Source organism: Zonotrichia leucophrys, chromosome 3 (genome assembly GCF_028769735.1).
Source record: "Zonotrichia leucophrys gambelii isolate GWCS_2022_RI chromosome 3, RI_Zleu_2.0, whole genome shotgun sequence".
Lineage (NCBI taxonomy): Eukaryota > Metazoa > Chordata > Aves > Passeriformes > Passerellidae > Zonotrichia > Zonotrichia leucophrys.
In genome coordinates, this window is record NC_088172.1 from 67,297,705 (window position 1) to 67,369,116 (window position 71,412).

At 42.3% G+C, this 71,412-nt stretch overlaps 1 protein-coding gene and 1 long non-coding RNA gene across 6 annotated transcripts; both read left to right on the forward strand.

Annotated features, from left to right (window-relative positions):
• The first annotated feature begins 1,818 nt into the window (after positions 1-1,818).
• Positions 1,819-6,591, forward strand: LOC135444940 (uncharacterized). The gene is made up of 3 exons (XR_010439365.1): positions 1,819-1,898; positions 6,015-6,198; positions 6,376-6,591. It is a non-coding gene; the product is annotated as an uncharacterized LOC135444940 (long non-coding RNA).
• Positions 6,592-18,975: 12,384 nt separating this feature from the next.
• Positions 18,976-26,958, forward strand: TBXT (T-box transcription factor T). 5 transcript variants are annotated; one of them, XR_010439366.1, is made up of 9 exons: positions 18,976-19,246; positions 19,358-19,622; positions 20,099-20,233; positions 20,980-21,041; positions 21,147-21,208; positions 22,125-22,301; positions 23,539-23,671; positions 24,983-25,443; positions 26,728-26,958. XR_010439366.1 is itself a non-coding variant. In XM_064707000.1 (8 exons), exons 1-8 carry the CDS (start codon positions 19,041-19,043, stop codon positions 25,248-25,250), a joined length of 1,308 nt encoding a protein of 435 aa, XP_064563070.1. In that variant the 5' UTR covers positions 18,976-19,040; the 3' UTR covers positions 25,251-26,958. The 5 variants fall into 5 exon arrangements, 4 of the variants coding, with proteins under 4 accessions (XP_064563070.1, XP_064563071.1, XP_064563072.1 ...); XM_064707000.1 differs by having other exon boundaries at positions 24,983-26,958; XM_064707001.1 differs by having other exon boundaries at positions 23,542-23,671; positions 24,983-26,958.
• The last annotated feature ends 44,454 nt before the right edge of the window (positions 26,959-71,412 follow it).

The following is a 71,412-nucleotide window of genomic DNA, read 5'->3' on the forward strand; positions in this document are numbered from 1 at the left end:
GAAATTCTGAATATTTACTACTGAAAAGATAAATGAAAGTCAAAGGGAAAATCTGAGAGTAAAGGCCTATTTTGTTTAAATTAATTTCTGATTTTTTTTAATATATTAATGTCAGATATTTGATTAATAAACCATTATTTCAAGAAACAAAACAGAACAAAGTAATAAATACATACTTCCTTTATTTAGCAAATATTTTACTGAATATCAAAACTGGCAAAATCCATGAACAGCTTATGATAATCTCAGGCTGTGGGACATTCTTACTGAGTTCAGGGATGTATGGCTCTTCTTAAGAGACAAAACCTTTAAATACTATTCTTTCATTAACTTCTTTTGCATTATTCCTCCAACTGCTTCTTCATACTGTGTACTCAACTAGCAGCATGCATGAAGGTATTAATTGTAAGTGTTACTCTGGTTCAGGAAGCACACACAAAACAGTAGCAAATTTGCACAGCACTTTTCATATATATTGTTAAGCACCTATTTTAAGCATCTCACCTTCTCTATCTTGGCTCTCCTCTGTCACTTATGATGGTTCCAGGCTGGTGAACTCAGAACTGAGTTAGCCATGAACCTCACTGCCCACATCAACTGGCAGAAATGTGCTTTCTCATTCTTTCCAAAATCCAGTCTAAATCTATGGTCTGGGCAAGAGGATGGGGAACAGTTCCAGTAGCTAACAGACGTTTCCAGCCAAAGCTTGAAAGGTGCATTCAGTTCTGAGCATGTTATTGATTGTGATTGGATTTGATGCCATTTAGCTGTGTCCACTGTTCGGTTAGGAAGATGCAGAACTGCTTTTCATTACTCAGTTTTGTTTTTCCTCTTATCCCAAGGCAGACTATTTGTTTCCAAGACAGCATAAATCACCAAATGTCACTGAGAAAGTGAGGAGGAAAACAGAAAGGAGCACCAGGGAGAGCACTGCAAGAGCTCTTCCAAAGCATGCAAAGCTTTCTATGAATTGTGAAATTAAGATGACAGTGTTACAGAAATGTGAGTATATTTTGTCCACACAATGGTTTGAATCAGTACATTTCCTAGATCAGAGCCTTTCTCTATCTAAAGTTTATGTCTCCAAGAGTAATAGTAGTTCCTGTGAGTAAAATGCTTATATTCTTTCATTTTCTTGTATTTTCTCCTTCATCTTCTGAAAGCATAAACATGATTTATTATAAACAGTAAGGTTTCCAACGCCCTTTTCTTTTTGTAACTGGTTCAGAACAATGCAGTACTGAAAGTAATCACACATTCAAATACAAGTAGGTGTGAGCTTTCAAATATACTGAAAGTGAATATTCAGAACATCACATCCTGGTGTTTGCTTCTGATGTTAAAAACCTGCTGTGCAAACCAGGATGCATGTTTTCAAAAGTCTATAACTTTGTCATTTTGAAGCCAGATTTCTTCAAACAGAGCAAGGCACATATTTACCATCCAAGGATTTGTGCCATTTGTGCTGACTTTGGTACCCTTAATAGAAACTAATTTTGAATTTCCTTGAATGCAAAAGTACATGCAAATAAAATTTTCACAGCTCATTTTTAGATAAATTAGTTTAGGTGCTCTGAGAAATATTTTACTAATTTACTCTTTGCTTGAGGTCAGGAAGGTTTGATGTTGTCCTACCAGAGAAGACATGATCTAAGAACAGGAAGAGACAGAAAGTAGTTTATTATGTAATAAAGAAAATGTATATCTAATAAAATTGTATTGCCAACATAGCATTATGCTGTAAATATTTAAATTAGGTCAATGAAATGAATTGTTTATAATGTGCCTTTTCAGAGGTGTATTTTAAATGTCTTGCAGAAATCCAGTGCCAGTGTTTTAGCCTGACAAGAAATAAACCTTTGACTATTCAGGACATGGCTCTGAGGCATCCAGTGCAGGTATGTTGCTCCTCCTCATTGATTCCACACAATCATGTTTGGTTCCATGAGTCTCTTGAACCAAGTTTGGAAGCTTTGCCTAATTTGAAGAGAGGTTTGGATTTGACTTTGTACTCAAGTCTGAATGCAGCAACATACAGACTTCAACTCTGTGGCTCTATATAGGAATGCACATACTGTTACTAACACTTTTTTCCCTAAAATGTAGTACTAGGAACTTTAAAAATACAGGTTTTGGGAATCTGGTTAGGAGTAGATCTGAGGAAAAATGAGAATTCATGAATTTTGAAATATATTCTCCTTCTTGAACAAAAAAACCAACCAACAACAAAAAAACAACAAAACAAACCCAAATCAACCAACCAACCAAAAAAAACCCAGAAACAAAAAACCCAAACAAAACAAACAAAAAAAACCATTTAATCCCCCCCTCCCAAACAAACAAAGAAGAGTAAAATATTTCTATCTCACCAAAAAGTCCCCCACTAAATTACTGATTTTTTTGGCTCTGATAGTGTTATTTTCATTTGCTGTAAAGACACCAAGTGCTGTGGATCAGCTTGGTTAACCTGTATTGTTCTGACTCAGAGGGGCTGTAACTCAAAAAGAGGTAAGAAAGAGAAGCACAGGGTGCCTCTGTCAGGCTCCCACATCACCCCATGCTCCTGTGGTACTCTCACTCAGGAATCCTCCCCTCACCATTGGGGGAAGCTCCTTGCATCCTACCAAAAACAGGATGTGCAGTCCAGCCAAGGAAGCCCCATCAGAAATAAGCCACCATCCTTATGTAGAATCCAGCTGCAAGGCAGGTGTTGTACTTGGCTCCAAACATTTAGACTGGTTTAACAAACAGTAGTACTGGAACTCAGATTTGACTTAAAACTGGATTATTTTGCATTGATTTTTCCAATTCAAGTTATACATATTCAGTGAAAATGCCTATTTTTGCAAATACTGCATTTTTCTCCCTTCTTAATTAAGTAGCAAAGTACTAAAGTATTTTTAAATGGGCTGATGTAACTATGATGATGACATAGCTGTTGTTCAGGACTAACTGATACTATTAATTTACATGGCTTAATTCTTCAGTGTAATGGTGACATTTTGTTTGGTTTTTTAACTTTAATTAGCTAAATCAAGATTTACTGATTGGACTCATCAGATCAAGAAAAATCTCCTAAACTGAAAAGGAATTACTAAAATACAGAAGCGAGAAATTACCTTTTTATTAATTCCCCAAAATCTTCATCAGATACACACTATCTATAAATACCTGGAATTTCTGGTATTAATGATCATCCTGGCCTTACATGAAGACAAGAATTTTTGCCACTTTTTATCTTCTTTTTCTGCAGCAAATCTCTGAAGTAATTTTTCAGAATGGTTGATATTGCTGCAACTCAAAGCGTAACCTGCTGTAATGAGACTTGAGTTTCTCCATTTGGCTAACACACTTCCAGCACTGAAAATCACAGTACCAGTGACTTTTTTCTTTATTTTGTACCACAACTAAATTGGAGGAAAAAGTCTAAGACCTTCCATGTATCAGTAGCAGTGCCAGCAACAAAACTGAGTATGAAACAATAAATTCACCTTTCCAGGAAACAGTAAAAATAAGCATATTTAGAAGTATGTTAATATTCTTGGTATGTTGCAAAACGTGGTTTTCAGTTTTATTTTTTGGAACTCTTCCTACCTCACGCATGAGTGGGCTGTTTTACACTCTCATGGAAATAAACCATGGTAGCAGAGACAATACCTTCAGCTGTATGAGGGAACACAACTCTTGCAATGGGAGAGATGAGAGCACTTTAAGGGGAGAAGAAAAAAGAAAAAACCTCTCGTAGGTGAGTCACCATTTTTAACCAGAAGCATCCACTGAGAGCTAGCTAATTAAAAAATTAGAAAGTTAATAATTTATGATGGAGAAGAAAATAGGTAAGCTCCAGAAAGTTATGTGAGATAACAAACCCAACTTTAAGATGGGTAAAACTGGTTGCCTCACTCTTCAGAACATGAAAGGGACAGACAAAATATTTTTCCTGTCACAGCTGTAAATTGCAAGGTAAATTTAGCCAGGTACCTAAAGCATCTTTTTTGGTGTCTGAGGACTGCCTGGCCAACTCTCAGTTCATTTAAGCAAGGATAAAGTCAAAGTGCCAGCAACTCCCCCTCAAATGCTGCAAGGAAAACCCCCCAGCAGGTATTAGCAGCCCATGTTTGGCGGCCACTGCTACACGACCAAGCCTTTGGAGGGTACCTACCACACTGCAAAAGAGATTGAGTTTAAGGCTTGGTCACTAGCAGCACAGGGATGAGTGTGTAAGGGCAGTGCAACTTCACTGCAGCAAAATGAATCTACAGGACAAGTTCATTTTTTACTTCCAGAAATCGCTGCTTGTTTTGTTTCTCTTGCACAAGAAAAAAGCATGTCTCAAAGCAGAGCAACTGAAATAAGACAAGTGTAAAAAGTGAAGCCAGCAATGAGTATTCACAAAAGAACAAAAATAGGATTGGTCAGCCTGTTTTGCAAGAGCATGGCTGTTCGAGTAATTTGTGTTCCCAGGAAGAATCTTCCTGAGTTTCATAGTGCTCTCTTTTGAACCATGTTTTTTTTCAGATTCAGTCAAGAAATTGAAGTTTAATTCAATTTTACAACTGAAGAGTTTAACCCCCAAGATAGCTTCATTTCCAGCTACCAGATTCAGAGTTCCAAGTACAACAGATAAAGAGCTGGAAAAAAAAATTCATCCATGATCAGTCAAGAAAATTTTCCAGCTTTTACTAATCTTTTAAAATAAAACTAAAAAAACCAAAAAGTTTTAGCAAAAGAAGGTATCCTATTTTTTTGCCTCACTATCCAGGCAACAAGTCAGGGAATAAAAATGCTGTTTACAACAGAGATGCAACCTTACAAAAGAAATTAGTAAAGACGCACTTTGTGGAAGTCACCTAAAATTCAGAACAAAGGTTGTGAGATTTTTAAATAGTATATTTCTGATCTTAACTGCTAATAAAAGTGGGTACTAATTGTCAGGCCCGAGAGTTATATGGGAGGGACAATTAACATGTTGTTCTGTTTTTGAAGTATCTGTCTGCATTAACATAGGGCATTGTAGTGCAGATTACATTGAAATGCTGACTACTCTGCTGTAATATTGCCAAGAAGAAAACAGTCCTACAGCAAAGAACTGATATTAGTTAACTTAGAAAAGGTGAGTATTGCTCTGGTTTTGATATTTTAGATGGTCTGCTTGATAAGTAAATAGATATATTAATTTCTCACACGGATTTGACATTTCCTTTCACAAGTAAATGGTTTCCACTAGGAGTTTTTAACCTAAAACAAAGCAGTTTTGTATACAAACAATGCAAAAGTTGTGACATTAATGCCAACTTCTCCCTGCTAAATCTCACAGGATAAAAAAAAAATTAAGTTTTAGATTTTAGTTTTAGAGCAAAATCATGTTGCTGTTGGTCAGGTTAGTTTTCTTTGCAGCAGTCAGCCCTAAGAGAAACCAGTGCTTCTGACCTGCTGACAAATTACATTTAGATCAATGTAGATCAACGAAGTCAGTATTTTCTATAGCCTTGGCCATATTAGATTTTCAACTTCACAATTTCGTATCTAGTTGTTTTTGTCCAAAGTGCCAAACAAAGAGAGGAAAAGGGGACAGTTAATTGCCACAAGCAGAGCAAAGGAAGCATGTTTGCACATGCTAATCAGTTCCCTCTGAGTGTTTTCGTTTTCCCCTTCGTGGATGCAGGCAGAGTGGGTAGGAACAACAAGGAGCAACTTCTAACCCCACAGCTCTGCTTCTTCCATCATTCCCCCTTGCCCTTTGTTCTCTCCTGCAAACAAAGGAGTTTCTCCCACCGGGTTTCTCCTCAGCCTACCAGGTCTGGCTCCTTTCTGCTCCCATTCCCCCGTGGTCCCTTCCCCCACGGCCTTGTCTGTCTCCTGCCCGTTCCCACTGCTTTTCCATCCTCCCTCCCATCACTGCTGGCTCTTTGTTCCCACAGGGCTCTGGAGGTGTGCCGCAGGAGCTCAGCTCTTTCTTTTTAATTAATTTTATTTCTTTTTTTCTTCTTTTCTTTTTTATTTTATTTTTTCAGGGAGGAAACATGGAACATTTGAAGGCCCACTGACTGCATATGAGAAGACAGCAGAGAAAAGCAGCAACCATCATATGCCTTAAGAAAATGCTAGCATTAAACACAGCCATGTTTTCCTCTAGAAGATGCACAAGTCCCAAGAAAGACAGTATGCAACTTGCATGCAGCTGTGACAGATTGCTGTGTAAGTGATCTGTGCAAGACTAAGAACTTTCCTTCACAGCAAGTTTAACAACATTTTAAGAAAAGCCTTTATATCTGTAAAGGAAAAAGAAGAGGGTGGGGGTGAAGCTGCCTCATAAGGCTTTCAGAGAGCTCTTACCCATAGAAATAATGAATGTATTTTCAAATCTGTGTACAGATGTTTCACAAGGAGCTACAGCTTTCTGCAGAGGAGTACAGCAATGCCTCACTCAGGTGCACAGTATTAACCTGCTGCCATGAAGGTGGTCTGGGTAAGAGTGCTATGTTCTCTTTGAAAAGGAAGAAAAAGCACTGCTATCATCTTCCCAGCTTTGGCAGGGCAAATGCCAAATTTTTCAACAAAACAATAAAAAACAACTTTCACCACTACCAATAATTTGATTAGGAGCATAACAGCAAAAACAAGTTTAAGCAACCAAGAGAAAATGTTTACCAAGTGCTGTGTCTGTTCTTACCTATTTAAAAATTAACTATATCCTGGCCAAATCCAGGACATAAAGAAAAGTAGGACTGGAAATGAAGCCCTTTTTATTTCTAATCATGTTCTTCAAAAGTCCTGCCTGCTTCCAGGCTATGCTTGAGAGAATCATGTGTAACTTGAAACTGAGTTAATGGAACAAGCAGTAGTCAGAGCAGCCCAGCTTAGATTGCATGGCAGTGCTGAGGAAGCTGAAGGTGCCTACAAATTTGTTATCCCTAATATCAAAGATCAAAAGAGTAAAGTGCTGCTCTGCAGCACAGCACATAAATTACTTTATAAGGGAATTCTCATGCATCCTGATGAGTCTATGAGAACTGGCAGACACTAATAGGCAGTAAAATAATTTCTCTAGAAGTTCACTTCTGCAGTTTGTTTGCATACCTCTCTGGGATAGAAGTGAAATTTGCTAGTGTTTCCCCCTGAATCCTCCTCCCATGCCTTGAAAACAATGAAATTCTATTTGAATTAGGACAACAGGAGAGGCAATTTAAAGGGGCACTAAAGATTCAGTCTCTTAATCACAACTGTGACAAAATGCTGTTATCCTTGCCAGCAATTCCCTGGCAATTTACAGTACTCCAGTGTAAAAGGAGGAGACCTTGCATTGCAAAGAAACCTGACTAGATAACCAGGTCTTCATCCACTGATTCCCCTTTCCTGGCACATTGCACACATCCTGGGGATCACCAGGCACTCTGCCATCCTGAAGCCATTCAGGAGCTACATTCTGACCCTGACATTGAATTTAAAGTTATTTAGAAAGTGAAGTTAGTGCAGCGGCTGGCTTCTGAATAACCCATTTAATGAGGAGGGCATTTCAGTAGGACTGTGTGAATGCACACCAGCAGCCCCATTAGGCTGCAATAGCACCTCAAGAGTTTTTAACATAGGGGCAACCTAAAACCACTCTGCCTGAACTGTGGTTTCTGCTGCTCCCCAAAAGGGATCCTCTTCCTGCATATAGGATAGAAATTAAATTGTTGGGCAGGTTTCCCCTGCAAGGTCCTGCAACCCTGGGTTGCCACAGGTCTAAGAGTTGTTTTAGCGTATAAAAAAAGAAATACATAATTAGTAATTTGAGAAACATCCGAGGACTTTGAAGATAACATCCCAAAGCAAAGAAGACCTCAAGAAAGAGTTAAGATTTTTTTCTTTTATGTCACTGATGGGCTGATTTCCTGCTGAACAATTGCTCAAATGTAACAAAAAAAATGTTGGATAGACAATGGTAAGTTAAATAGAGTTAAATAAAGACATATTTTTAATATCTGCAATATAACTGAAGCTAAGTTAAAATATAAGGAAAAGCAGGTTGTGTAAAGGCCAGGAAAATACCCCAAGGATCAATATGAACTTCAAAAGGTTGTGATGTTTTCAACAACTTGTTAATTGCTGGTATATGAGTAAGTGCCAAACCCAAATCATTGCTTCAAATTGTGCTCCAGAGCAAAACACACAGAAATTTCCAACCTTTGTGAAGCAACACAAATAAAAGACTCCACATACTTGTGGGTGATTTTTGAATTATTGTAATTCTTATGACTCTCATAGGTTGCTTTGCAAAAGAATCTCTACTTTCATTACCAATCACTGCTGCTTTCAGGCCTTGAATATTTGAATCTTAGCATTCTTCCTGTGAGATGCTTAAGTAACTAGAAACTGCAGATATGTGTTTTTAGCCTCTAATCTGGACACTTTTGTCAAGAGAAAAACTATTAAATTACCGTAGCTGTTCTTTGGGCAAAACTCGTAAGCCATCTATTACCTGTGTTCCTTTAGGGTGAAAACATTCTCAGATAGGTTTACCTATTTCTTTTGCTTCTCTCTTTAAAACTAGCTGATGGGAAAGGGCAGAAGAAATGTTAAGTGTGATTAACTTATTTTGAAGCATATTTCTAAGCCAGCATCCCTTTCCAGAATAGCATATTTCTGCTGACAGCCTTTTTATACAAGATCTTCAGCCAGTTTTCCATGTGCAGTTTCTGTCACCCTGTAAGAATAATTTCCTTTTCCTATGAGGTTTTCTAGAGTTATTAATTTATGTAGAATGAAGAAAGTAATTTCAAAACAGATATGAAGTGGGCAATTGCTTTTCCCTTCCTGAGGCTGCCGTGGGTTTGTTCTCTGGAAGTAGAATCTCACCTCTCAGCTGAGGATTTCCAGCCGCAGGAGTTTCTCAGGAGAGCTCTTCAGCTGCAAGTGGAAGGGAAGATAGAGCTCCTGAAGCCACCTCAGGATTTCTACTTGGAAGCCTAGTAACAAAACACTGAAGTGAAAATAATTTGAAGTATTTGGGATTTAGTGTCAAAGTTTCTCAATTGAGGCATCTCAAATATATCCATTGAAAACATCCTCCTGTCCATTACTGTCCAGGTACTATTCAGTGTTTCTGATCAAATGATGTATTAGTTGGTCTGAGGCTGTTGAAGCATCATTTCTAATAGTTCATAGCATCCTTTATAAATAATTTGGTTCTGGAGATTCTCACATTGCTTTCTTAACTCTGAGATAATTTACAGACAATTTTGTCTTTTCTGAAAAATACCTAAAAACTGTGGCTCTTGTTTTGAATCATGCTTGAAGTTTAATCCAAATTTTTATAGAGGGAGACAAAACTTCTCTCCACCAACACTTTAAATATGTTAGGGATCACTGTTTTCCTCTGGTATCTCTTTGAGTCAGAATGTTGACAATGTTAGGAAAACTAATTTTTTTGGAGAAGGACTCAAGGGTAAGATTTTATTCAGTTTGCATCCTTCAGGTTGTTTCTGCAAGGCTCTCTGAAGAATGAGCACTTGTCTTCTCTGTCCTTCAGGACAGCCGGTTGATATCTATAAGGCTTCCTGGAGCTCTGCTTCCTCTTGGAAGGAAATCTGGAATTCTGTGTGTATTTAGTTGTTTTCTTCTATATTCTTGGGGTTTTTTTACTGTAATGTTCAAGATAAAAATATATCAAAATTCTGTGGTGAAAATTAGGCAATTCAATAACTTAATTTCTGCTTAAGACTTCTTTAGCCAGTGCATTGATCATATCACAATGAATTTTGTCAGTAAAGCTGAGAATATGCTTTCTGTGTCTGAAGGCAGGTGGGAAATGGAGTTTGTGGGGGCTGAATTATCCTGGTTTTCTACAGTTCTTGGGGAATTGTAGGTATTTAGCACCCCTGATTGACAGGTAACTTATTTAGATGTTTAATTGTAGGCAGTCAGGATGAATTTTGAGTTATTTTTCTTCCTTGAGTTTGGATATGAGTGAGGAAAGGGTGGCATTTTATGTCTTGTAAGATGTAAAAGCATGGAGGGAAAGAGCTGGTTTGAGGCTGCATAGCAGGATATGCCTGGAAGGAATGGGGTTAAAGCTAAGCAGAGTAGTATGCCTGCCCCATAGGAGAAAAAATCTTGCAAACAAGATGCATTTATCTGTAAGTGTGTTTTCCAAGAACCAAAGAAAATGCTAACATACATGGACTTTCAAAAGTACTCTGTAAAAAAAAAAAAAAAAAGAAAAAAGCAGTTGCTGGACCCTGGGTAGAAACAATTTTCATCTCTGATATTGTCTCTGAATGAATATTTGGTGTGAAACAAGGTGATTTTGCTTGAAAATACATGGGCAGCCAAAAGCTTGTAGCCACTTGTGCCTTGCTGAGAGATCAGCTTCCATAAAACAGAGCTCCTTTAAAGGAGGTGCCACGCTGTCAGCACATCTGTCTCGGGCAAGGGGAGGAAGCACTGGAGGGGGGGGATTGCTGTTCATTAATTGCATCATATTGAGCTTCCAGGCAGACTTGAGACGGCCAAAAGGTGGAGATTTTTAGGTTCCTCCCCCTACTTTTCTATCTCCTCCCCCCTTCCCAAAATAAGTGTTTTGCCAAAACCTCCTTGTGGCAGAGCAAGGCTTTTAAAAGGAAAGTCAGGAACAAAGCAAGAGTTTTGGAGACTAGGTTAATTCCAGTCCTTTCTTTTCTGAAAGGAAGACTTGTAATGTGTGCAGTCTGTCAAGTCACTGCTTCTCAAGGTGAAAATCCAAAAAAAAGTTAAACATATAAACAATAATATAATAGAGTCACAAGTCATTACCCAGCCTTGTAAATACAAGAGTTTTCAACTTCCAGTCATTGATCTAAGAACAAAAATTGTAAGAACTGGGGACATAGTCACACTTTGTTCTGTTGTATTCATGTGTGGATTACTCATGAAAAAATTTCCTATGCTTTCAACAGAAATATTTCTGACGTAAAATCTGTAGAAACTAGCCGATACTTAAGAACTTTTATAGCATTAAGGGTTCATTAATAAAATAAGCTCGTGGATTTTGCAGTTTCTTTATTAGAAATGTATACTTGACTAATTTACTTAATATTGTGCCAGTGTTGTGCACTGTAATTTTGTATTTCTAGATGAAAATGTGGTGAAGACTTTTCAATGCATCACAGCAGTTGCTTTTTGAATGGAAATATATTTACTACAAGTGTAGACAACTTAATGTGTGAGACAAGACATCTGCCAAGAATGAAGTCTTGAATTAAATCCTATTTTTATCAAAGCTGTCAATGTGTTATGGCTTGAAGTGTTTTCTTCCTAAAAAAAAAAAGGTGCCTTGAAGTTATTTTTCTACTTCTTAGATTGACCCTGTCCTTGACATCTGGACAGACAGAAACAGGAAATTAATTCTTGGGGATACATGGCATCTGCCGCAAGATTCTTGAAATGAAATATCCCTGAATTTACTGACTTGGACAATATTGAAATCTTCCTTCTGGTTTCTTTAAAAAAATTTTTGCAAAGCCAGTGTTAAATGCAAATAACAAGCTGTCTAAGGATAGAATTGCAGAAGACTTCGATTAGTAGTGGTTTTTTACTAGTATAAAACAATGAATATAACATGATTGAGGTTGGTTTTAATTCAGTTTGTTAAAAAAAAAAAAGCTGAAGAAGGCAAATGAATGTTTGCAACATGTCTGCAAGTTTATTAATGTACTACATTGGCAGGGATGTAAGTGGAAAGTCCATGATTGAATGGAGAAACTCCCATTTCTGCAGTGTCCTCAGGGCATTCCTGGCACTGCCTCCTATGGCACAGGCAGTGATGGTTTTACATGTTGTGGTCCCCACACATTTGTCATTTGCTCCTTATTTATCATCTCTGTTGTACCTGCACGTGGTACCGACAGCACGGATTGCTAGATACAAAGGTAGGGCTTACATGACTCCTTTTTACTGGTGTGGAGGTTTTGTTGTTTGTCCTTTTTTTGTTATGAGGTTGGGGTTTTTTTGGTTTTTTTTTTTTTTTGGTGGTGTTTGTTTTGGGTTTTTTTACAAATTTAATGTGCAAAATGAACCAATGCCTGCAGCATGGTGAAACTAAGTGTACTAAAGGGAGCACTTTGATATAAACATCAGTGCTCTAGAAACATCCAGCAGGAAAAACGCAGCCTTGTTAGAAAATCAAACTGAATTTGCATTACCAGATATCAAAGGTTGTGAATTTTTGTTTTGACATGTAATTACTCTTCATTATGTATTATTAGCCTATTGGATGCTTGCTTGCATTAAAAATAGTTCTAAAGAAAATAAGGCTGGGATATTAGCAATGAAACATTCTGTGTAATATTTTCACTATGAAGGTTGCTAAAATGAGATCCTGAAGATTTGCCTGAAGTGAGACAGTGAGTCAGTAGAGCCCAGAATCAGCTCTCCTGTCATTAAAACACTTGTGCTGTACATTATATCAATCATTTTCCCATATCTGAACCTGTTAGGTGGCATAAGGCCAAAAGAAGTGGCCAAGACTCAGTCAAGAGAACCTTGGCTGAATTCAAACCAGGAAACTGTAAGGAACATTTGTGTTTGCCAGAGCTTGATGGGTCCATTTAATGCAAAAGGATGAAGTTAGCAAAACATTGTGCATTCCTCATGGAGCCACAAGCAGAGAGCCACAAACATGTCTGTAGGTCCCAGAAGGTGCTCTCCAGGTGTCAGCCCTGTGTGCCAAGCAGAAGTTTTGCCCATTGTGTCTCTGAGAAGACCAACAGGAGTTTCTTTAAGGAGCTTGGTGTCAGCAGCGTCTGATTTCTGTGCAATTACCATTTTCCAATGAGTGCAGCCTCTCTTATTTATTCCTTGTCCAGATTTAAATTTAATTTAACTTGTTGGTGTGTTAGTCCTGTTTTTCTGCTCTGTGGGGTCCTTTTCCCATGTATTTCCCCTCTGAACAGACACCTATCCAGCATGGTGGGCAACATGAGCGCTGTGCACATAATGGGAAAAAATTAGCAAGCAAATATGGTGGTGGCTTGATCAATTTGTGGATATTTCACTTTCTTAAAAGTAATAATAGGAAAATAGTTAGATGTGGAGATGACCTTGTTGGTGAAGTGAGTGTGGGTAAGATGAAGAGTTAGGTATAGAGAACAGAAGTATTTCACATACAGCTTGGAAGAAATAAATTGATTGTTTTCAGTCTAAGAAAGGGTACAGTGGAAGGACACGGCAAATGGCTCAGTTGTTATAAGACCATGCTACATGTGAGTTCAAGATGACTTAACTCAGACTGACTTAGTTAAGTTACTGTCCTTTCCTCTGAATCTGCTGCACCAACATGATGAAAACAGCATCAGTTGTACAAAACTGTTGCTGTCAGTTAGTGGAGGTTATCTCAAACCAGATAAAGAAAACAGTTTTCTATCTGAGATCTTCCTTGCTGATGAGAGGCAGAGAATTTGTTTTCAGCAACCCCTCATTGCTGAAGCTGTCCAAACCCTTTTATTTTGTATGGATGAGGGAGTTACTTAGAGCAAGAAATGGGGAAATAATCTTGGCAGTAAATAGTTTGGGAAGGGCTGTAAGCTTTGAGGCCACATTCAAGGCAATTGCTAATTCCAAAGCATGAGATAATCTAGATTTAGACAAAATTGACAGATTAATACTAAAAGTCTTATCCTTACTTATAAAATACAAAATAGTGCTCATTAACACTGTGTATTTGCCTTTCCTGGGGACTAGTGAGGAGAAGGGAAAAAAAGCACTTAACAGTAAAGGAGGAGGAAAAAAATCCCCCACAAAACAATGGAAATAAGATTGATCTGGTTTTAAAAATTCTGCAGTTACAGATTAGGACTTATATCTTTATGTAGAGGTGTTAAGATTCTCTAGCTATGAAACACCCAGTTTGTCTTAATCCTTACAGTAATCTTCATGAAATGTTCAGAATAGAGGAAAAAATGATAGATTTCCAAATTCCTGAAATCTTCTATTGATATTAAAGGAATTGTGAAAGAAAGATTGATTCTTAGCACTGCATACTTTTATAAAGAGAGGTATATGCTTAGGGAAAAGATGAATATTTCCAGTGAAAGTCTGTTTTGGTCATTAATGCCAGCAAATCTGAGGACTTCTGTCCTTAAGACCTGAACACTAGCTTTTTAACCTCCTCCAACATATCTCAGCAAGGAAAGGTGCGTTTACATTAGTGCCCTTTGGGAAGTATATGGACTGAAGTATAAGAAAAGGTGATGTTTATGGTAGGGTGTCCCAACAGGACTCCTGCTAGGACATTTATGACAACACTAGTACTTTCTATGCTCAAATCTCTAGGGTCCCTGTTTGAAGCAGAATATGCCTTCAGTGTGGGATTGGGTGGTTTGTTGTGTGGGGTTCTTTTTTGGGGGGGGTTCTTTTTTGTTTGCATGTTTGGGGGTGTTTTGCTGGTTTTTTTTTTGTTGTTGTTTTGTTTTGGTTTGGTTTTTTTTTTTTTTTTTTTTTTTTTTTTTTTTTTTTTTTTTTTTTTTAGTTTTTGCTTGGCTGGAGTTTTTTAAATTTATCCTTTAGGCCAGGATAATGCAGTACCTATTATTCTACTACAAGCTGTCCCTCTTGGCAGCTCCCAATGCAACGGCCTGTTAAGAGTGGTGAGTGGCTTTTGTTTGTGTCATCTCCTTGCTCCCACTAGTTCACACAGGAAAATTTGGTTTAAACAGCTCTAGTCATCTAAACAATATTGTTAAGATATTGAAAAAGATATTCTAGGTTAAGATATTCTAGTCCCACTTTTGCTGATTTCACCTATCTTTGTGCCAGACACTCTCTTAAGGACTTTCATGGGATCTCCAGTTTTTTCTGTTGGGTTTCTCCAGCTGGTGCTGTCTAGTGCAACAGGAGCTGAAGCCACTGGAAGTTTGGTCATTGACTTTCATGAGGAAACCTCAGGATCTGAGCATTTGAGCTGGAGAGGGCACTTAGCAGTACTCAAGCAAAGATCTGACTAAGTCAACGGGAGTTCTGCCACCTTCCAAAAATGCAGAATGGCACTCTGCCTTTGCCTTGCCCTCCCAAATGGGGGGGAAGCAAAACAAACAAACATCAACATGCTGTGCTCCGCTCAGACTACTTGAAAAAGAAAAAGTTTCTCAAATACGTGTTTGCATCCAAACCTGTGGAGAGAAAAAGTTATATTAAATACTAAAAGTGGAGATCCTGAAATGTACTTATCCCAGGGTCTTAATACCCACATTAATATGAACAAAACAGCTATGTTTTCACAAGCTATCCTGTCCTATGTAAGTATATGTTAGCAAGCTGGGGTTACAAAGCAATGAGTTCTTATAAGAGCTCTGCTCTTTCAACACAGTCTTTAGGTTTTGTGTAAATCTTATTTATAAGAAAAATTATGTGCCAGGTTAAGCAAGATCCAGAACCTTCCTAGGAAAATGACATTTACATGCACATCAATGCCTCAATAGTAGCACCAGTAGGACATTCCTCCCCAGTGTCCAGGAAAAAGCAGCTGACAAGCAGCACCGTACATCTCAGTTACACATATAATGATAAATGTTCATTTTTCTTAAGGGGAAAAAGGGGGAAAAAACCCAGGTGGTGGGAAGACAGGTGTTTGCTCTTCAGAGAATTAGAAGTGAGAAGTTTTGTCCCTTAGAAGGTGGGTTTCATCCCCGGGCTCAATGGGCGCTGGCCCAGCCCGGAGCAGGCAGGGGAAATGGGGGACAGGAACAGGAGGGACACGGATCTGGCCCCAAATGTGGCATTAATCGCGGGTGTTCCCCCCAGAACTGCAAGCTGAAAGATTTTTAAACAAACAGCTCCAATACTTGAACACTCTCCGGCGTTTCGGCACGGCATCCTCAGGCGGTTAAAGCTGCAGAGGGGCAGCTGGCACCCTGGGACCGCAGGGACGGGCTGGTTCCCGCTGGGAAGGTGTCTGGGGATCGCCGTGTCCCGGGGAATAAGGCAGGGAATGACGGACACGGAGCCTTCTGAACACGAAGTAACAGCTGGAGGCAACTAATCTTCCCATGCGAGAGGGAAAGTATTGCTATAAATCGGGAATCTTTATAGCTGTGCTGCTGGAGGAAGTTTTTTGGCTGTAAACTGTCATGCACGGCAGCTCCCGCTGAAAAGACTCTGGAAGTGGGGAATCCTCTCTCCTGAGAACCAAAGTGCAATTAAGATCAGAAAGAGGGGGGAGGAAATAAAATAAAGACGACAGGAATCCGAGCTGAGGAAAAACTTTACGGTTTGGGTCTCTTGGTTCTTTTGGAGCAGTTGTTAGGTTTTATTTTAATTTTTTATGACATTTCAAAGATTTTACATAACTCCTGGAAACTTTTTTTTGAATGGCCATTTCAAAATGTAAAACTGCAAAGACTTTTTTTTTAAAGACTAGCTAAATTGGAGAGCATACATTATTTTTCTGGGATGAGCAAGTCACTCATTTGCTAACTATTAAGTAAAATGTGATATATATCAAATCAAATCGAACTTCAACTCTCCTCTCTCTGCCAAAAGAGAGCGATCATTGCAAAAAAATTGACCATAGAGGTAAGTGTCTGCTGCTGAAGGGCTTCCCATTCCTTGAGTGCATATAGAGGAATATATATAGAGGGACTGGATATAGAACTACTGGATGTATAGATTGGATATACAGAACTATTCCTTCCTTGAAGCATCCATCTGGAAGAATTAAATGGTGTTGTAAGAGCTCAGATCACAGAAACACAATTTCAGATCGTCTTTAATTATTTGATTTATACATTTTCAGAACAGTTCATATTGCACCAAAAGCGCTCCGTCGCTTTCAATTCCGGCTGTTCCTGCTGCTTTCGGCTCTCAAACACGTTCATTGTCAGGTGGCGTGGAGCTGAGGAAAAGCTGAGGCAAGAGAGGACCCACCACCATCACCACTGCTCTTGTTCCCTTTCCCTTGCGACTTGTGCAAGGGGTGAGCAGTCCTTCTCTCCCTGTCACCTGCACGGAGCTGTCTGCGAGTTCTTCGGGGCCAGCCCCTCCTGGCACTCGGCTTTTTCAGGACCGAGATGCTCGAAATGTCGCCTTCAAAGCACAAACCCAGAGTTGGGGCTGCCGTGCTCATGCGGGGCTTGAGAGCTCCTGGGTTTTGCTAGGTCGGGATTGCTTGTTTAGACCGGAGCACCTTCAGTGAAATAAACGCCTGACAGCGAAAAGATCATCTCCAACTATGGCTAGCAGAGACCGCGCATCCGCTTAGTAAACTTTGCCCGTAATTTATTTGCAAATCCTGCTTTCCCCTTCCGAAGAGGACAAAAAGCAGGCAGTAGGGGCTCAGGCAGAAAGAGCTTTAAGAAACTTTAAAGCAAGAATTAATCTGAACGGATAACATTTTTTTCTCCTGGTGCTGCACAGTGGTTGAAGAGAGGTGGCTTGAGGAATTCGGCTTGTCAGATTGAAGGAGAAAAAAAGTTGAGTAAGTGAACAATGGTGCTGTGTAATGAAAATACAGCCCTAAGCCGCAGCTACTAAACCAAAAAGGACTGAATCACCGTCTGCATCCCGCAAAAGGGACCCTCAGTGTGCTTTCCCCTGGTAGCCCTGACTTCCAGCTCCTTCTGCTGCCAGGCAGCTTGACAGTGTATCCCGGGCACCTTCTCCTAAAATTTGAAAAATCCCAGCAGCGATGGTGCGCGGTGTTTGGAGAAGAGGAGATGCCTGTTTTAAAAACAACTCTGATTTTTACGCCGCTCCTCTTCTTTTTCCCTCTCCTTTGCTCCCGTTTAAAGAACTTGTTATTGTTTAAAGAGACCCCATTGAACTATTTCCTGCTCATTGTCACCTCTCTCCCCCTCGCCCTCTATCCAGGGATTCTCACGGAAAGGTAATAAACTTCCCTCACACCACAGACCGTCGCAGCTCCGGAGAATGCAAACTATTACAACACCGGCCGGCGGGAGTGCTTCAGAGCATCCCTCTTTTCCCTCGTCCCGGCCCTTGTTTTTGCATCGAGTAACTTTAAAATAAATTCATCCCGTTGCAAAGTCTCACCCATGAGTTTCTCCCCTCTTGCCCGCAGGAACTCGTGGGCGTTTCTCCCTCCTACACGAAACAAAGCCTTTAACTATCGTTCTGTTTTTCAGAAGTATGTTTTTATTTACGTGGGACGGCGGGTGGCTATTTTCAGATTTTAAAAAAATTACTTAGGTGGGACGGCTCGCAACCATCGCCGTCGAGCATCTCGGCTGCGAAGGCAGCCTGTGCTGATGCTGAGAGGCAAACTCTGCCGCTTTTCCCGTGGGCGGGTCATGGGCTCGCTGAACGCGGGGAGTGCCCGGTTTGTGCAGCCGCTGGACAGCGCGGTCCCAGCTCTCGGGCTGATTTTCCCGCAAGGTTTGTCCCCCCAAGGTTTCCCCGCGGTCCCAGCTCTCGGGCTGATTCTCCCCTCAAGGCTTGCCGCTGCCAGCCGCGCCCTTCCCTGCAGCAGAGGTTCGGCCGAGGGGGCAGGGGCAGGTGCGGGGGAAGCGGAGTGCGGGGCGGGGTGCTGCTGCCAGCCTGCTGTCAGACTTCCCGTTTTGTCCCCTAAATATGAAGGCGCGGCGGGAGCGCCTCCCGTCCAGCCTGCCCGCCGGGAAGCGGACCGGGGGTCTCGCAGCGCCGGGAGGCGGGAGGGTGCCGCGCTGGCCGGTTGTGAGGCTGTTGCCGAGATGGGCCATTTCCTCCGTGGCTGCCGGAGCCCCGGCCCCGGCGGCTTTGATAGAGGTGCAAACATTTGGGGGCAGATTTACATAAAATAGCCGCGTTTAATCCCGCGGGCCGCAATTAACATCACAGGCTCCCGCGGGCCCCGTTCTGATATGGCCGCGGGCGGCCAATGGGCAGCGCCGCGCGCGCCCATCAAAGGCGCCGCCCGCCAATCAGCGCGGCCCCCCCGCCGGCGCGCTGATGTCACCGGGGGGGCGTTTATGGCGGGCTATAACAGCGGCCCGGGCGCTGCGGGCGCGGCGAGGCGCCCCGGGCCCGGCTCGGTTCCGCTGCGGCCGTGCCAGCCAGCAGCCCCGCGGGCGGGTGGGCGCGGGGCCGGGATGAGCTCCCCCGGCGCGGAGGGCGCGGGCAAGCCCCCGCAGTACCGCGTGGATCATCTGCTGAGCGCTGTGGAGAGCGAGCTGCAGGCGGGCAGCGAGAAGGGCGACCCCACGGAGCGGGAGCTGCGCGTGGCGCTGGAGGACAGCGAGCTGTGGCTGCGCTTCAAGGAGCTCACCAACGAGATGATCGTCACCAAGAACGGCAGGTAGGGACGGGCCCCCCGGGCCGCCTGCGCTGCCTCCCCGCCCCGGCCCCGGGCGGCGCGGGGGTCCCGGCGGCGGGACAACCCCCCTCGCGCCTCCGTGTCGCCCCGCAGGAGGATGTTCCCGGTGCTGAAGGTGAGCGTGTCGGGGCTGGACCCCAACGCCATGTACTCCTTCCTGCTGGACTTCGTGGCGGCCGACGGGCACCGCTGGAAGTACGTGAACGGGGAGTGGGTGCCCGGCGGGAAGCCGGAGCCGCAGGCGCCCAGCTGCGTGTACATCCACCCCGACTCGCCCAACTTCGGCGCGCACTGGATGAAGGCGCCCGTCTCCTTCAGCAAAGTCAAGCTCACCAACAAGCTCAACGGCGGCGGGCAGGTAAACACCGGCACCGGGACCTGCTTTCTCCTTACTGCTCGTCCTCATCCTTACCAAATATGTTGGGATGAGTCGCGCTTCTCCCTGCCCCCGCAATTCATTCATTCATTCATTCAGGAGAGCGTCTCCTTCCACCGAGGATGAGTGCCTTGATGTTTTATCACTTACTCTTTTTTGAAAAGCTCTTTCTGGTCTGAATATTTGCTAGTGTCAGTGGTGTGGTAGGTGAATTTTCTAAGGCTGACTTATCATTGATGCATTTGTGACTCGGCGAGTGCTTTGTCAAGGGATGAGGATAACTTGTGCAGAAAGTTGTGCCTTTCCTTCTCTCACAGCTTCAGTTTTAGGCTTTTTTCGTACTTATTGCTTTTTCCGCCTCTGATGGAATGATGGATACTTTAAAGCCTGAGTGCCCTTTGTGCCTGGCAGCATCTGCCGCCACTGTGTCGCTGCTCACCTGCTCTGTTTGTTCGCAGATCATGTTGAACTCCCTGCACAAGTATGAGCCGCGGATCCACATCGTGCGAGTGGGTGGCCCGCAGCGGATGATCACCAGCCATTCCTTCCCAGAAACGCAGTTTATAGCTGTGACAGCCTACCAGAACGAGGAGGTAAGCACAGCGGGGAAGGGAGGCTGCCACTACCGGGAGTTTCCAGTAGCAAAGCGTGCATGTTACAGAGCAAAATAATGGCTCTCCTTTTGCGTTTCTCACTTCTTCCCATGCTTTTTTTGAAGTTAAATATAAAAGATTAAATTAATGCATGTTAAAAGCCCTATGAATGAGTTATAGAACAAAGTTTTGAGCATTGTTTGTCTCAATATATACTGCAGATTCATTATAGAGGAGTAATTTTAAAAGACTCTCTGGGGGCAAACAACTATGGTAGAATAAACAATGGTCATTTTGAGCTACACAGTGAAATGACTGTACCATTTCTGGAGCAGCCCTTTTTCTGTTACTCAAATGCATGTGTGTGTTGAATGAAGTTGTAATTATCATGTTTTCTGAGATTTCTTTGATGTCCAATCTGCTCTGGTTTGAAATGTGAAGATTTTTATAGCTATTTAGTTTACTACCTTTCTTAGGTGTTTCCTTAGATGATTAATGAACTCGGGCTATTCGGTGTTTCAGAATTTGGCAGAGAGACTAACTCCTAGTGCTTTGATAATACTTTGATAAGACCCTTAAGGAGCTGTTTAATTCATGCCTATCAGTTGCTTTTATGGGCCTACTTTTGTTTCTTAAAAAATGTGTGATTTTACTAACTTCATTGGATAGTCCTAGTTCAAATCCTAATATCAGTGTGATAATGAATGGTGGTACATGTGAATAAAGATATTTGTTGTTGTTTTTAGATCACAGCTTTAAAAATTAAATACAATCCGTTTGCAAAGGCATTTCTTGATGCAAAAGAAAGGTGAGACCTCTTAATTTAATTCTAAATTCTAATTCTTATCTTGGATTTTTAAGATAGATTTTTGAAGACAAATTCTTAACTGACACAACATGTTTTCTTTTATAGGAGTGATCACAAAGACATGATGGAAGAAGTGGGGGACAACCAGCAGTCTGGGTATTCACAGTGTATGTTTCCTTTCATTGAGCCTCATGAGCATGACTTTGATTTCTTCCATCTACTCTGTGTGAAGTTAAGCTAAACTTTGAGGCCAGTGCTTGGTAGCTGGCTTGTTAGCTCATAGAGAGAGCGATGTTACCAGTCTCTGTGGTTGTGGTTCATGCATGTTGATGTTTGTATAAACACTATAATCTCTGTGTGTGGTTAGGATTTATTGCATTCAAAAGCATTTAATAGAATCCTGCAGAGTTGCCTTTGTGTCCAAAAAGACATCTGCTTTCTTGTACAAGGACAGCAATGTTCACATGGACATAGAGACAAAAGTTTATTTCATAAAATTTATTGGGATAGTACTCATGTTTTAATTACTCTAGAAAATTATGGGCATTTGCTTGAAGAAGTTATTTCAGACGATTGAAAAGCAGTTGTGTCTTAATGATTTCTGCTTTTACAAATTGACAACAAAATGTAGCCTAAAAAGGATGGGAGAGTTGATTTGCAGCAGGAATTCTTTTGTTTCAGAGAACATACTTAATTTTTGAGAGGAGTTCTTAGCAGTCTGAGAAACTTCAGAGCTTAGCTGTAGATTGAGACCCCCAAAGAGCAGTTTAAAACTGAATACTATGCTAACAATTACTGAGCACGCACTACCTACATATGGGAGGGTTTAATTTCAGTGTTTCCTTACTGTGGTTGTGGTTAAATGGAGATGTAAAAAATAAGTTAGCTTGACACAAGACTTTTTCTGAGCTGCTGTCTGATTTTCTTTCGTAAGAGCATTTATCCAAGTTGTAACGTTTTTCAGCTGTGTTGAAACTGTTTCCTTTGCCGAGCGCGCATTTCCTCGCTGTTACTTGTCTCGTGGCTGTGGCTCTGTGCCGGGCTGCCCCGGCCAGCCCTCTGACCGAGCTCTCGCTCCCCCAGTAGGCAGCTGGCTCATTCCTGGCGGCGGGGCTCTGTGCCCCCCGGCCGGCGCCCACGCGCAGTTCGGAGCCGGGCTCTCGCTGTCCCCTGCCCACAGCTGTGACAGGTTCTCCTCGCTGAGGAGCCACCGCCCCGCGCCCTACGCCAGCCCCTACTCGCACAGGAACAGCTCCCCAGGTAAGGCTGAGCTCAGGGAAAGGGGGCCCTGAGCCCAGGACGTGCTCCCAGGGGTTTTGGAACTGGGGGTCTGATTTTGGCAGCTTATCTGACCTGGGGCTGTGGTGAGTGTCTGTCTGTGAATGTCCCATCGCTGCATAGATTGAAACAATGAGGAGCTGAGTAAACTGCAGAGCTTTTAGAAAAGATGTGCTCAGAGGTCGCCAAATATCATAAGACTTAATATCTCAGGCACCACGTACTTAAGGGTGAAAAGGGAATTTTTAACTGTGTTTCTTTTTTTCTTTCTTTTTTTTTTTTTTTTCATTTCTTTTGGCAGAGAAGAATGGTTAACGATTTTAGCTTTCAGGCTGTATAGATATTGAAGGTTCCCATTTAAAAAATATGTATTATCTTGAATTATGAAGTAATAGATGGGCTTTCAAATGCAGCCTGACCAGTCTTGTATGTAGCTTTGTAGTTAATTTTGAAGTGGAAAACTAACTTTCTGTGAACTTTTCTTGTAAATTTTGGAAGTTTTTTTGTAAATCTTGGAAATTTTGCACAAGACTTATAGGATAAAAGAACAAAACCTCTCTGGTATTCTTTCTTGTCCTCAGCAAAAAACTTCCTTCCCTGAGCTAGCTACCACAGCAGCTTCTTTCTGACCATGGGTGGCTGTATGGGATTCCCTTTATAGCTTCCTAGTGCCCCTACTGTGTGGGCCAGCCAGTTTGGGTCACAAGCCAAGCAGTCTAAGCCACACTCCAGTCTCTCCTGATGGTGCCTAAGGCAGGTTTCAAGGGGGCATGCTTGGCTCAAAACTGGGATGTGTGATCCAGTGGTAGCCTCGTTATCCAGCTTTGCCAGACTGTTACAGCCAGTGTAGGTGATGGAGATGGAAGGTCTCCAGGTGACAGTGTAAATAAAGAGCTCTCCTTTTCCCACTGACTGTGTAAAATGGCATGTGCTGAATTAGCAGCTGGCTTGCAGACAGCCTTTGGCCATAGGCCCTTCACAGAAATAAGATTTTGCAGTTATGAGTGGAGCAAAACAATACATCAGGGCAATGCCCATAAAGGTGTGAGCTTGACACAACTGGTTACTGGCTTTGTTTTTTCTGTGTGTGTAATATTGTTTTTATTTTTTTTTCCAAGGTAGTAGTGGGGAAGGGTGGTTTAAACCTCTTCATTGCACTTGAATACAAGATTGATATTTGGCCTGATTCCAGTGTTTGTAAGAGATTGTGTTTTCCCAGCAGCCTATGCTGACAACTCCTCTGCCTGCCTGTCCATGCTGCAGTCCCACGACAACTGGTCTTCTCTGGGAGTTACTACACACACAGCCATGCTGCCCATGGGGCACAGCACTGGCACAGCTACCAGCTCCAGGTAGGAGTCCAGCCCTCAAATCCCTATATTGGTAATTTCTAGGAAGAAAAGGCTGAAAAAGGAGGTACAGAGTCCCCAGCATATTTAGAAGTCATTTTGGCCATTGGTATGAGCTATTAGCACTCTGTGGGGCACTGAGGAGGACTGTCCACAAGGAAAACAGCTTGAAGAAACAGATTTTTTTCTTTTTAATGTTTTGGTTCTAAACATGTAGATACCTATGACAGCAGTATTTGATAAATTAAGGATTGCAAATTGCTTAGACAAACATAGATGGAATTTGAGGATGCTCTCTTAAGCTTCATCTCTATTATGCATAATGGTGTTTAAAAAGTTTTTTTCTTGATCCCTTCCATTTTGGCTGGTCACAGCTTTCCCGGACATCTCCATAAACCTTTATTCTGCTACAAATGATGGAGCAGTGAACTGTAGTGTGGAGAAGGAGTTGGGGCAGTAATTCTTTACTTAAGCATTGACACACTAGCCAGCATAGCATGGGATTGTACATGTGGTGAAAGTCTTTGATCTTTTGTGATCATAAAAAAAGAATCTTTCCTCCTCTTTGTGCTTATTACCTTAATTAAACTTTGGAATCCTTTAGCAAAAATTCAGCTTGCATTTAATCCTTTAGAGCTAAACTTGAAAATTCAGAGAGCTGCAGAAAAGATGGTAAAATTTTTGCTGTGAACTACAGATGGACAAGATTTGGACCTCTCTTTTAGCAATTCAGACCTACCATTCTGTTTGTGGAAAGCATTTTTGCATTTGAACCATGTACATGGATTCTTAACTGTTAATCAGGATACGTATGATATGTATGATATTAACTCATACTGGGTAGTATGATATAACTCATACTACCCAGTATGAGTTAACTGTATTGCTGAACATATTTTTAGTTCTGAACATAGATTAATTGAGTAAAAAGGTTCTTCTAGCACTTCTTTCTCTGATCTGATCCCCAGGAATTTGCAAAGTTCCCGGAGTTTCAGTTTCTGCACTGAGTTGTTTAGGAGGTAAAACCTGTAGAAATGGAACTGTGAAACCTCAGGGAAGGCATTTCTGCCACCCCTGTTGTCTAACCCCCTATCTGTTGGAAAATAGGGAAGTTCAGTTTATTTGTGGGGGTGCCATGAACACAAATTCTGCCTGGGGGTCCTTCCTGCCTCGCAGTGGCTGGGAACTGCCTAGAGAGTGTCACTGCTTGCAGCAGAAGGACCTGGCCTGGGGGCTGTGCTGTGAGCTGAGGAGCTGCCAGCAGGCTCTAGAGTCACCAGTAACTGCTTTTCTCTGTGCCTTTCCCTCCTGCAGCCAGTACCCCAACCTGTGGTCGGTGAGTGGCAGCAGCATCACGCCGGTGTCGCAGCCGAGCGGGATGTCCAACGGGCTGAGCTCGCAGTTCCTGCGGGGCTCTCCGGGACCCTACTCGGCCCTGCCCCACGCCGTGCCTGCCGCCTCCTCTGCCTCGCCCCTGTACGACGGCACGGCGCCTGCCGACCTGCCCGACAGCCAGTACGACACCTCTGCACATGGCAGGCTGGCACCCACGTGGACACCTGTCACCTCCCCTTCCATGTAAACACAGGCCTCTTCCTCTGAGACACTGCTAGCCACCAAATTGTGTTAGCTGCTCAATCCTCAAGGAGGAGAAAGAGGAGACGTGAAGGAAACGGCAACCAAAAAGCATCTGTACTGCTCTGCACAGAGCATCCACATTGTACCTCTTATAGTGAACTGTGCATCACTGACTTCATGTAGAGTTTACAAACCTGGTGAGTGTGCAATTCTGAGAGCAGATTCACTGCTTTTGATATTTTTTTTCTTTTTTAAAGTTTGATAGGCCTAAGTTTTTAGATTTTTACTTGGATTCCAAATTTCTCGGTGTTCTGATATATTTGGACCTGAAATTTGGCATCATTCTTGAGTAAGTTACTCGTAACTGTTTTTCAGTTATTTTTAAATGGCAAACTTAGCTATAGTCATGAGAAGATTTTTATTAACCATCTAGTTAGAAGCATTCTGAAATATGCACAAATGTAGCTGCGGAGTGAAGTTTTTGGAAAATCATGTGCACTAACACGTATTTGCTTCACAAATACGTTGTGTTCTTAACTGTATGCTTATCTTTCTTGCTGCTGAATTTATGTTGAGACAATCTTTGAGAACTATGTTCTTCCCAATAAAAACAGTATTAATGTTTGGGCTAAAAAGTTTTACCCAAAAGACTTCTTTAGGAAGAAGTAAGTAGTAAGTTTTGCTGTTTGATCATATAGGTTTCAAATACCCACCAGCTTAGCTAAACATCTCATTTTCAAACAGCATCTAATTTATCCAAAACATTTTGAATCATTGGAAATACATCACTCGATAGGGTTTTTTTGCATCTTTGGCTCAGGCCTCAAGAGAAGGAATTCAACACCTTGGGGAATCATTCTAATTTATTTTATTTCAGTCTTGTACTCTGATCTGTATTTATTATTTGGTAAGTTACAACTTTATCTTCTACATGTTAAGATATGTAAATAATCCCTCAACCTACAGTGTACTCTTTTAAGACAATCATATGTGGGATGTGTCACCCCATGGCATGCAGAACATCATGGGTGTAAGTAGTTAACTTACAGGAAGAGGGACATCTGTAGTTGCCAAGGTTTTGGCACAAAAGTGCAGATGTACTAAAATTTAAAACACACTGACTGCTTGACTTGCTAGAAGAAACAGGTCTTGATAAAATACTTGCTTCATCACTGATATGAAGTAATGTGATCCAAATTCATGATGCAGGCTTAACCCAAAACATTGGCTGAAAGTGTGCCCTTTGACATTCAGTGTGTCTTGGTCTCCCACTGAATCTGGCAAATACATATCCTTATGAAAATGAGTTCTTTTGCATAAGCCATAATAAATACCTTGTATAATGAAGTGCCTAATATAACAAAACAAATTCTATATCAGGGAATTCCTTAAATAACTCATTGATGTGTGCTTATGTGCTACAGTGGCAGCTTTAAGATGAAAAAGCAAGTATTTGCCACCATTTTGGTCTGTTTGGGCAGGTTCCTGCACCTAGGAAAGTTTTGGCAGGGCTTGTTCCCTGCAGAGGCAAATCTCCCAGAGGTACTCCAGCAGGACACAGCACCAGAATTGGATGGCTGCACAGCCACATCCTCTGTCAATATGTAAATAGTGATCTAAGTGCTCCTATTTTATTGTGAAGGTAAATTGTGTAAATGATGTAAGTGCATTATTATTTAGACTATTTTGTAGAAATTAGCAGCATCTTTCAATGTGAGGTTTTTATGCTTGTATTTTGGAAGTATAATTTAAGTTAAAAAAAAAAGTAAAGATTCTTAAGAAAAACTCCATGCTTGATTTTCAGTTTGTGGGGGTGGTGGGAAGGGTGAAACAAAAGCACATCAGCCATATTGAACCTACAGTGTGCCAACCTTCCACTGAGTGGTTTCACAAATGATTCCTGCTGCATGTCACCTTCTGTCTGTGGGCGAAAGTTCAAACAGTTCTCATCCCCTGCTTTCTCCACCCCCATGTGTTTCTCCCTTGTTTTGGTAAATCCTTGACTGACTGCTCTTCATGTGGTTGCTGCATTTGGTGCTGGGTGGAAGCTCTTTTCCTACAGTGACCAGTTTCTAGCTGGGGCTGGATGCAAGGCTGGCACCTGCTGTGTTAGACCTTGATAACCAGATTTTCAAGAGTGTTTCTGAGTCCCTGCCCTCAGCCATAAATGCCAAGCTGCTGCCTGGTCCTTTCAGCTACTTCATGAGTCTGTTACCAGCTGATCAGCACTGCCCTGGCTCTGTGTGAGAGTCTGTTACCAGCTGAGCACACACATGCCACTTCTGAGAGCTGACCTGGGGGGGAGCCAGCTTTATCCCTTGCCCCAGAGCTGTGCCCCCAAAGCAGACATGTCAGGGGAAGAGGATGATCAATTTTGGGAAAGCCCTTGGTGTCCCCAGCGTGGGAGAGCTCTAATATAGTTCTGTGCCAGGAGTGAGAGATGAATGGGACTTTTTTGGTCTTCAGGTTGCTGTTTATTTTTCTCTTATCAAAAGTTCTGTGCGCCATCTACACCAGGCTTAGCTCACAAGGAGAAGACAACAAAAAGGTCCCAAGATGTACAGTTTCAAGGTCTTTTAAAGCTGTTTCATCCAATTAGGTCTTAAAATGTACTTTATTTATTCTTCTCTACCAATACCTAACTATTTGCCCACCATGCAGCATCTTCATTGCAGCTTTCCCCAGCCAATCACCCTGTGCCACCAGCACAGCAGAAAATGGAGTAGATGGAGGAGACCAGGCAATGCCCAGAATCCTCCATTTTGTCTTCTATCTACCTCCATACTAAACACCCAAAACTCTAAATTTTTCATCCTGTGATAAACTACACTACTATCTATTTCACACACTTGTAGATTCTAATTCATCTCAAAGTCTTGGAAACTTTCTCCATGGATGGAGGTTAAAAGCACTGTTTTCCTGCGAATCAGGACTTGCCAGGACAGGTAGGGAAATATTCCCTGTACCCTGGGTTCCAACAATCAATTTGCCATAGAATCATTTTGTTTGGAAGTGACCTTTAAGATCAGAGTCCAGCCCTTAACCCAGCACAGCAAAGTCCATCACTGTGCCATGTCTCTCAGTCTCACGTGTCTTTTCAACACCTCCAGGGATGCTGACTCCACCATTTCCCTGGGCAGCCTGTGCAGTGAAGGGGACACATAAAGGAGGAGAGAGGAGGTGCCAGGCCTAGGGCTGGAGCCTGTCCCTGGGCAGGCAGCCCACTGTGGATCTCTTTCCCCCACAGAGGCAGCTCGTGTGGAGGACAGCCCACAGCTGCTGCCCAGCACAGGCCCCAGTGGATTCTCAGGTTCTTGCAGACCTTGGACTGCAGAAGTGATTCCATGTCCATGTGGACAAAAATAATTGAGGCTACTTATTAGAGGAATGACCTATGGCCCTGAACTGAGTTGCCTGCAGCTAAGGCCTCTGGACTGTGAAGTGGAAGAGCTCAGCCTTGCTAAATGCTGATATCAGATGGATCTTAGCTGGCTTTTTCTGGTGTGGGATTTCTTCTCCCCTTCCATACTTTCAAATTAAAGGAACCAAAACTTTTCACTGAGTGCGATTTTTAAGTCACTTTAAAGCAGATGGGGCATTTCAATATCAATGCCTACACACTTGAAAATGAACTTCATGTGATGCATCTGGAGAAACTTTTCTCACCTGTGGGCTCAGGGCAGCAGTGCTGTGCTGTGCTCCTTCTTCAGCTGCTGCCTGGTGCAGTTCTGAGGCTGCTGGTGGAGGCAAGGGGGAGGCACTGATGTGGTGACATTTCCAGATGCTGAGGAAGGCTGGTGTGAGATGGCTCACCTCAAACAGCCCCTATCTGTGTGGATGTGGCTGTGCTCCTCCTTGTACCAGCTCCATCAGGACTCCTCACCACTCCTGACTGCTGCACACCAGACAAACACTGGGGCTACAGACTGCTGTGAGGTTGGGAGAGACCCAAATGCCCAGGAACAAAGCTGTCACCAAATGCTCAGAACTCTTAGGAAACTTCTACTGTTTGCCATCTCAGTGGGTTCATGCTTTTTATTGTGGTTTTCTTCTGGGTCACAAATAATTGCTGGGTATAAAAAATCTTTGTAAAACACTCATCCCAGTTATGCAGAAATGTCTTGCTTTGTTTCCAAAAGCCATGTCAATACTAATCTCCAAGCAGGAATAAAATGTGAGATTTGGTATTCCCATGCTTCTCTCCAGACTGACTCTCCCCCCTAGATATCAATTTGGTTTTTGACTTGAGATAGTACACATTAAGGCACTGCATCACTCATGCAAATATAAATAAAATAAAAAGTAATAGAAATCAAAAGTAAAAAAAATTACACCCCCCAAAGACAGGTTTAAAGAAGACGGAAGCAGAAACATGCATTTTTTTTAAGCCACGCAGAGACTTGTTCCAGAGGTTTGTATCTGAAAATAATTTCTTCTTTAGAGGTTCTGGCTTTAGCTGCTCCTGGATGTCCGTGCCTTTGGTAAAGAAAATGAGGGAGTCAGTCTGAGTGGTGTGTGGTGCAGTTCCAGTATTTCTCATAATGTCTAATAGCACCTTACAGACACAGTTATTTTTGGCAATGTCAAAAATCCTTTGAGAAAATAACAATCCAAACCCAGGTTCTCCCACTGTACAAACCACTGTGATGTCTGGGATCTGGAGGACACTGTGGGGTTTACAGCTGAAGATTGTATGGCTGGCTACAGCAGTTGCTTTTGTAAACAGAGAAGACACAGGGCTTCTCAGGAATCTCCTCCAGGAGCTACCAGTGCTCTACCATTCGCAGAATTTTTCCTTCTGTCATTTGAGTTCACCTGCACTCCCTGCTCTCCTAAGTGGACACTGCTAGTTTTATTCCTGGCTTTGTTAGCTGAAGTGCTGGCTTGTGTTTATCATTTCCCAATTCTTTCTACAGTGTCAACAACAGCGGCAGGGGAGGTGCTGAAGCCCTTTCCCGGGGTGAATATTGGCTGATCAGTATGGGGCAAACAGCAGTCTGGGGCTGCCATATATTGTTTATCTCCTGTATGATCACACAGCTCACTGCAATTCAAATTTCAAGCCAATCAAGGCTTCCCTCCTCCCCCACCCACTATTTTTTTAAGGAATGGCACCATTACCATAATATCCTTCTGGTGCTGCACTCCTGACATGTCTCTGAGCCTTGTCTCCTGAGGCAGCACCTGAGATGGTGCCACAGGAATGTGACCAGAGGACTCCTAGGGATGAGAGTCTGTTACCCTCTGGGCAAGCAGCTTGAAGCTTTTTCTTGCTTTTCCCCCTCCGTTCCCCATCTTGCAGCAGCACAAAAGTAGATTACTGTTTCTTGATGCTACTAAACTAATTAATTGCTTCAGTAACTCTGTCAATGCCAATAATTCCTATGTGATATGCAATTACCAGACTTGTACAACAGAGTTGGAAGGCATTTCCTAAATTAATTCCTTAATTGTAGGAAATCCCTTCACCAAGACCTTTTGGGAAAGTAGCGGGGTTTATCTTAAAAACAGTGGTTGAGATTCTGGGGAGGTTTTCTGTGTCTGCCTGTGTACCTGTGGCAAGTAGTGTTGCTTTTTTTTGGCAGACTTTTGCAGCCCCCTTGCTTCTCATTGCTTAGCAGCTATCTTTTAATTGCCAGCTGAAATTTATCTGTAATAGTCTTATGACTATCTGATCTTGAGCCAAAACCCATTCCCAGCTTTAATGATTCTTCTCCCTTGGTAGTCTTTAAGCTGATATGCATTGTTAGAGAGTAATTTCTCAGCCTCTCTTTTGGAAGGTTATAAAAATCCTCTCCTCCCCTGGTAGCTTTCCCTCTCCTGCTGGCCCTCTATCTGTGTCTGGCTTGAAGAAAGGAAGAGATGGAATGTCTGTGGTAAAAAGCATGGGCTTGCAGAAGGGCCTGGGCAATTCCATACTGGTTCCCTATTTCTACTGGAATTAGCCATTTTGATAACTTTGAAAAACACATTTTCATTACCTAGAGTTACATCAGTGATCATGGTGATCCACAACCTTCTTTAGCTATTTGTTGCTGATGAACTCCAATCTTCTGTCAGAAAGTATTATTAGTGTCTTGACTGACTTTGCCCTTGTCCCAGTCAGTTTATACCACTTCCATTGCTCCCCAGTTTTCTGGTTTGTCCCGTGACACATCTCCCTTTTGCTCTCCATTAATGACATCTCTTAACCTGACATGTCCAGGAGATTTTGTCAATGCTTTCCTTTGACATTAATGAAAGTGCTAAAGGTCCCATTGGCTTTTCTGCCTTTTCCTCCTCATAATATCCCCTCTTCCTCAGTGAGAACAGAAGCAAGATAATGAATGCTTGTGGAAAAACCCCTGTATAAGCCTTAATTTTCATCATGCTCTAATGGTACAGTGACCCCACTCCTCTCTCTCCTCTATTTGTGCACATGGACTGTGAGCATTCTGGTCCTCACTCTTGGCAGTGCCTGGGGTCTGGTTTGCAGCACTTGGGTTCTCAATATTCTTCAGTGACATCTCCTTGCAGTGTCATCCAAGGCCCACATTATGTTGATCAATATAAGAAAAGCTACACAGGGAACCTGGAAAAAACCCGTTTGCTGAATGGGAAAAACCCCAGAGAAGCTGACAGGACATGTGGAAAGGAAATCAGAACATTCAGCAGCTCATGAACAATATCTGCCTGTTTGTTCCTCTTGGTGATCCCAGATCAGTACTAGCTAGCAGGGCTGGTGCAGGCTGGAGAGCTCGCGGTTATTGATGCAGGGCACCATCAGTGTGGGAGTAACGTGCTCTGAGTCCATGATTCAGAAGGCTGAATAATGCTTTATTAAGCTATACTATATCATACTACTAAAGAAAAACCCATGACCCCTACCAGAGAGTCATGACACAGCTTTGAGCTAATTGGCCAATCAATCCAGACAACGCTCACCAGTGTCCAATTAACAAATCACTCTCGGTAAACAATCTCCATAACACATTCCACATGTGCCAAACAGGAGCAGCAAATAGAGATAAGAACTGTTTTCTCTTCTCTCTCTGAGCTTTCTCACTGCCTTCCCCAGGAAAAATCCTGGGAGAGAGAGAGTGATGTCTCTCTCTGTTCAAAGGGTCTGTGAGTACCCCAGTGGTGCATTACAAATGGCCTTGTGGCCCTGCAGAAATTGCCCCGGCCCACAGAGCTGGCACACAGGTGGCACAGACACACCTCACTCTGTGGGCTCTCAGGGGGAGCAGGCAGGTGGTGCCGGTTTGGGTGGGCACAGGTGGGGTTTGGGAGGAGGCAGACCCAGCTGACTGTGTGAGAGGCTGATCCACCCGTGGGGAAGAGAGGGAATGGCAGATATACTTGGGATGTGCAGGACAGCAGTGAGCCTGTATTTTTTTCCTGGAAACAGCCAGCCTGGAGCTTGCAGGTAAGGTGTGGGATGTCTCCTGGGTTGTGGTTCTGCTGAGGGCCTGATGGCACTTGGAGAAATGAGCTGCTGTGGGTTGGTGAGGTCTTCTTTAGTGTGTCCTGCTGGGGCAGAGCAGCTGCTTGGCCGCAGTGCTGTGGTGGGATGGCCCAGAGAGATGGAAGTGCTGTCCTGGGAGCTGCCCTGTGGTGCAGCCTCCACAGCAGCATCTTTGCCCCTTGTGGTCTTGATGCTCACTAATGTGCTTACCTGATGGTTGTTTCTGTCAAGAGGGCTGCCCTTAGCTTCTGGCAAGGCCCCTCTTCCTTCTGGGGTGGAAAAATGCTTAATATTCTGCCTTTCCTGGGCCCTGGGAGGCAGTGGTGATGCTGGCTGCTGCTTGACCTGCCAGTGCTGAGGGGGAAAGGGCATCCCCAATGAAGGGATCCTGCTGGCTGGAACCTGGAGACTCTGCCAGCCTTCAAAAATACCAGCTTGTCTCAGTGTCAGAAACCCCTGCTGCCTCCTAGAAAAGGAGGTTCAGCTAAGAGAAGCTGAAATTGGCTGGTGACTGGTCTTGGGTTTATCCTAACTTTATGAATTTCATGTTATTTTAAATTCAAGGTGGCTTCTGCTAATCACCCTGCACAGTCATTGGCACTGTTTTGCAAAAGGTTTTGGCTTATTGAGTGGGGTTCTGGGCGCTGCACTTAATGTGTGAAACTTAATTCTGATCTATCCTTCACTTAACACAACACTTGTGGTGGTAATTGTGAAACTTTGATAATTCTGAGAACTTCCCACATGGAAGCTCTCATTTCAATGCACTAGAAGTGGTGTCCCATGCAGTGTCCTGTGCCTGAATTGCTGTCCAAAGGGGTATGGTGTGTGTGAGAGGTGTTTGTAATAATTGTAATCCAGATAGTTGTGTGTTCTGGTTGTTTTACTGGATGGCTCATGTAAGTTTCCATCATCTGTTCTTTGCCCAGCTGTAGGTTGACTATGGTGGGTGGGAGGGGAAAGAGAAATTTCCACTCGCCCCAGCAGCAGTTTTATGCAGTTCCCATGGTTAATTTACATCTCTGCAAAATGAAATGCAGTCTTGCTATTGGTGCCAGGGGAAACTTTTGCATTCTTCCTGTTCTCTTGGTTTGTACAAATGCAAATTCTCAAAAACACCCCAAAAAGTAGCTGCAGGCTGGATGTAGGCTTTTCTTATGCCCTTGGCAGCCAGGGAATCTGTCCCTTTTGGTGGTGCTGCAGCTGCTGGCAGGAGCTGGGCATCTGTGCAGGGGGAAATCCAGGCTGAGGGTGAGACATGTAGGTGGAAGGGGAGCACTGAGTCAGGGAACTTGAGAAAATGAGTCCTGTCTTGCACTTATGGAAATTTTCTTCTCTCTCTGACTGGATTATTTGTAGTGACTGTAGTGATCTGTTGTACAGAAAGATCATAGAGGATTGCCATGCTGGCACTGGGGTTTTCATGTAGATGGTAAAATGAAATTATTGAGAGTAAATGTGATTACTCTAAACTGGAGTTACTTCTTTAGCACTCTGAAAATAACAAGCAACTGTATGCTAAAACTTGAATGTAAGGTTAGTGATACCTTCCATTCCAGTTTGAATAAAAAGAGATGAACTTTGGCAACTGGACATGAGCAGTTTCTCCTCTACATAGGTTTTTTTTGGTTGGTTTTGGGGTTTTTTTTGGTGCGCTTTTTTTTTTTTTTTTTTTACTTACAAGCACATTTTTCTATGTAGGTGAGGAATGGTACTCATCTTGAAAGCACTTGCTTCTGCAAACCACAGAACTGTTGTTGGGGCATGCCAGGGAATTCTGCAAATAAGCTGACTGCTGAAAAATGGTAGCAATTAAACAGCCCTTGAAAAATTGCCTGTCAGAAGGCTGAATTTGTGCTTTTAAACTGACCAGGGAGAGCAAACAAAACTAACTTTTAATTTTGACTTGCCTTGGTTACTGAATAAATGACAACATTCCCTCAGCCTGCTAATTTGTCAGTTTAAAAAATAAATTTACTTGTTGAATTTCTGCTGTTAGGTAATTAAATAAGGCAAACTTCATCTGCACAAGCTGGGTTTGAGCAGGTAGCTTCAGCCCACAACTTGGTTTTCTCTTTTTCCTAATATAAATTTGCAGTAGTGAAGCTGGGCTGATGGCATTCACAAAGTCCATGTTCAAAGGTTGCCAGTATGGTCTGTTTTGCCTTGACAGACTTGGTATCAAATGGATCTTACTTACCCTCAGTTTTATTCTGTGTCATGTGATTGGGGTGGTCCCAATCAAATTAAGGATGGAAATTTATCAGTGAACTGTCCATTTTCATCCTGAAACTTGAATCTCTTACTTGCATGCAGTGTTTTTTCCCATACTATATTTTTTTGTTTGTTTGTCTTTTAAGAAAAAATCAAAGGCTCTGATAGACACATTTGTCTCTGCTTTAGCTTTTGTCCTGTGCCTCTGGAATGGGTTCTGGTGTGCTGCTCCCAGTGAGATGGTCCCTATAACCATAGATGTGTGTGTGCTGCCAGGCTTGCTCTGTTGGCTTTGCTTGCAGCCTCATCCATGCTGCTTGCTTGTGGATTGCTACAGGGAAGTGCTCTGGACAAAAAATTCTCCAAAAAAATCAGGATTTGGAAAATGGGTCTTGTGCAGAGACTTCTTCTGTAGGCTCTAGCACCTTGAAATGTTTGGAAACAATTTGCTTTCTCATCAATCTCATGATGAACTTCTGCAGGGTGCCACTGTTGGCACTCAGTAAGTATTTAGAGTTAGAAAAATTAAAATTAAGACAGCTCTGTGCTTAGGCCCCAGAAAGGAGCCCTGCAGGAAGCCCATCCTTGCACTGCCACCCCAAGTGGGTGGTCAGGATGGAGCCCCACACTGTCCCTCCTTGGCCCTGTGCTCTGGATGTGGCACATGTGCTCCCTAAGGCACAGGAGCCACAGGTCTGCTGCCTGCCCAGGGGGTGTCAGGGTCCTGAAGTGACACCAAAATGCCACTCTTATTTCTAGAACAACATCAAGCAGGTCCTGCCTATGAAGAGCTGATAGTTTCTGTTCTCAGACCTCGGTTCCAGCACATCAGGGCTACTTCAATATGGAAAAAAATAAAAAAAATAAATACTTTGGTATATTTTGGATGGTATAAAACACTCTTGACTGGTAAATAACCTGCTGAAGCATCAGGCCCACCTTTTGGGCTACTGTGAGCTTGAACATCTCCTTTTAGCCTCCCTAATCAAAATCTTTTTATCAGACTAAATACTAAAAACAAGGAAAATAGCAATCCAACAAAGCTCCAGTTGTTTTGAGCCCATTTTTTATTTGCCTGCTCAGATTCCTTTCAGAATTTCAATGCAAGTAAGTACTTTATTATTGTAAAATGTTTCTTTCCCTCTCCCTTAGCCCCGTTCTGCCCTCCCCTATCCCATAGGATGCTTTCTAGGCTCCCTGGGAGGGAGGAAGGGAGGAACACTGTATCAGGCTCTTAGCTGGAGCTATAGGGGAGGAAAATGCTTCACTGCTGGTCTGTTATCTCCCTCTTGTGGACAGACTTCCCTCTCCCTACCAGCAGGTGAGATTGCAGCGGGATGTGTGGTTTGGCACAGCTCCCAGCTGTAAATTAATTGCTAGGCAAGCATGTTATATACTAATTACTAAAGCACACTGGGTTTCCCTTCTCTGAGGGTGTAACTTTGTAGTGGGAACCTCAATCGGGCCCTGTGAATGAATGCTGCTGCAAAAGAAACCATTTTACATTACATTTACGTTTAACAAAACAGAACTGAGAATTCTAGAGCTGCTTTAACCTTTTGGCTGTCACTGGCTCCTTTTCTCTATTTCTAATAAATTGCACTTTAACAACTGAAATACTATTAATTTGTAGACTGCAGTGTAAGTTTTGGGTAACTTAACAAGGAGAACAAAATTTGGTTTAAAATTGCATATTTGGAAGCTGCAAGAACAGTTGTTTCAGATTTGCCTGTGTTTCAGTCACTTTTTTTGGTGCTGTCTTAAATATTATCAAATCCAATAAATCCATCCCTTACCTGTACACCTACACCTGAGGCAGCACTGCCAGGATCACCTTTCTGAAAATCTCCTTTCTACCTTTGCTTTAATGGCATCTCTGGTTGATGTTTTTGACCATTTTAAATCTCTTTTGATTGGAGTTTTGAAGAGAAGAGCTGAGCCAAAGACAGATGATGGCATTTTGCTGGCTACCCAGTATGGATTCATAAATGCCACCAAGTATGGGCAACTCTTGCCATGGTTAACTGTTGAGATTTGTTCTCAGATGTCTGAATAAGTCCCTTAATGAACACGAACTTTTCCACTTCAGGTAATTTACTTTAAATCATGTGCACTTAAAATGTGTCCTTTCTTTTTTGTATCTGTTGGTCAGCCTAGAATGCAAAAAGCCATGGGAGAGGAGACTGGGAACCAGTCCATTGACCAGCAAGCAAGGGCTCTCCTTCTGGAGCTCTTCAGTGCTACCAAGAGGCTTTTCCAGTTTGGAAACAGGCGTCCTAGAAATTTTATATAAGAAAAATCATAATTAAAAATAAAAAGAATAAGCTTACAGGCATGAGGAGGGCAGTGTGAGAGATGAGAAGAGAGCAGCCTTCAGTGAACTCGGGTCTTTGCACTACTCTGGTTGGTTTTTTGGCTTAGAGCTAAGAATTCCTTTCTTGCAAACAGCAAATACGCTCTCCTGGAGGGACATTACAGTGAGACATGGAGCTGGGAGGCAGAGATGAATCATTGCAGTTACAATGTCCATGGTACATGGTCCGGTTTTCTATCTTGTCTATTTCTGAGAGTGTATGAGGCTTCTTGTTGGCCCTGGTAATGATGTTTGTGAGTGATACAGGAGTAAGGGGACTTATGCTCTGCTGTTAGCAAGTACTCCATACAGCATTTGACCCTTAAAGGCCCTTGAATGAATGTGTTCTTTGTTCACTGCACGTTTATGTATGTTTCATCTGTTTTGGTAGAGGGAAATAAACCAGTTGACACTCAGTGCCAACACTGTATAAAAGTGTATTCTGAAGTTAAACTCACTGTTTTATAATGCACAGATAGCTAACCAGCTAAGTAAGATCAAACACACTCATTAAAATACTTTGCTAATAACTTAGAGCTTTGTATTGGATCAGTACATGGCTAGTTTAAAAGCTGCTTCTCTTGGAATTGGCTCAGGTTTTCCAAAGGAGCACCTTGACAGAGGAGTAAATCTTCTGGGGAGTCTGGAATCTGGTTATCTAATCTACTGTTGTCTTTTTTGTTGCTTTTATTTACTATTTGGAGAAGGGATAGCTGCTTTACTGTAAAAAACCTGCCATAGGTAGGAATTTGTGACCTAGGATAAAGGAGAGATGATTTGAACTAAAGGGAACTAGCAGCATTTGGTGGTGGGGCAATGAATGCACATGCAAAACCTGTGTCAATATTGTTCCTTCTTTTTTGTGATGTTTCCCCTGAAGCCAAAGCAGTGCTGTCACAGCCAGCAGTGCTTTCTGAGTCATGCTTCCACTGCAGGGGGAACTGCTGTCATTCACAGGATGTTTCTCCAGCTTTCTGGGCATTAGTTGTTGCCAGCTCTCAAAGCTTTTTGGGAACAAACCCTCAACCCTTAGCACTGGTTTTTGGATGGGAAGAGGTTGGAGCATGGATTGGTGCTGTGTGAGACCTGCAGTGAGGCCTTGGCAGCGCACTGTCACATTGACCTTCTGGCAGGAGAAAAGCACATGGAGGATAGACTCCTGACACCTTCTAGGGAGCCAGGTTGCCAAGACACACTGACATCTGCCTGCTGAGGGCTGTTCAGGGCTCCCCTGGGCTGGGTGGATGGGCTGTAGTGCTGGGGCACTGGATCAGCCTCACGCACTGAGCCCCAGGTGCCCCTGGGCTGTGTGGTCTGAGGTGGGGCAGCTGAAGTTCAGCACCACCACGCTGCCAAAGCAAAGACATGATGATGCTTCAGGGTGTGGGATGTGCTCCCTGCTGATGCAGCCTGGTCAGCCTGGCTGATCTTGCTCTGGGGGCGTGTGTGGGTGGCAGCCTGCCTGAGGAACTGATGTTTCCAGCCTTTGCAGGCAGCCAGGCAAAATCAAGTCTGCCACAGACTACTCTGTATGTTGTTCTCACTCTGCTGCACAAGCTGTTAAGGGTATGTGGTTTTTTAATCAACAAAGAAACTTCCTCTTCTCCCTGTAATGATTACTGTGGCTTTTTCTTTTCCCTGCTTTGTCCCCCATGTCCTTCTAATGCTCCCTCTCAGTACAGGTTCCCTGCACTACTGAGGGGGAGCTCTTAAACTCTGTTCTGGAGGAGAGTTTTTCATGGAAATGGACAACTAAACCCTTTTTCCTGGAAAACCAGGCTGGGCTTTTGAAACAAAACCAATTCATTCAGCAATCCTTTTGTTATAATTCCCTGGCCAGGCCCTGCCTTCAGAGCTGGGGGAAGAGTGGCACAGGCCAGAGCAAGGCACATCAAGGTAAAATGTTTCTGAAGTGAGACTTGTTTGTGTTCGTGTATTGTTCTTGTCTTGCATGTTTTCTTTCAGGGACAGGAAGATATTTTTGTGAATAATAGCTGCTTCTTCTGCAGCTTTGACTCATAATGTTTGAGTTTCCTCCCCTGAGTTTCCTCGAGGAGCTGTTTCAGCCACAGATGCTTTGCATATGCGGGAAAAGCATGTGTTAGGAACGGAGCACCTTAGCTTTCAAAAACTTTATTGCTTTCTGTTGTCAGTGCAGCTCATGAATTTATTGTTTCTCATATGACAGAGAGGGTATAAAACTTGGAAAAAGATGAGTTTTCAAAATCAGTAAATCAGTTATTGTGAGAAACATATATTTTTAGCAGCAAGATCAAAGAACAAAAAACATCCCTCGAACACACTGCTCCCTTCTCTTCTCCATCAAGCCCTGAGGTTCTGGCCATCCAGCACAGCCTTTCCCAAATGTTCATTCTTGCTTGCTAAGGAAATAGCACTGGTGGGACTTTAATGGCTGCCTGTCAATATTATCCCAAAAGCCTTTGAACCTATTGCTCAGTTTGTTGCATATGAGCAGAAGTCAGAGACATCCAAAGGTGTGGGAGAGACTGAGCCTTGAGGAACTTTCTCACTGGAAAAGAGATCTGGAGCCAGGTGTCCATGGCCAGAGGCTGATGCACCTGGTGTGATGGGAGGGTGTAAGGGCATGGGGGCCTGTCTGAAACTGGGCTGTCTTTGTTCTGCTGGGCACGGGACAAGGGAACTGTGCTGCGTGAAAGGAAGTCAAGGATGTGACAAGCACAGAGAATGTGTAGTTTGAAATGTTGGCAAAAGGGCACAGACTTCACCAAAATCCAAGTAAACAGAAAAATCAAAGATCAGAGAGCTAAAACTTTGATTTGGTTGTTGTTTTGTTTTTTGTTTGTTTTTTGGTTTTTTTAGCAAGAGTGTCACTTAGGCAAGGTTACCTCCTCCTTTCTTCTTCACAAAGATTTCAGCTTGATATTTAATCTTTCCCATTAAAATTGTAGTTGTTTTATACAGCTTGAAGAAAATGCTGATCACCCACTTGCCCATGAGTTTCAGGGGCTACTGCAGCTCCTGAGAATATTTATCTCATCACTTTATGTTGGGACTGTTTAAAATTCAGAGTTGTCCCATATGAGGACAATGTAAGCTACTCTGAGTCCTTCCATAATATTAATAATAATCAGCAGACATTAGGAAAGGGTCTCAGGGAGGGAAATTTCTTCTGAATAAATCTCTTCAGTTTAAGCACTCATGAAATATTCCCAGCTTCCCTCTGCCCTCCTTCCTGCATCACGCTGAAGGTTCTGCTTGTGACCTTCCCCAGGCCCTTCAGTGCCTTGTTAAGGGCATGGGGATGGGTGTATAATACTTTTTCATTGTTTATCTAGTACTTTCTTCTCTATGAGCATTTGCAAGTTGTACAACAATTTAACTGAAAAGTTACTGATTACTCTTTTAGACTTCAGGTAAATAGTTGTTCAAGAGGGCCAGACTGAGAGGATGGAAGCTGGAGTCAATAAAGGGATGGGGCAGGAATTAACTGATGAACTAGCTTTTGTTTGCTTGTGTGGGGAATGAAAATTTGTCAGAATGGAGGTATGGCTGAATGGCAGGTGATGCCCTGGCAGTGGGATGTAGAATCACTGCTCTGCAACTGATTCTTCTGGATTTGGTAAGAAGTCATAAAGTAATTAAACAACTCCCAGCTACACTGAGAAGTTCAACATACAATTCAAAGCGTATGTATACAACTCAAAGTATGTCACAAGGTATTACTGTCTTCTGTATGAGATTGTCTCTGATTTTGCTGTAAGCAACCTGGGATGTTGCAGAGACTGCAGTAAAAGAATTGGAAATATATAGAATAGCAACTGCAGTTTAATTGCTTTTGATGGAACCAGCTTCAAAGGACCTACATTGTGGTAATAGATCCCAAGATGTGCAAGTGTCATGCTCTGAGAGCCAGAATGTGGAAAATAAAATCTGGTTTCTTGCTGTCCAACTGGTCAGATGTGAGTTTGTACTTGTTTAAGCAATTCCTCCAGGAAGTTCAAAGCTGGAGCACAGCCAGCCTGTGCTTCCAAGGAAGATAAATTCATGAGAGTATTGAGAGAAAGAAAATGGGAATTTGGGTACAGCAATAAAGTTGCTAGGTAGGTTTTTTAGAGTAAATGTTATTTAACACCCAGTATTCGGTGTTGAAACAGAACGTTTTGCAAGGCTATTGAGAGTTTTGAAAAAACCCGAGAATAAATTCATATGCAGCTCGCATTTCTGCAGTGATATGCATGGCTGTGACTTCAGCCATGATCAAGTGAGTGTGCTGCTTCACCTAATGCAAGCTCTTTGTCAACCAACCAAATGCTGTGACAGTATCTTCAGAAATACTTTAGGCTATTCACCTGAACAACATGTCTTTTTTTTGTTTTGTTAGTTCTTTTCTCCTTAGAGATGAAGAAAAAACTAATATTTTGGTAGTAATAGCAAAAAACTGGAAGCAAGTGTTGTTTTAATCCACAGTGAGGCAGTCATGGTTTACCAAGTGTGTCTTGTTTTAATCCATTTAACGTGTACACAGGGACAAAATGGAAATTTTGCAACATATACCATTCTTCCAGGGAGAATTGTTTTGAAACTTTTTCACAAGTATAAGTTACTTCTGTTTATTAGCATTGAGTGCAGGTTTCTGTCCATTTTATTAGGGAAGTCTGTTGACCACATGTTTTTTCTCTATTAATTGTGGGGAAATGGTGATTGTGTACCTTGTTAGTGAATTACTACTTACAGTAGATTTTCATTTGAAAAAAAAAAGGCTGAGTGTGGGCATAAAGAAATGCTTCACTGAGGTGCTGGGCTCTGCAGAGCTCTGCTTGCTGGGGCTGTAGGGCTACAGAATGTTTTGTTTCAAAGTAGGTCTTTGAAGATATGTAAGGGAGAAAGCTCTTGGCACAATTGCTGAAGAACAGCACAAGTTCTTAGGAGAAGGATGTAAAGATCTTCAATGGAGAGACTTAGAGGGGACAGGCACAATGTTTCTGCAGGTCAAATTTGGTATTTTAGTAGTGAGTCAATATTAGCATCCTGCTTGAATGGAGCCATTAATGGGAGAAGCTGCATGTGCCTCTCAGGAGAATGGGGAGAGAAAGAACTTTTTCTTTCTTCTAAAATATCTGGCTAAGTGATAGCAAGGCATCCTGACTTGGCTACTTGCTGCAGTTTAATTTTGTCAGAAAACAGTCACTTGCTGAAAACTGACACAGCACCCTTCAGCAGTGTGCCTTGTTCACATTAGGCTTTGTCTTTATTTCCTCATGCCAGCACATTTTAAAACTTGCCTGGGTTTACTGCTGCAAAGAGACTCTTCTGTTATACAGCCCTGGCTCGAGTGTGAGTGTTTGGGCTGTGGATATCTGTCTTGCTTCACTCTCAGTTGCACTTTGGAGCTGTAGTTGGCCTTTCTCCAGTAATTCAGCTTTTTATATTTCAAAGGTGGACATTCAAATATGTACAAGCTGGAAATAATTGTTGAAATGTTTTTTTTTTAGTGAAAAAGGAATGGATGCAGCATAAGGTCATTTGCTTGCAAAAGAATTGCAGGATTCAAGTGGAAAGTTCCAAAACTACCAACCTGTACATATTAATACGAATAGTTTTAAGTTGGTTGAGTCTCAACAATGTCAGATTGTTTCCTTGTATTAAAAATATACATGGCATGAGATAGATGTATTTTTGTGAGACCATATGTCTGATTGCTTGCTGCTTCCAAGTTGTAGTCTGTTTGTGCTCCAGCACCTTGCTGAGAAGTGTGCAGTTGCCCTCTGTACCCATGTTGTGTTGCCTTCAAATAACTGTTTCTGGGCAAGCAAAATTTTCCTGGCACCATGCACAATATGGAGCTGAGGTCTTCTATTGCCAGCTCTTTGGAGGAGAGACCTGTTCCTTCTATTTATATCCAAGGCATCTGTTAACATAAAGTGTCTGCTAAACTACTGTGTTTTACAGGAGGACCTGGTTATTCTGATTTAGACCTGGGACCTTGGGATGTTGTGCAAACAACATGAGCTGGTCCCTTTATCAAGTGTTTGTAATCAAATATTAGAATGAAAAAGCAAGTTAGGAGGATATCCACTCACCTGTGTGATTATTTTATTGCTGGAATGCAAGAAAAAAGTCCTCAAAACAACATGATTTAACAGTGTTTGGCATAAAGAGCCGTGCTAAAGAATCTGCATTTCTGGCTAGAGAATTAGTTCTGTGATTCAAAGTACTACATGGCTGTGTCTTGTGAAACATGTCTGTTCTATTAATACCTCATTCTAATAAAGTAGAAAGCACTGAAAACTGTCAGAGGGTCAGATGGGCTGGATAGTTGTCATATGGTTTATTGGTATTTACTCACTTGCCTCTGACATAGTATTCTGCTAATTGGCAGGCAGGCAAATGGATTGGCAATAACTCTTTCAGCAATGTTCTTGACAGCATGCAAGGGGATAGGAGAGGGAAGCAGAAGCTGTAATAATATCTTGCCTAGGGCGAAAATAACTGGACAGAAATCCCAGAAATCAGAGCTGAAAGAATAAAGGAAAATTCAGAGGAGGAAAAGCTATGTGTGCAGAAAGTTCCATTGCACTGAGAGAAGGAATTGGAAACAACTTTCCCCAGTCTCCAACACACTGAGTTTTAAGTTTTATAATATCTTGTCTGGGTATCTCTCATGGAAAGCAGTGGGGAGCCCTCTGCATGAAATAATGGCTCTAAGCCTGGAGCTATGACTAGTCCAAGTTAAAACAACAAGGGTTTGTTTGATATTTTTTTTTTTTGGGTTTTATGTTGTCCTCAGGGTTGTTGCGGACCCACACCTGCTTTGTCTGTTTCTTATACTTGGATTTAACATGCAACACGAAGAGTCCTCTAAGCTAACATGGTAGAAGCCAGTCAGTTTCTCTTTCATGCCTCTTAATTATGCTGCTTTTGGGTTTTGAGGGGCATCCTTCAGAAATCACAAAAAATCAAAGGTGAAATTAGATAGCGCTGTTGGAATGCAGCCTTAGACCCAGGATACAAATTGCTACTTAAATTTGAAAGCAGAACCAGCTGCATTTGGTGTTTGTCTCACTGTATGTTTCCCAATATTTTATTGAGATTTGTAACATGGAGAGGCTTAACATGAATGCAGTTGGTGCCCAGTGGGACACTCACTCGCTTCATTGCTGAAGAGATTTAATGGAACCCAGCTTTCTTTCCTGGAAAGAAAAGCAAAGAAAAACAAGTTCCTGCAGGTGATAGTGCCTGCTTTAAGACAGAAAAGAGCATAAAGATACTAGATATTTCACTGTGGGTTTGAATTGGTCTCCTCAAATCATATTAAAGGCTTAACTTCTGGTTCCAGCATTTGAATGTGACTGCCAAAGCCTTGTAATGCCTGTCCATTATGATGGTTGCCACTGCTCTTGTTCATTCTCTTATTCATTCCCCTTTATGTCAGAGAGGAAAAAGAAGTAGCTGTTTCATTAGAGCAATTTGATGTATTGTTTTGGGAAGCAGTAAGGAGAGATTGGATGGGGGGTGACTGCTGTATTTACTGCCTCAGACACTACTGCTTGCTTATTTCAGGACTAACAGACTTCCAGAAGGGAAGCATGGCTTAAGGAAAGAAATAACTTTTCACAGACATAACAGGCCCCAGAAGATTACCCTGAGTTACTTTAAATTTGATTAAACTCATGCCAGGATATTGCTTTCAGATACTCTGTTCAAGAGGAAAGAGATTTAAAAAGTGTGAGGAATTTGGGTCACAAATTAACATTTTTTTTTTCCACTGTTCTCCTTTTTCTCTGGTTAATAAACTGCAGCATCATTTGGAGAACTCATCATGTACAAGAACTGCAGAAATCAGCCCATATTACAATCTGGTGACTCTTTCATGCAAAACACAGTTTGTGATATTCTTTCTGCTTTATCTCAGTCACCAGCTGTGTGACCTCTATGAGAGAGACTCTTACTGAACATAACTCTACAGGTGATGTGCTCATTTCCACTGATGCTATTCCCTGATTTTTTTCCCCCTATGAGCATCACTGAAATAGATATCTACATAATATTGACTTCCATTTTAACTCTCAACAACATAAACTCAAAGGAATCTATTTTATTGCAGTCTTCTAGTATCTATTTGCAAGAAGCTGTAATAGGAAAACACTTGCGTTATGACAAAAATTCACCCAGTAGATCTTTTTTTCAGGTATTTCATGCTCCCAATACCTCTTCAGAGTAACTGGACAAGAATAGGGTAGGTGAATCCAGCTGAGGTTAGAGTGCAGACTTGTGGCAGCACATAAACTAAGCTCAAGTCTCTCACAACAGAAGCAGATATATTTATTTTTCTAGACTTAAAAAAAAAAAGTTGCAGAATTGCTTCTTAGCTTTAAAAGGTGCATCTTGGATGTTTTCCATTAGGCAAAAGCACAAGCTGGTGTTAGTTTAGGAGGGAGTATAAGGAAAGGAAGAAACAAAAGACATTTTTCCCAATCCCTGGAAAGACTAAAAAAAAAAGTATTAATGCGCTAGGGGGGGAAAGTATGAAGAAAGCACGCACAACTGCTATCAAGAAAATTATGCAGGGTTGATCATATGACAAAAATGTTGGAATATGCTTCAGGGACTATAACAGCATCACTGAAGGAAATCTGGTAGAAGTTCCATAAGCAAGCTGGAGATTTTTTTGATGAAAAACTGATCCGCTGATGCACTTTAAGTTACAAAATAATGTTCAAGCTCTTCCTACAGCTGGGTCCTTGCCTAGGAAAGTTCTTACTGGAATTTAGATGAGTTTCTGGCATGAAAGAAAACTGTACGTAACACTAATGTTTGTGAATTCTGGTGTACAATTTTGGTACCCATCTATGGGCAGAATCTTCAGCTTCTGAGAATCTGTGAAGTTCAAGTCCTGTCATACTGCCATGGAGTCAAGGGCTTTGTCCTTTGCAGAAGAAGGCACTTGTACACAAGCACTGAGCAGAGGGAAGGGCCGGGGAAAGCACGGCTGATCTCTGCACTCAGGGCTGACTGTCACCAGCACTGTCCCCAGCCCTTCAGAGCTGGGGCTGCAGCTGGCTGTGAGGTGCAGGTCCTGACAGCCCTGAAGCAGTGTCCTGGAGGGGAGATGCATGTTTCTCAATGTGTTTTCTGCAGTGTTGTTGTGCACAGCTCCCAGTGCCCTTCTAATAGTCACCTCTGCAGTGCTGAGGCCTACACTACAAACCACATGAAACAATGACACACTAACAAACCAGCCAACATCACAGTTGCTGTCTTAACCACCATGTCCGTCATAGTCCTTCCCATCTCCCCTATAATCCTTACCGCCATCTAAGAAATTTAGGATTACCTACACCGAAGGCCTTCAAAGCCTTAAACAAGGGTTAAACCGTCTTAGTTTCTGCTAAAGTCCACAGGCCATTACCCTGCATCCCCTAAATGCAATTCAGGTGCTTTAATTAAGCTAGGAATAGACAGGATTTCTTTTATTAGATGCAAGCTCTGACTAGTTGAATTAACCATCTAAAAGAAAATTCAGAAGTCAGGAGGCAGTGGGGATAAAACAAAATTCAAATTATTCCATTTAAACATGAAACAAGCACTTCTTAAGTCAAGATGGTCAAGCAGTTGAGTAGGTTGCCCAAACAGGCTGTGGTCTCCAACTTTAGGATTATTTAAAACCAGACCTGATCAATCTGCTGTAGCTGATTCTGCCTGGAGGAGGGGAGTTGGATTTTTGGTGATTTCCAAAAGTTACTTCACAATTCAGCAATTCCGTGGGGTTTTTAGGAAGGCAGGATATGGCATAAGCACTTAGCATCATAATCATCTATTGAATAACCACTCCTAGTGATATTTCCACCTGTCAGCATATGCAAATAAATAGGAATAGCTATTGGCCAATTTTCAAGTGACTATATGTTAACATATATGGTAACAGAAACATATCTGTGCCTTAAGTTTCCCTCTCCAGTGATAGATTCTGCCAATCCAGCTTATAGGAAAGTGAGAAGTGCCATTAATTCGAGGTTCTTGGAGTTAGTATTTTGACATCAAAAGCAGGCTTCCAGTGCTTTTAACCACCTAGATCAAAGACAGCAAAAACTAGACAGTCCACTCATTATCTGCCTTGCTAGAGATGTGTAAAGCCAAGGAAGTTCCTGTTTGGTCCAAAAGCTCTGCATGTCAAGTTGGATGTGCAAATACACAGCAGTGAAGCCAAGTGTGGGGAACTGGGTCCCTTGTGACAGCTTGGGGGCCTCTACAAGCCACAGTGGAGGGAGTGTTTTCAACTGAAAGCTCCTGAATTGTTGGCTCCTGTCACTGTGCTCAGGGCACACACAAACACAAAACACACTGCTGCCCATGCTATGCTCAATCAAAACTGCAGAGAGGGAAGTGATGCTCACCTCTTGAACAGGGACTTGGCAGCCACTTGCAACCCCTCCCTAGGAAGTGATAGTACTGGTTCAGCTATTTCTGCAGTCTATCTCTTTCCAGCCACATCCCTAATTCACAAACTGGGAAACTGTCCAGGCTGGACCTGGACTCTGGCCTAGTTTTGCTGCAAGGAAGTGATGAGATCAAATTATGGCCAAGTAAAGGCAGCATAATGAAAGATTGTACAGGTTTTGAAAACAGTAAGAAAGTGCTTCAGGTTTTGTCCAGGATGTCACAGGCTATGGTTTTGGTGTCTTGAGGCAGAAGAAGCTTTGATAGCAGTGGGAGAAGCTCATCTTTCTGTTCCATTCTCTTGCCTGGTGACAAATGCCATATGGCATTGAGCTCTGCAGTTTCCACTCATCGTCACAGCAGTCATGGTCATAAGCCATCTTGTTACAGCAGTCACCTGTTTATCACTTCATTAGAGCAAGCAGATGTCAGCCTGATGTTTCTGCTGCACACATGGGTGATGAAATAATTAAGGCTCTGTCATAATGGCAATGACCAGCAGCCCCTTAGCCATGTAAAAGAACAAGGAGGCAGGTCTCACCATACTGAGCTGTTCTGGTGGCTGGGGGGGCTGTAGTTTTGATCTGACATTGACTTTCAGCTGGTTTTTTGGGGGTTTATCTGTCCACAGCAATAGGAGCTGCATATTCTTCATAGAGGTTATTAACATCAGAGTGGATTCCATCACATGGATTTTATGTATGAGAACAGCAAACTGTTCTCAGCCTTCTGTTTGAAAAACACCTGACTGATGGGCGCCTGATCCAGAACTGAGGTTTCCAGGTAGGGTTGCAATCAGGTCAGCAGTTCTGTTTTTGAGCAGAATACTGGGTGAGGATGCAGAAGGGGCTTTTCCTTCACTGCTTTCCCACATTGCAATGATTAACAATAACTCAGTTAATGACAGTACAATGATAATCTCTTCAGTGGGTATGTAGGCTGTATTCCGTATTTCTCTACTTCTAATGTCTCTTATTAATTGGAAAACAAAACCTCAAACAAACCCACTCTAACACCCTAACTAACAGGCAAACACCCAAGAAATATTCTTATATTCTTCTGTAATTTCTGACATGCTTGAAGGAAGATTGATAATGTTCTGTCTGTGTATAGCTTTAGGCTTCTCCATTTACATCTGAAAAAACTGCCTAATTCAAGGTGGTCTGTAGTATCCCCCCTTGCTGCTTTTCAGGGCTGACTTGTAAGAACAGCACTGTAGTAGGATGTGTGTCTAGGTATCAGATCTGGCTGGGATTCCAGGTGAGAGAAGGAGAGCAGCTCTCTCTTTGAAGGCAAGGAAGAGCCAGCGATTTAAAAGGAGACCAGAACAATCAAAGGAGACTGTATCTCTTACAAGGCAGGTTTGGTCTCATGCCATTTCATACCAAGCCCGATATGTGGGTCATTCAATAGTGTCAGAAAAGTCATGTGATTACTTATGTGAGAATATAACTTAAAAAAAAAAATGGTAGGGTCAGGACTTCATTTTCCTGCATAATACTTTTTTTACAGTCATTGCTGGCTTACACTGGCTATAGAATTAGGTCAATTGCTTTGTGGTATCCTAGTGGATTTCACTTTACCATGTGTGTTTATATGATGACCATGGTCTCTTTTACTCATGAGGACTGAATAGCAGAACCACAGAGCCAAATACATGTTTTTTGATCTTCAAGTAAGATTTAACAGGCTTGTTTCCGGTGCAATAAGTAAATTTTTCATTCCTGACCTGATATTAAAACAAAATTATTTTTTTTTTCCCTATTGAGGTTTACAAAGCTGTGCTATTGAAAGCTGTAAGAGTGATTTGGATGGGACATGAGCTAAATGCTAACTCATGTTAAAACAATCCAGTTAAAAAGATACTTCAAAACTACTTACTGAAGATTTTTTTTCCTTATGTTTCTTTAGAAGCACATGGATCTGCTGTGTAAAGCAGTAATTCTTGTGTAGGAGTTATTTAATTGTAAATGCATCTGCTTATTTTCCATTCTAAATGGACATCACTGTCTGTATAACACTAATTCAGCAGAGAAAGCAGTCAGATTTCATAGAATCATAGCATGTTTGGTTGGAAGGGACCTTAAAGATCATTCATTCCAACCCTGCTTTATGGGCAGGGACACCTTTCACTAGACCAGGTTACTCAAAACCTGTCTGATGTGGCTGTGGACACTTCCAGGGATGGGGCATCCCCATCTTCTCTGGGCAGCATGTTCCAGTGTCTCATTATCCTCATTGTGCAGAATTTCTCCCTGGTATCTAATCTAACTCTGCCCTGCGGCAAATTGAAGCTGTTCCCCCTTGCCCTGTCACCGCATGTCCTTGTAAGAAGCTCTCCTCCAGCTTTCCTGTTGAACATTTTTAGGTATTGGGAGAGTGCTGTGAGATGTACCAGATGATGTAACTCTGTTTTCTTGCCTATATGATAAAGGAGATAATGAATTATAGAGGTACCCAGTTATTCCCAATAAGGATACCTTCAAAGGAAATCACTGTTGGGGATGAGCAAATACTCATTTGCTTAGGATATCTGGCACCATTTACATCTTCTTTTTATGCCAGAGGGATTTTTTTCATGGAAGGCTGGGTCTATCAGAATCAGCTGTGAGGTCACACTAAATGTGATGGGTAGCTCTTATTCTCTCAAAAAAAGTGATAAATAATTCAGGGAAGGACTAAATTTTCAATTTTAATTTTGGGATTTTGTTTTTTCTTTGGGAATGTATTTAATCTAAAGCAATCAGGAAAAATAAACTTCTCAAAATTAATAAAAGAAGCACTATAGATTCATCTTCCAAATAATTTCTTTACATTTATATTTAGCAATAAATCCCACACCCGCTTATTTCCCCCCTATCTCTAGCTTAGAGATTTGAATCACTAATTTATCAAAAAAGCAAAGGGCCCCTGCGGTGAATGTTGAGACACTTACACCCTCTTGTGAATCAAAGCCAGGCTTCTCAAAGCTCCAGCTGTGCTGAAGGCCTGGAAAATATTTTTCTTTGGCATCTAGCACCCCTGGAGCCCCTTGCAGTAGAACTGCTCCAATTAATGTCCATCCTGGTGGATTTGGACTGTCTCCACCTGAAAGAGGACAAAATGGTGGGCATATTTTTTGTCTTGTGGAGAAGATTGTTCTGGTTCATACAAGTGTCGCCCCCTCCACCTGTAACAGGCTTATTTCAGGAAGAAATGCAACATCTCTGGCTGACTTTACACTGAGTAATCTTAGTGGGCTTGCAGAGTTACTTGGAGAACTGAGAGCTTTAGTCTGTTAAATAGAATAGTGCCCGCTGTGGCTAGTAAAAGTAAGAACACTGTTAAAGTCATTACCAGAGAAAAAACACCAGTTAACTTCAAATAGGCTGACTGCTTTTTGAAACAGGGCCAAGCTTCTTTTGATACTGAGAATCCTGCCAGTTACCAGCCCTTGATACATGAATACATAAAAAGTTCCTTTTCAGCTTGAACTGCAAAAACAAGACATGTGAGCTCACTGCCTGGTTATCCATCCCCATTCCTTTCCCTCTCATAGCTTTTTAGCCCCACTGCTCAATCTCCACCAACTCTGAAAGAAGCTTCCATGGTCCTTAAGCTCTCTGATTTGGGGAACACCCAGAACTGAGCTGAGGAAGGAGCTGCAGCTGGTGTTGCTTTGCCAGGGGAGGAGGGACAGCCCAGGACCCTGTGCAGCAGTAGCCCAGTGGGCTTGGTGGCCACCTGGATGGTGACAGGACAGTGTGGGCCACCTCTCACCCCATGGATGCTGGGTGGATGCTGGGTTCCTGGGAAAGGGGTGGAGAAGTAAATCTTCAGTGTGCCAGCAGGAAACCAGGCTTTGCTAACTGCTGCTTGCAGAACAACTTCTAGGGAGACCAGGTATGGAGAGGGACTGCTCATTGCTTCGTGGGCCTGCTTTGCCACTTCTGGCAAAGCAGGGCTGAACTTACTGCACTGTTCAAGTAATTCTTATAGTCTGAAATAACAACAAAACCACTCTTGCTAGCACTGAAGCCAACAGCAAAACTCTGGCCTTCCTACTGTGTTTGGTTTCATTGCAAGGCTGCTGTTATATTCCTTTAGGACCAAGGGCCTTAGAAATCATTATAGAGATTGACCTTCCTGTGACAGGGATAACTGGGTTTGTCTTTAAGGGACTCCCTTTTCTGATGAAGAGGTCTGAGAAAGGAAGGTTTTGGGGGATGATGACTGCATCAAGGTCAAGGGAAGCTCTTTGTGGCAGGAATCAGAGTGTCTTGTTTGGTTTGGCTCCTTCCTATTCCTTACATATATAACTACCTGCTTAAAAGTGCCAACTTCTGTGCTGTAAAACTTACAGACTATGGGGTTTCTCTTCAAAAACATGCAATATCTCTTCAGATATTAGGCACTATATCTCTCAGCTTTTGATTGCGGCTTTTTCCCTCCTGATGTTGCCCCCAGAAATTCTCTGAAGAGAGACTACTTTCTGTTGAAGGTCCTCATCTGTGAAATGGCGTTCTGCTGGTCTAGTAATGGCTGTGTACTATACAGGGAAAATGAGAAGAAGAAAAGGTCTTGCTTGATGTGACTTACCTGACTCCTTATCTATCAAGGAGAACCTACTGAGATGGTTCTGCTTTCCTTCAGTTTCTGGACCCATATTTTAATGGGTTTATAATTTTGATGTATTTTTAATATATGCAAACAATCCTTTCTTCATTCTCTTGGAGCAATACAATAGGCTCACCAATATTCTTTTTCTTATTGAGATTTTAACATGACTTGCAGTCTTACTGCAAGTGGGGTGGAAAGACACCTGTTGAAGTGATTATGTGTAAAAAGTCTTTTCCAGCATGTAATCCCTGCACTCCTTCTATAAACAAACACTAATTCATGTGTGCTGTCTTATGGAAAACATTGGTTAGGATTTAACAGGATTTTTGTGGAAAAAATGAGTGGAAATCTAAGGAGGAAACAGTAAAGGAGCTAGATCATGATGAATTAACATGAGAGAAAAGAGAAGTATCATGAAATGTTTGCTGAAAGAATTGTCCTCCTAACTAAAATCACTAACTACTTCACCCAGGCAGTCTCTACATGGGTCTGAAACAAACCACTTTGAACTGAAAATGCAGACATATGCTTTGAAATGAAGGTGTTTTCTTGGACACTATCAAGCCTGCAGCTCTAGTACCACAGAAATAGTCTGCTGTAAACCAGAATTTCCATTCAGGAGGAAACCTTCTATTCCAGCACTTCCTTTTTTATTTTCTGTACCTTGGGTTAGGCTCACCACACACTGCACCTCTGCATCAAGGTGTTATACAACAGCATTAGTCCTTTTTTTGTCAAGCACATAGACATGATACCCAAAATATACTTGGGTTTCATTACCCTTGTCAACAGAAAATTAGGGACCCTGAAATGAAAACTATGAGATCTTTAATTTTTAAAATTAAATTTTTTCACAACAGTTAAGAGGATATTAGTAAGACTGCTAGTATCTTGTAATGCATTTGGAGACATAATGTGATATTTTGTTAGGGTTTTTGGGGGTCATTTTTTGGTTTGTTTTTTTCTTTTTAAGTCTTCAGTAGGTCAAAGGGTCATTCTGAGGGTATGGGAGGACTGTGCCAGTACTGCTGCTGTGTCAAAGGTGATGTTTGGAAAAAAAAAAAGATGTTCAAGAAGTAACATCCTGGCATTTAAGTTTCCAGGCAGCTGTGTGAGCTGCTGCTTCTTCCTACATCAGCAGTGTCTCACGGGAAATGGCTGGGACAGGCTTCTGGGTGTTTTTACGTCACTGTAGTGAATCTGCTCTTCCTGAAAAGCTGGAACCTATTTATTTTTAACAGTCCCACATATTTCCCAAGGGTCAGCATGTTTTCACATACTGAATTTTAAAAATTTCTGAGGCAGAAATGATGATTAGATCTGTCAGTCCTCTCACAATGGAAGATTTTGTTGCCGCACTCACCCTTGTCTCCTTTCAGGGTGGTAAGTCATAAGGTTTTGAGAAAAGAGTAAAACAAGTGACATTTTTCACTTTTTGGCAGTCTCTCCATTTTGCTATAATCATAACCCAATTCTAGTACCCTGTTGTTTGAGATAATTTGGCAATAAAAGTTAGACACCAGCATGTGCAAGGTGGGTGTGTGGATAGGCTGTGCAGGCTGTCTGCCTGAGTGCTGTTTGAAGGCTTTTGGGCTTGTCATTAATCTCTTACCTGCTAATTGATTATTGATTTCTACTGCAGTTGGTGGTCCTCCTTCTTCCCCCTGCACAGAGCCTGCAGGTCCTCCTGCTGCAGGCTCATGTGGGGAAGGGTGCAGCTGGGGCACAGGCTCCAGAAGGAAAGGGTTAAAATCACCTGAACTAATGTTCCCATGAAACACAGCAACTGATCAAGGACGTGGGAATGAAACAGAGCATCATGTACCAGGCTGCTCTCCTAACTGACTGGTTTCACAATTGGTTTATGAGAAAATCTGAAGCTGCAGTTGCTTGTTGTAGCACACGACAAAAACACATGAGGATTTTCCAGGAGACTGGAATTTGAGTTCCTAACTAGCTGTAAGAGCAACTCTTCTGCTCTTTCTGTGCAGCATATTTCTGACATGTGAAGTGTGGGCTCTCACTACGGAGATGTTTATCAGTGACTGTGCTGCTCTTCTGACATGCATGGATGTTTCTGTGAAACTGTGAAAGCATGTGATAGTCACTGTTTTTCCTCTGTCTAGATCTAAGGGAATTAGAGCTTCAGCAAACACAGTCTTCCCTAACAACATGATGAGGTATCCATCTAACCCTGCTATGGAAGAAAAACATTTAAACAAATAGGTAGCACATAATTTTGCTGGCTCTGTCATCATTATCTTTCTTCTGAGAAATCTTCTTTCCATTTAGGTGTAAATACTTTCAAGGGGGCTGTAAAGATTTGAGTAAAACAGTTCCTACTGCCCACAGAAACAGCTTTTATAAGTTAATCTTACTTGAGGTGTTCCACATATTTTCCCACTTTAATTAATTGTTCTTAGAACTATATTCAGGATGTACTGCCTTACTGTAGATGTATTAGGACATTTGATGACTATTCCAGAAGTGCAAATACAAGTCATTCCAAAGAACTATTAGCTATTTAAAATAATTTGTGGTTAAAGTGAATTGAGACATTAGCATTAGTAAAAGTGGGAAATATTTATATATTTAAGAATTCCTTGAAACCCAGTTAATGGGTTGCTTTTAATTTATTACTTCAGGTAAAGAACTAACCAAAGTACTTTGCTGCAGCAAGTAAGTTGAAGAGTTTTTTAAAATCCAACACCTACATCCTAGCTGGGTATCTACAGGGAATTGATAAAACACCCAAAATTTCCTTTTTCAGTCAAGTATAAACTAAAATCTGGGATGGATCATTTAGGCTTAGTCTTTGCTTTTGTTATTCTAAAAGCCTTTCTGGAGCAGATATTTCTTTATCATTATTATTTTCTTAAAAATAAACAGTGGTAAAAAACAGGTGCAAAGGTTTGTATTTTTGTTTTTCAAGCTTCAGTAAAAGATCAAAATGAGTTATTTCAAAGGCATTAGCGTCCTCCATTACTGATAAGAATGCAGAGAAGTTACTTTGCTGATGTAAAGTCCCAGCTCATTGTCTCTTTTCCATGAAAGCCAAGGACCCAAGATAAATATCTCCTTGGAAGATACCATTGACTGCAGACTTCCCAAAACCAAAGCTAGCTCTGAACTGGTTTTGTAAAGCAACTTCATAGTTCAAATGACTGAATAACTACCATAATATCCCAGATCAGGAAGAACACTTGCTTAATAATTACAGTTGGGAAAATCTGAGGTATGTTTGTAACTCAGTCTTTGGGGTTTACTGCTATCAAAACAATAAATTCACTCTTTGGATACTTAAGATCTTTGAAAGAATTTTCATGTATGACTCTGAATGCTATTTTCATACACAGTGTGAAAAAAATCCCTAAATTTCATTTCTTCAGGAGTCTTTAATGTGCAATCCCTCACCAGTAATGGCACTTTCAAGGCAATAAGAAAAGTAGGCAATAATCCTGCAGACACAAACACTGAGTCAAAGTCAAGGCAGTGGTAGAACATCATTCAAATATTCTCCTGTTGCTACCGTGGGCATTGACCCAATTAGAGCAATGTGTAAGCTAGACTAAGCTTAAATAACCTTGATTGTCACAGTATAGTCCAGCAGGCACAGAACAAAGGTGCTGTGAATTCAGTCAGGTGGTGAAGATTCACTCATGGCACAACAGACAGTGATGGACTTGTGTGTGGCAAGGCAGTGGGCCAACTCTGCTCTAGGATAACTTGGCAGTCTAGATGCGAATTTACTACAAAACTACATTTTTCTCTTATAGGGAGACTGGGAGGAAACCTTGTGCTCTTGAGTCAGAAATACCTTTCTTTTTTAGCACACCTTGCCCCTGATAGCAGAAGCTGTCTATATAGAGTTTTAGTCTTCACTCTTATTAATGAATGAACAGGAATGATTGTTCTGGGTGTGACTCAACCTCAATTAACATCAGTGCTCAGGGATTATGCTGGTCCATTGAGTTTCTCTCAGGTTTGGTGAGCTGCCAAAATTCATCATGGAAACATGAGGGCTTCTTACAAGTAAGGCTTGAACTCAAATTCATTCATTTATCTTTCTTTTGCTGGGAAGCCACACAATTGCTTACACTGGCACCTGTAAACAGAATGGTGAGAATCCTTCACAAAATGTTTCTCTCCACAGCTTTCTTGAAAATATATCCCTCAATTTTCTGCTGCCCTAATCATGGGGGAAATGTTCAGCTTAAACTTTCTAGGTAAAGTTTAGTTCTTATGTTCACATTTCCCTTCTAGAATAATGGCCTTCATGATTAGCTCACTATGTGATTTCCTTTGATAAATTTAGCTCCAGTTCAAAGTGTTACAATTAATTTATATTATAGTAAATACATTTGATCTTGGAAGCTAAGAGGTTTCAGATCACTCTGAGACTTGGGGAGATATTTGAAAATCCTAGCGACAGAAAGGCTCAGAAAATCCTGGCAACGCATTGGTTTGGAAATACCAAATGAGCTGGCAGATTTCATTTGGCTGTCTTGTTGCTCTTGGGCTGACAAAAGGAGAAGGGGAGAACAGCAACAAAATCAACATCCCTGGAGACTGAAATTGTCCTTTGACAGGAAAAGCAGTTGATGCTGCAGTGGGAACTTCCTTGCTTGATAAGTACAACCTCAAACTCATTCTCGAGGGATTTCTCAAGGGGAGAAAAGCACTTGCTCCTGCAGCTGCGACCTTGCTGCTTGCACTGTCAGAGTTGCCTGCAAACTCAGGCAGTTTTGAGCTAGAGGTACCTGCCTTAGTCTGAACTGTGGACTTGATGTTGCTCCTGGCATGTGTGTGGGCTTCAGAAGACAAACTGCCTTCTCATCCACCAAAAAGTAACATTGTAGATTTCCTTCTGCTGGAGATATCTCTTCCCTAAGAAAATCAAAACCAATTCTCTGCAGCAGCTGTTGTTTGCTGCATTAATGTTTGGTATGCATTAGTGTTTGAGCTTGGGCCAGTATTCTTATTATCCTTTGTCCTGATGTCCGAAATCTCCTATTTCATTCCAGATGCGCGTCATTATCTGTACACTGGCCTCACGTCTGTGGTCACAGGGATTATTTTGTTGTGATTAGGTAGTTGTAGCTAGGATAATCCCTCCACTTTTCACGCAAAACCAGCTCAGTGCCTCTCTGTTCTCGTCTCTCTTGCAGAAGCATAAGTGCAGAGTTGCCTGGCCTTTGTTTATTGGGTGGTGGTAGGGAACAGCTGGGCTCCACCTGCAATTATGGATAGTTCTCAAGCTGTGAGTGTAGAGTTTAGTTACTGCTGGAGCTAGCACGTGCCTGTGTTTATGTGCACCGGGAGCAGGCACACGCTGAAGCTGGAAGGAGATGAGCTGAGCAGCTGAAGGAGCAAGGCTGGAGCATCACTGCCATATCCTGCTGCTGGCTGCTGCAGTCCCAGAGCCGGTGACATCTGCCTGCAGCAGCCTGAGGCCCTATGAAACGGGGGGCACACATGATGTTTCAAAGCCCTCAAGTAGGTACGCATCAAACCTTCATTTTCTGTCCCTCAGCTCATGGTGTGTCTAAATCTGCTTCTGTATGTGGAGTCAGCAGGCTGTGGTTTGTGGGCAGAGCTCCAATGGTACCTCCACAGAGCAGGACACTGTGCAGCTTGCTCAGGCTCTCCCTGTGGGGATGCAGGTGTGATGTGCTGTGCACAGTCCCACCTTGCTGGGAAGCCTGTGCATTTACTGTGTCTCGGGAAAATAGAGAGGAACTGGGCCTGTTTACAATGAAAGGGAGAGCTGACCACAGTGTTACACGCTGCCCTGCTTTTAGGCTACATAGTCAGGCATGGGGTGCAGCCTAAACCATACAGGCTTTTCAGTGCTGGATCAAAGAAGCGTTTTCAGCATTGTTTCTTGTGATAATTTGCACATTCAAAGCTGCTTTTTAAGACCATGTCACCCAAACTGCAAAAATAAAATACCCTCCTAAGCTACCAAACTTAAGGAATAAAAGGAGATAAAACGTTGTTAGGGAAGAGTCCAGAGAGAAAAAGAGGAAATATAAACAGCATGCATAATCTTCTCTCCATCCCAGTTTTATAATCCCTCTTGGCAAGGGTGGGCTTGTTTGCTTTCTCCTAAAGCAAGTTAGTAGCTATAACTTCTCTACAGATCCAGGATTTCCTGATGCACAGATGCTGTTGGGAGACAGAAGGCAGCTAGATGTCTCCACTCCACTGCAGTTCTCACCAGATTTTTGTATGGACATTGGCTCTGTTTAATTCCATCTCTTCCTAATTCAGTAGGTGTGAGGGAGGACCACACCAAAGTCCCTCCTGAAACTTGTTGTTTTCTCTCTCTTTTCCTGTGAGTTTGAACTCTTGTCCACCAACTTTACATCCTCCTTGTGATACAAAGACAATGCAGATTTGTTAGAGTATTTTAAAGATCTGTGTGCAAATCATAGAGATGCAAATGTACCCAAGAGGAGAAACTGAACTTTTATCAAAGAACACCTTACTTTAGGGATAAAAGGGTAGACTAATCTGTGCTCACAGTTCACCAGCTATCTGAGGTGCCAGGTGTTCAGAGCAAGAAGGACCATTAGGATAACTGTGTGTCTTCCTGAATAGCAGAGCTGAGAGAATCCCCGTTACAGACTTCTGCAGCAAGATTACAATATCTAGAAAGATATCCAATCAGTCTTGAGTTTAAGACTCCAGATGGAGCAAACTGGGTCCAGGGAAGTGATTACAAAGGCTAGTTAACTTCTCCAAAACTCAGAAGACTTGGTTTAACTTTGTTTTTTTAACACTGAATCCCAGTCTGTCTGTTTAATATGTCCTACACTGCTTATTGTTTACAGCTTTTTAAATCAGTGTTAATGGAACTGATTTCAAAAAACTTACAGAAGCCTGTTACCTTAAGATGGTTCTCTTTCAACATTAACATCAACAAACTGAAGTGAAACACAAAATTCAAGTATTGTGTGGCCTGTTGAGCTGTTTCTAAAAAGTGATAGTAACTAGCATGGATCATGTAATTATCTCCTATTTTACATAGTTACCACATCCTAGAATATTATAGTAGTGCCAGCTGAGCTATAGTAACCATGTGTACATGCTCTAAATCCATGGCAAACGAGAAGGAATGCTGGCTAAGTTGGCCTGCATGAGAAAGAGGTAAATACAGCTATTTTCAAGTTGTTGTTGTTGTAGTCTCTACCAATTCACGTGACAACTGCAGTGACGCACAACTGGTGACTCTGTGTCTGCTCCTTTTGGGGCTTTTCCACAGCCCCAAAACTGTGGGCTCCTTTGCCCACAGTTTTGCCTACAGTCAGCAACAAGCTGAATGACCAACAGCTACATTGTGTGTAATTTGTTTTTTAAAATTGTCTCTGCAGTAACTTTTTCCAATAATCTGGAACTTCCAATTGACTTTCCATTGACTTCAGTGCATTTTGGATCAGATGTTAACATGAACATCTGGTTGCAAATTCATTAGCCAAGTCCGAACAAGACAGCCTCTGTGAAACAAATACCTTCAGAATTCTTCCCTTGGTACTCTCTGAGTATCTTACTTTGGAAATTTGGTGGTCTCAGGAACTGCACTGCATCAGCTCCAACTGCAACGTCAGTGTGGTGTTGACAATGTGATCACCTGCTGTTCCCTGATCCTGTTATTTCCTCTTCAGAGCTAGAGCTCAGCACATTTCTGGCTGGGTCGCCTGATACACAGGATTTACAGCTCAGCTGAACTGATGTTGGTATTGGAAGGTTACCCTCTTAATTTCTTCTGTTCCCTTTCCCTTTAGTCAAGAAATTTTGCTGCATTTTCTCACAATGATTCCAGGCATTAGCACGAGAGTTCCCCTGCTCTCCCACAGCAACAGGTTGGCAGCAGACACTGGCATCACCATTTTAATGTAAATATTGGGTCCTCTTTTAGAACTTGGAAGGGATTTTATCTGCAAAAGAGATGCTTAGATTTCTAAAATTCCCCCCAAAACGGGAGTCAGCCTGAGCTAGATATGTTTATATGTATTCTAAACGCAAAGGCATATAAAAAAAGGGAAGTAAAATGTGACCCATTTCATTATTCTTTTTAATTTCCTTCCAGTAGTTTGTACAAGTAGGAAAACATATGAGGACACAGGGGAAAAGAGGCTTCTAAAGAGGCTGCAATAATTTGCGGGGAAAAAAAATTAAATCCCAATGCACATTAAGAAAGGCAAATTTGATAGCTTATTTAGTAAAGACATCACTGCCTGTAGACACAAAATTTTTATAGCTCTGTTGGATTCCACCCTTTAAAAGTTTTTGTTGTTGTAGAAACCATACATTTATATTTTTTGTTCTTTTCCTTTATTGAACAATCTCTATTTAATTGTTTTAAAATACATGCGGTATATCTAGATCCCTCCTGGTGTTGATTTTTTCTGACTAACAGTGCATTTATAGTTAAACAAGTGAGGCATTTGGACTGTAGTCATTTTGATTTATAGCAGCAGGAACAAAGCGAGAGAGTACAGACGTCAGTGCTGCTGCTGCTGATCTGGCAACAGAGACTTCCTAATGTACAAATTACGTCTTTCACCACACAATTCCCTCTCTACCCTAGCTAGAGACAGGGAAGCATGCTTATTTAATGCAGTGTGTGCCATCTGTACAAAGGTGTGTGCACAGTACTGAGTGCGTGCTATAGCATTCATTTGAGGAGCACAGTTTATATTTCACTGTGCTTTTTTCATTTTAAAATGAATTGTCCATAATGGTAAATAGGCAGTGATTCACTTTTCTTTTCTTGCCTTTTATAGACAGGATGGACATGTTAAGTCCATGTGAGTTAAAGCTGGTTGTGGAGGTGGCTGTAGTGCATTAGCCATACAGTCCACAAGAAATTGCAGTGAAAATGTTAATTCATTTTCTATAGATCACCAAAACACCATGTGTGGTGTTTTATTCACTTCTGGCCCTGGGGAGGACTTTGCATAACTACCCCGTAGGTGAAAGGCTCTATATGTTCAGGCTCAGCTCCCTGCATCACTGAGTGAAAGGAGGGCTGTTTTGAAAATTAATATTGAACATGGGTGGTGGAACAAAGCAGGGCTCCAGAGGAGAGATTCTTGTCTCAGTGGTGGTGTTCCAAATTCCAGGGCTGAGTATAACTGCCTATATCTACTTATCTGTATGTAAAGATCCTGACAGTTGTCCTTTTCAAATGGCATGAAATATTTCACTAACCAAACACTAGACTCAGCTCAGCTGGGTAAAGCAAAATCTGGCGGTCATCACACCCAGGGACCAGGCACCACATGACTCTGGTTAATATGTGGCTGCATTTCATTAGCAGCTGGAGTGATTCCTGAGCATATAGCACCATAGCCTGTATATCTGCTAAGCCTTTAAAGCACTTCAGGATGAAGATAGCTCAATGCAAGATAATGGTCTCAATTTAGCATTGCAATCTGCAGGCAAAGACTTGGAGCAACTTCCAAGGCAGAGCAAAGACTGACTTGCTTGAAACCGGCTTCTCCAAAGGCAGAGCTATTGAGTGCAGTGCCTTGTTCTGTGCAAAAGGCAGGGAGCTGCCCTGTCCAGCAGGCACTCCCCTCTGCCACACTGACAGGGAAGAGGGATTATTTCTGCACAGACAGAGGGCCCCTTCCTGCTCCATGAGCATCAATCCACTGTCAGGATCATACAGCATGCACTGGCAGTGGCTGCCCTTGCTCTCACAAGGTCACCTTTTAATGTGGGGAAATGAGCACTAAAGTCACCCTTAATACATGCTAGTGCATGCTATCTGTCCATCTCCCATTTACATATTTGGAGATTAAGAGTTGCATGGCTCATAATACGAAAAATATGCACAAATGCATCCCAAGGTTGGTTTTGCTGCACTGAAAAAAAATAGTGAAAAAAACCAGCTTATGAGAAAAGGCAGTCAGAGTGGTAGAATGTAAATGACTGGGTAAAGTCAGGCTGCTTGCCATCTCTGGGATTCTGTGGGAGCCTTTCCGAATGCCTGGATTTCCTCAAATGTCCTGCAACTGGGGCAGATTGCTGAGCTGCTTGCTTCATATCTGCTATGATGAGCCAGGGTTTGGCTGAGACCCTGAAAACCTCTGTCCTGCCTAGCTTTGTGACCTATCTGTTGAATGGGTAGCTATTGAACATCCTCACTGACACAATTAAGTTAAATACAGCTGAAAAGTGATGTAAATGCAGTTGTATATATAAGCCAGGTATTAAAAGGCATAAGTGCATTCCTGTTGCTGTGGGGATCCCTACTGCCATCCAGCACTGTTTACATGACACTGGATTTGGTGGTTGTTTTTTGTTTTTTTGTTTTTTTTTTTTTTTTGTTTTGTTTTGTTTGGTTTTAGTTTGGTTGGTTTTTTTTGTTGTTGGTTTTTTTTGTTGTTGGTTTTTTTTTGTTTTGTTTTAGTTTGGTTGTTTGGTTTTTTCCTGCATGTAATAAATGCAAATAGTAAGTTTCAAATGCACAATGAAGCTCTTGCTGTGCACAAGTTATTCAGTTGTTAGATTTCTTCCTTTTCTCACAAATTTAGTTTGTGGTTTAATTGCTTACACTTTTAAAATTTGTTTTTCTTGTATTCAGGAGCACAATGGTTATTCAAAGTAGTTGCAGCTACAGAACCAAACTGTCTAACACTTTTGGGATTTGGATTGCCAGAAAAAAAAAAAGATTTGCTGTCATATAATTGTTAATGTACCCAGCCCTGAGCTGTAGGGGAACAGGGGTAAGTGCAGCTGGGAGGATGCAGAAATGGCTGTGCCTCCTACCACAGGGACATGGACAGCACCAGACTCGTTTGCAGTATAAATTATATAAATTAATATAGTCTTTAGGCTGCTCTAATTTATGCAGCTGATCTCGACCTCGAAGGACCTCTATCTGCTGGGGAGGTGCCAGGAGGTGGAAGGCAGTTTCTGGCTCCCTGCATGGCGGCCGCAGGGAGGTGCAGGATCAGTTCCAGCTGTTTAACGTCACCAAGGATTCCTGTGCGAGAGGGCAGCGCTGCGCCAGCATCACGAGCCAGCCTCGCAGCAGCTTGGCACTGCTGCAGTTAAGCTCAATTGAAACGGGGCAGGGTTTGGCCGGAGCGTGGCTGTGCATGCTCTGCCGGCCAAATCCGGTGACGCTCGAATTCACTGATTGTCATTGACTTTAATGGGACCGGGATATTGTCCTCTCTGCCGAGCTAAGCACAGATACATTCTGAAGCAGGGCAAGGCCTGACCCCCGCAGAAATCCGGGGAGCTTTGCCATTAAATTCTCCAGAGGAAAAGGAACAGGGTGGAAGGAGACGGGTAGAAAATGCAAACGAATAAGTTTTGGGTTTAACTGTGCCCTCAAGCCTTCCCTCTGACCTTGATGTGCAGAAGAGGCACGCAGACAGGAGGCTGGGGTTATGCCTGCTACTGAGGACGTGCACAGAGCAACCATTTTATAAACCATTATTCTTTAGAGCCCAGCACTTGATGATTAATGGAGGGGGTGGTGAAGGCAGTGGCAAGAGAAGAAATAACGGTGGGTGTGTGGATAATGCACAAATGCTGAATGAGTGGGCTTTTAAACAGGAGGGAAAAAATAAAGGTTGCTTTTCTGGGAAGAGAGGGAAATCCGTTATGATATAGTAAGCTGAGTGTGTGCTGGTGCAGCCTCCTGGTTCCAGTCTCTGCTGCAGTGACAGGGAGAGAGGGGAAGAAAATCGGGGCTGGAATTTGCGCGTGGGGGCTGGCACCGAGGAGACCCGTGTGTGGAGGGACACGGGACGTGCGTGAAATAAATAAAATAGTTATTATTCCTCAAATCATTAATTTTTAAAATAAAGAAAAAGGGGGGAGGAAGGGAGGATGGAAATCCCCCTCGCACAAAGGAACCGTAAACGCGCCAACAGCACCGGCTGCATGAGCGGGTTCATAAAAAAATAAATAAATAAATAAATGCCAGTAAGGCATCTCATTGATGAAAAAAAAAGCAAAAGGGAATTAAAAAAGAAAAAAAGGCCTCCACGGGAGCGGCGGGGGGTGGGGAGCGGGAGCGCAGGGCCCCGGTGCGTGTCGCTGAGGCAGCATTGACGCAGGCAGCTCTGACGGCAGCAGCCGCCGCGGGCGCGGGGGGAGACAGCGAGGGAGGGAGGGAGCGCCGCGCTCCTGTCCCCATCCCCATCCTCATCCTCAGCTCTCCGCAGCCGCGGGCGAGGCGCTGTCTGCCCGCCCTGCCTAGCGCTGCGGTGGGGGCATCGGTGAGCGGCGCGCTTTCTGGGGTTTTGGGGTGCTTTTTGCACCCCCTTCCCCATCCCTGCGTCAAGGGTAGGGGCTGTGTCCCTCCCGCCCAGCCCCGCTGTGTGCCCGCGGGCCGGCAGCATCAGCCTCCGTGGAGCTGAACAGTGAAGGCTGGGGGCTGTGGGCAGGGAGTGTGGATTGTCTGGGAGTTACCGCTGTACAAGTCGGGAAGCAAATGAAAACTGCCTGCCCATCCCTTCTCTGCGAGCTTGTTTCTCACAGCTCATAGGAAATTTGGGGCTTGTGGCCTTCAGGGTTGAGAAATTAAGCTTTCCTGGGAATTTCTCGAGGTTTTTCTTGTCTCTCTCAAGATGCAAAGAAAGACAATGATTGTATTGTTGATAATACCAACACTTAGGGTTTGCTTGTCTTTGTAGCCGACTTTTTTCTCAGTTAAGAAAGGAGAACTGAAATCCCAATCCCACGTTTTTCTCTGCAACTACAATTACTAGTAGTCATTGGGACTTTCCCTTCAGCAAGTTTGCAGATGACACCAAGCCAGCTGGTGCTATTGACACACCTGAGGGATGGTGTGCTATCCAGAGAGACCTGGACAAATGGGCCCATGGGAATCTCATGCAGTTTAAAAAGAAAGACCAAGGGCAAAGTGTGGCACCTGTGTCAAGGAATGAACAGATTGAAAGCAGTCTTGCTAAGAACTTGAGGGTGCTGGTGGATGAGAGGCCGGACATGACCCAGTAATGTGCATTCCCAGGCCAGAAAACCAATCATGTCCTGGGCTGTATCCAAAGCAGCATGGCAGCAGGGAGAGGGAGGGATTCTGCCCCTCTGCTCCACTTTGGTGACACTCCACCTGCAGTGCTGCATCCAGCTCTGCAGTCCCCAGCACAGAAAGGGCATGGACCTCTTAGACTGAGTCCAGAGACAGGTCACCGGGTTGATCAGAGGGATGGACCATCTCTGCTCTGAGGAAAGGCTGAGAGAATTGTGTTTGTTCAGCCTGCAGAGGATAAAGCTTTGGGGTGATCTGGTTGTGGCCTTCCAGCATGTGAAAGGAACCTACAAGAAAGACAGAGAGGGACTTGTTACCAAGGTGTGTATTGAGAGAACAAGGCAGACTGGCTGCAAACTTAGAGTAGGCTTAGATTAGATATTAGGGAAACAATCTTTACTGTGGGGGTGGGGTGGAAGTTGTACAGGTTGACCACAGAAGCTGTAGATGCCCTGTTCCTGGAAGTGTTTAAGTTGGATGGGGCTCTGAACAACCTGGTCTAGTGAGAGATGTCTCTGCCCAGAGCAGGGGGATTGGATCTATAAGGCCCCTTCCAGTCCAACACATTCTATGATTCCATAGTTTGTCTTCAGGACCGAAAGAGTTTTCATAAAATGAAAGGTGGCAACAATAAACTTTTTGCTGTGGTTCCCTGCCTTTAGTGTTCCAATGACTGTTAAGCAACCCTGAAAATACTTTCTTGTCTTAATGACTGATGCTGTGCTGTTCTCAAACATTACTTGGAGTGGGTGTCACGTGTTGGGGTCATCAGTTCTGGTAACTTTCAGCTCTCTGTCTCTGTATTCGCTACAACATTTTTATGAAAAGGACCATGCAAGTAAAGAGTTCTTCCCTCTCAGTCAAGCAGGAGAATTTCTGAAGGGAAACAAAACAAAAACAAAAACCCCCACCAAGAAACAAACAAAAAAGTGATGCACCGGCCCTGACTGGAAAAATCAGAGGCCAATGCAGTGTCAGAATCTGACAGGAAGCTGATAAATTGGCTGCTGGTGTCAGTGTGCTAGCCAGTGGCAAACCATGGAGAACGTTACTTTTCCCTCAAGCTGGCAGGGCATGCGTAGGAGCAGGTACAAGCCGGTATCACCTCATTGTACTCCCGTAACCATCAGAGCAATCTGGGGGTTTGTTTTGATCAAATATGTAGATTAACACTGGTGAAAGAGGAAAATCCGTTCTTTCCTCCTCTGTGTCCTCCCCAGAAGCGTCTCTGTCCTATGTTCTACTAAACTAGTGAAAGCCAAACTTCTGAAAGAAAAATTCTGTTCTTGAAGAATGCTGATGGTTTTTATGGAGCTTTTATTTCAGAAGTTTTCTGGAACACTGTTTACACTTGTGACTATGAGCAGCAGTGGTTTTTGCCCTTCCTGCCTTACATTTTCACTTTTACACAGTTTCAATTAGTGAAGTGGATGAACTAGTGTAACAGTTCTTTCAGACAGTTTAGTGGGCTTCAATGGTCATGCTGAAAGAACTGAGGGGGTAATGTTTTGATTTGAAAAAAAAATCTCAAATACAAAAACTTTCCCAAAAAACCCAGTGTGTTTAGAAGTCTGAATCAGTTCCCATCAAATTCAGTAGTGAAGATGAAAGTGAAAAGAACTTACAAAGCAGAATTAGAGGATCAGGAGGGGAGAGGCCTCAGCCAAACTCCTGCTCAAAGCCAAAGCTGAGCGATGAGACCAGGTTGCTTAGCCTAACTTGCCCTGTTCTCTCATGCACAGTAGTTTTGGAGCATGTCTTGCAGAGCTGCCACCACTGATAGATTTGAATCTCAGAAGTCAGATCCTTCATTTTCTCACTTATCCTAGTTTTGTACTTTCTGGGAGTAGATGCAGTTAATCCTGCTCTGTATTAGAAAAAGGGGTAGAAAAAACTAGTGCTGTTTAATCAAAAGGGAAAAAAATTATCTGTGCATGGTCGCTGAATTGCCTCTTAAAGACTAGAATTTTTTTTTTTTAATTCTCCTTTAAACTTGGAGTGTATTTTGATAGCATGCAATATTTAGTGGATTTTTTCTTTTTAGGTTTTTGGTTTTTCTTTCTGCTACCAAGTATATGCAGTATATAGAAATACTGTTAATTATCTTTTGAGAGCAAGACTATAAGGGTAGATTTGTTATAGAATAGAATTCCTAATAAGAGTTGCATGTCTCTCAAAGAATTTGGCTTTATTCTGAATTCTTTAAATAAAGGGTTAAAAATCATTGAAAATATAGAGTGGAGCTTATCTTGCAAAAACATGCAGTTAGAATTGATTTTCTTTTTCTCCATCTTTCACAGAGTATTGTGAAGAGACAAAAAAACTGTAGCTTGGACACTGGTGGGGGTTTAAAAGTATAACTCTTGTGAACCACTGGGACTGTTGAGATGATATACCCTAAATGCAGAATGAAAAAAAGCAGTAAGAGGAAATTGTGTGATTTTCCAATACTGGAACTACTTATTTTGGCTAAAATATTGTCATTATTATCATCCCACCACAGTCTTGAAGTTTGCTTTTTATTTTTTTTTTTTAACTGAAAACCACGGATAATCTGATTCTCAGTTGCTTCTGCTTATTCCTATAGAAATTATATGTAATCAAACATGTTTTTTTACCTGGATGAATTTGAGACATCACTGCTTGAAACATTTGAGTACAAGAGACATCAAGGCAGGCTCTGTGCTGCCAAATATGCAGGCCAGAGGAAGTGGGGAGGCACAGCAGGAGAAGCTTCTGGAATACTAGGTGGAGTGGGGGGTGATTGACTTGGCCCAGGGAGGAGAAAAAGCATACATATAAGGGAAAAAGGGGAGGAGGAATTATATAACCTAAAAGATTGACAATTTAACTGGCAGGGCTGTGGCGGGAAAACTGAGGAGGGCGGAACCATTTTACACAAAATGGGGGGGAGTAGATACATAAAATGGGGGAGGAATTAAATGAACTTAACGAACACACTACAACAAACCACCTTGGTGTAGCACCCAGTGCAGCTCTGAGCTGCTCTTCACTGCCCAGGGATGCTTCCCTGGTCTGCCTCCCAGCCTGATGCTGTGCTGCCAGGAGAAGGTAACAGAGCCCTGTGCTGGCAGCTCCTTTCCTACCACAGACTCTGCCAGCAGCCCCCAGGGGCCTGGCAGGGGCCTCTGTGTCTTGCCATAGAGATTTTGAGCTGTAAAGAAGGCTACAAGGAAGAGGGCTATAGAAGTAAATAAAATAAACGAAGAAAGAAAGGCCCTGGATCTGCGTAAGAGAACGTGATGGAAGTGGCAGGGCCACAGCCCAGTGTGGCAGTGTTTGAGGACCAGGGAACTTTGCAGGCAGTTTTCTCCTATTCCAGTCCTTTTGGTTACCTAAGGTACTACAAATTACTTTAGAAGCATGGAGTGTTCCACATATCCCCATCATCATAGAAACTCTCAGTACTGACCTTCTGATGCTGGGCTAGAATCTAGGGAAGCTAGAAACATTTCAGTAGAACCATCCAGTGCGTTTTTTACAAAATGAAACTTACAATTTCATCTCATTTAAGTCACAGACACTGACAAGGCAGGTGTGTGCTTCCTCTACTGGGTAGGGGATGTTGGATAGTTGGATAGAAACAAAGGATTTGTGGAATTCCTGCTTTCTTCCTAGGAAGGAAGAATTTGTGGAATTCCTCCTTCCTAGAGGAGCAAGAGATGGAGAAGAGGCAAGGAAGGGGAGGAAAAGTGCTGGAGAATCAGAGTTGCTGCCCACAGGAGGTGAGGAAGTTTCTGTACACTTTCCTCTGTCTTAAATAGCTGCTGCCCTGAACACTTCCATTCTTCTCAACAAAGAGGTGTGTGAAAATCCAGTCAACAAATTCACAGCTCTAAAAACTGGTAACAGCTCAAAGAAGTCACCATACTTTTACAATTAAAAAGGCTACTACACAGTGATAGCTAAGGTTTATGAGGAGAAACAGTTCAGGACTTGGTGGTCTCGTATGTTGAATAAATATGACGTCTTTGCAGAGGTTGGAAGGAAAAGTGGACAAAATAACTTGATCCTGGAAGGTGAAAGCATCCAGTTCCATCTAACTGAACAGAGGAAATTTAGCAAGACCTTTCTAAATAAATGTATTTTTATCTGTGTGTGAAAATACCAAGAGAAATGCTGTGAAATTAGAGTACACATTTATGCTGAAAGAACAGCATTAAAAATCCCAAAGAGAGCCATGGCTTTGTGTCTTGAAACTGCCTTAGTATTACCTTCCTCCTGTGCTGAATTTCATATGAAACTTTTCTATAAGAGATGTGCTTTTCACTCCCTTCCTTTGAATTGTTAAATTAGGAGATCAAAAAGGTGGTCATTTTCATAGCATAAGAAGCTGGGAACTGCGTCAGTCCTGTGAGTTCTCTTTGTGTTATGTGTCAACTTGTATTGTGTGTAATGTCAGTACAGCGGGGCTACACGATCATTATTACTGCTGCAAATTAGCTTGGGCGCTGGAAAAATGACAGATATGGTGGTAAATTCTGGGTTTTGTTTTTAAATTGGGAAAGTGGATGAAACAAAAGAGTGTTTGTTTGAGAAAGTTTTAGTGCAGGTTTAGAACTGAAATATCTTTCTCCATGGCCTTGCTCAAATCACTTAGTGAAAGACACTGCGATTTTCAGTCCTATCAAGTAGTATCTTACTATGCAAGAATTCCCACTGAAAGCAGTGGAACTAGCCAGGGATTAAGGCACTAATCAAATGTGAATAAAGATGGTAGAACAGACTCTTCACCTCTCTGCTGCTGTTTCCCAACTTATAAAACGAGGATAATAAAGTTCATGAGCAGTTCTGGGTGTTGTAATGATACATTAGCTCACGCTAGCAAATCAGTTTGAAGACAAATCCAAATGCTCTGGAAATGCTAAGGATTCTGTCAAGAAGTGCAGGGGTGTATTCACAGTTCATGGACACATACCAAAAACTAGCTTTGAGTGGGGAGAGGGCTGTTGCATGAAATAGGCATCAATGATACAGATGTCTTCAATATCTAAAATGCTGTGTTATAAAAATACTTCATAAATACATGCAAAGGAAAAAATTCCAAACTGCTTGGGAGAAGTGATAGCATGACTGCATGAAAGAGAACTTACTTTCTCATTGTGCTGTTTGTTATATACTTGGTAAATAATTTTGAGCCAAACAGTTCTGAACTGAGTCAGCCATGTGAAAGGAAAAGTAAGAAAAAGCAAACTTGCAATATGAGATGTCCCTTGGTCTTTATGACCATGGGGTTTGGTTATTTGCGGAGTCTGTACAATGTGTATTGTACAGAGGTGTGTTTGTCTTGACCAGTTGCTATTTCTATGTCCTTAAAGTTTTAATTTAGTGTATCTTTAAAATATGTTGCGTTCAGATTGACTAGTCACTGAAAACCATCATGAATGGTCCTTTGTGGACATGACTGACAGGCTAGGCTAGCAGTGATTTAAAAATAAAGCAAAAAGTAGAGTGTTTGCAAGCTAAGTTATATTTATTGAGGGCATTTTGCCTGATGATTTCAATTATTGACTCACGTGAGGCAAACACCCAAGTCTAAATCAAAAACCCTGAAAACACTTCTAGTCTATCTCTGTGTACAACTGTGTGACTTAACTCCAGGTCCCATGGCTGAATTGTGAAAACTTAAAGGGAGGGATGACAAAAATGTGATATATAGATTACTATTTGCCTTCAAACATTTTAGATTAGGACCTTCTTCTCATCTAGTGAAAAGACTTTGGACATTATATACTGAATGCCACTTCAGTGCCCACCACAAAAAACAGTTCATGTAATTTTATCCAAATGAAGTTACTGCATTCACTGAATGTGGGTAGCATAGAATTTATTGAGTAATAGTATAGAAATTAATTGTTTCTCAGGGCATTAAAAATTAACTAATATCAGAGCTCTCATGTACATGATTAGACATTTTTCTTTGAGGCCTACCTGTGTGGTAGGTAATCACAGTGCCAGGAAGGGAAGGAAGGGAGCATTCCTCTGGAGGTGGGAATGATTACTACTAGAATTCTTATATATATATTACAAAAATAAAAATTGTAAGTAATGGTGACACACCAAGAAACCCCAAACAACCGGTAAATTATTTC

What these genes read in the sequence shown, in the direction of transcription:
- TBXT (XM_064707000.1), top strand. Translation starts at nt 19,041, where the DNA reads ATGAGCTCCCCCGGCGCGGAGGGCGCGGGCAAGCCCCCGCAGTACCGC. An exon ending in CAGCCTACCAGAACGAGGAG is followed by an intron (nt 20,234 to 20,979) that starts GTAAGCACAGCG and finishes TGTTGTTTTTAG; the next exon opens with ATCACAGCTTTAAAAATTAA. An exon ending in TTTCTTGATGCAAAAGAAAG is followed by an intron (nt 21,042 to 21,146) that starts GTGAGACCTCTT and finishes TTTCTTTTATAG; the next exon opens with GAGTGATCACAAAGACATGA.